The sequence below is a fragment of the Camellia sinensis genome, chromosome 10 (genome assembly GCF_055761805.1).
Source record: "Camellia sinensis isolate YWXY chromosome 10, ASM5576180v1, whole genome shotgun sequence".
In the NCBI taxonomy this organism is placed as follows: domain Eukaryota; kingdom Viridiplantae; phylum Streptophyta; class Magnoliopsida; order Ericales; family Theaceae; genus Camellia; species Camellia sinensis.
In genome coordinates this window covers 181,515,980-181,588,068 of record NC_138970.1, presented here as the reverse complement: position 1 = coordinate 181,588,068, position 72,089 = coordinate 181,515,980, and the positions used below count along the sequence as shown (strand labels likewise).

Below are 72,089 nucleotides of genomic sequence, written 5' to 3'. Positions count from 1 at the left end.
ATTAAATGATACAGCATAATTTCCATAAAACAAATAAATAAAAAGAGTTTGATCCTAGTATACTTCATCCCCAACACAGAACAATGTTCACTTATCCCCGATTACTTTTTTCTTTCCAGTTTTGCTCAATAAATTTACTAATGTCTTGGTTGATCTTACTCATTGATGCAAATTAAATTGTCAGGAATGTATCAGACAATCAATTTTTTGGGAGAGCAACTAACAAAACAGGTATTCCATGGCATGCATAAGCACTAATGAGCCAACAGATTTCATTTTTCTTACTATATATTGGTAATTAATTGACTAATCTGTTCTTAATTCTTATCTTCCTTTTCTTGTTTTTTTTTTTTTTTTTTGGGTGAAGGATTTGCAGTTACAACAATAATACAAGATGCAAAAGAATAGAAGTTGTTGAAACCTTGATTTCAAATAAAGTGTTTTTGTTATTTCCTTGTGTTTCTGATCAGATGTGAATCTGAAAGCACATTTCTTTGGGTCAAAATAAATGAAAACCCATATGGGTTAATTTACATACGATCCTTACATCTTCTCTACATTGCTGATTTATGAGTCTTCTTCGAATATATTTCTTTTCCAGGTGACATCAACATTGTATTTTTTTCTGTATTTATTATTTCTACCATTGTAGCTGATAAACAGATTAGGTAGAGCTTTTGAAATTTCTCATCTATCTCATACCTAGGGCGTTCATGGGTTGATTTGATTTGGATTGACATTAAATTTGGAACTAATCCAATCATGTTCGATTTCAAGTTTTTAAACTCAAAACCAAACCAATCATGCATTATAACCAAGCTCAAGCAAATGTAGCTTGGATTAGTTCAAGTTGGAACTATAGTTTCACTACATAAAAAAGTAAGTGAATTAATCGATAATAAATAAGTTTTTAACATTTAAATATAACAAAATATATAAATTCGGTTTAAGACATGGCAACAAGTGTGAACACTAGTATAGTAAAGTTCAATTCAAGTTAAAACACAACCAATACAAATTAAATTCAATAATATTTTTTTATATAAAAAAATATTAAATGCAATCCAATCCACTATGATAGTCTAATTAGGTGAAGAGATGTCAATTTAAATAGATTTTTACATGATATATATAAATTCGGTTATTAGACTAGTTCGGTTTAGGCAAAGCCTAAATTAAGAATTCAATCTTATTGGGTTGATGATTTGAAGATTTGAAACCAAACTAACATACTCAAAAACTAAACTAAACAAACTTAAAAGATCAAATTAGTTCGATTCTTCAATTTACTAGGTATTTTGCACACCCGACCTGGCCCATAGTGACTGCCTAAGACTAATTAACAAATTCGTTGAGCCCAGAACACATCAACAAGGCCAGACTCGTGTGGTCATGCCAACTTCTATATAGTTGGGCCTGTACTCCAATGGTTATTGATAAAGTCAATGACAACCCTAATACTGTGTTTGGTTAGGAAATTTGAGAAATAATTTAGAAAAGATATGTGAAACTAGGTGAAATGTAAGTATATTTTATTCATATTTCACCTTTCATTTCTATCTTTCTTTCCAAATCCTTTTCCAAGTCTCCCAACCAAACACAGCGTAAGTGATTTTTTTTTTTTTTAATTTATTATTATTATACATATTTTTTTTGTAGTTGCGAATATTTTGCCTTTTTGAGTTTTCATTTTATTGAAAGTCTTGCACACTAATGTGACTCGAGTTTTGTGGTTTGCTCCACAATAATTTGATATTATTTATTATCAGTAAAAATCCTAGCTTAAATACTTGGCCTATTTAATTAGTATAATTTTTTGTAAATTAAAAGTTGATAATCGAAAAATGAAAGTTAAAAGCATAATTTCTCAACTTTCAAATAATTAGTTTTTTTTATTTTTTATAGTTTATTTAATCTATTTATGTCTTATAAATGTAAGCAAAAGTTGTACCAAATGATCTGATACATATTTTTAAAATATAAAAGAAAAAATAACCCATATAAATTATACCAAACAGTCTCACTATATCCAATTTAATAAGAAATCTAGAAGATTATTATCACAAATGTTTTCTTAATTTCACCAGCTTATTCAAAAATGCATCGCTATGCACATCGATTCATCATACTGCAGAGGGGTTGGAATATTTTCATTTTATTGATATTTTATGGGCTCAAGATGCATGGAGAAGAATATCCGATGCTTCAGCCAATTGCTTCATTATTCAAGTCCATGAAGCATTTATTCTTCTTTTTTTTTTTTTTTAATTTTTTTTTCAAGCAATTTACAGTAGCTTATTGAGAGGGTAATTTTTGGGAAAAACTGGGCCGAGCTGCGAGTTGGGCTTTAAGGCCCAGAAACGCGAAGGACTACCTAAAAAGGCCGTACTGAATACTCCGGCCTAGAGGGCAAGGTTACTCCGGCCTTGGGGAGACAAAGTTACTTCGGCCCAAGGAGGTGAGTTTATTCCGGCTCAAGTAGAGATAGTTGCTTCGGCCCAAGGAAGAGTAAGGCTACTCCGGTCCAGAGACAACTCGGAGTAGGGCCGGTCTTAGAGTTAGTCCGGTCGCAGTATGTTCTGGGGAGACCGGTATCAGAGTTAGTCCGGTCGCAGTATGTTCTGGGAAGGCCGGTGTCAGAATTAGTCCGGTCGTGACTTACAATGGTTAGGTCGATCAGAACTTGTTACTTGGAAGTTTGATCTAAGCACACCAAGGTTGAACAGGGGCAGCCGAAGTAATGAGTTAAAGGAGAAGACCGAGCTAAGGATAGTCCGGCCTTCTCTATGGCTCAGCATAGCCAGTGTTATTTCGGCCGTGTGGTAGTTCGGCTATGGAGAAAACCATCCCACTTGGTTTAAGCAGTGGGGGAGGGTGTGAAAGGATAAGCATTATCCTTAAGAATATGAATCCTAGGAGGACTCTACATGGAGAAATACAAGTCCTACTGGGATTGTGCCATATGAAACTTATAAAAGCTCACAAGCATCACCTTGGAGGAGGTAATTGAACACAATCTTTCTGAGAACTTAGAGCTTTGTCTACTTGTCAAGTTTTCTGACTTAGGCATCGGAGAGGTTTCCGGCACACACCCGCCGGCCAGCTCACGTTTGTGTTTTCAGGTGACAAAGCGACGTCGTACGGAGAAGCGTGGACTTGGTCAACAGGATTATACGAGGAGAATTATTTCCTCCCCGTACAATTGGCGCCGTCCGTGGGAAGAACAAACAAGAACAGAAACCTCTTGACTAAGCTTCTCCTTTTCTCATTCAATGGCACACGTTGAAGATTTGCCGCAGTCCGCCGTCGACGGACTAACTCCAGAGGGGGGCGCAAGGCGCGAGGGATTACCTGCTGTCCCTCCCATGGCGGACTTGGAGCCCCAACAACATAATTCCAGGAGGAGCGGCAGGGGAAGGCGGAATGGCATCCCTCGTCACTCCCAAAGTCCCGACAGGCAAAGGAGGAGGATTGATCCTCAAGCCCTGGAAGATCGCGTAAAAGAACAGGATGAACTGATTCGGAGGATGGCGGCAGACATGGAGGCCTTGAAACGCCAGATGAAGACTAAAGATGTGGCGACAGGAGAGGGGCGTAAGCACAAGACGCCCCCTCGCCACTCAGAGAGTCGTAGTAGGAATACTACACCCTCCCAAGGAGAGAGCAGAAGCCTCAGGACAGGCGACACTCACTCCTTATCTTCACGGACTCGTCACTCCAGGTCTGAGAGGACGAGATCCGAAAGATCATACACTGAAGGAAGCACGTATCGGCCTTCACATTCACACCAAACCAGATCCAGACAAACCGAACTACCCAGGTCATCCGACTTACGAACCGTGCTAGAAGAAAAAGCACGATGCAAGGAAGATGCCAGGGCAAGGGATCCACACCGAGTTTCGGCCTTACACCGGTTGGCTCCTCGGACGCACGGAAGCGTCGAGGTTGGAATGCCAATACCGTGACCGGCCTACGAACCAACGGACAAGGCATTGGCAAGACTACAGACCTCGCCGTTTGTCCCAGCGATCGAAAACGCACCCCTACCATCAGGCTTCCTTCAGCCGAAGTTCAATACATATGAAGGGAAGACGGACCCGTATTCACACTTGAGCCACTTTCGCCAAGTCATGGCCGTGTACAGGCAAAACGAGGCCTTAATGTGCATACTTTTCCCATCAAGTCTGGGCGACCTGGGCTTGACTTGGTTCGAAAAACTCCCAGAGGGTAGCATAGCCTCCTGGGCCCAATTGGCAGAAGCGTTCGTAACAAGGTTTCGGACAAATACTAAGACACCGGTGGAGATAGATCAGTTACTCTCCATCGACATGGGTGAAAAAGAGACCCTCAGATCTTACAACAGTCGCTACTGGGAGACATTCAACCAGATTGGAGACTGCCCCACCAATCTAGCCATTGCACAATATAAAAGAGGCCTACCAGTAGGAAACCGATTAAGGGACTCGATCACCATGACGCCACCCCTCACCATGGAGGCCCTGATGGAAAGAGTGCATCAGCACATCAGGGTAGAAGAGGATGGCGCGCGTGCTAAAGCAAGAACAAGCACGACCGCAGCACCGGAAAAGAAAACCCCTGCCAAGGTCAACACGGTTGACCGAAGTAACAAGAACGGACGTGGCAGACGAGATAACGGAGAAGACCCAGACAAAAGATGGTTGAGAATCCGCACTGCCATAACAACGGTGTTCAAAAAACCAATATATCGGATTCTGAGTGAAATCAAAGACAAGCCTTTTGTCAAGTGGCCAGCCAAGCTTGGGGAAGCTCAGAAGAATTACGACGACAGATCACGGTGCACCTTCCATAAAGAAAAGGGGCACCGAACCGAGAATTGCACGCCACTAAGACAGCATTTAGAAGAATTGGTGGCAGCAGGCCACTTGGACGAATACATTGAAGGAGGAGCGCAACCGGCCCCCCAAGATCATAATAACCAACCCAACAGAATGCCAAACGACGCACCACCACAAGGCATTATCAATGTAATTCATGGAGTTTTTGAACCTGAGCGCGTATGCGAGCTTAGAGGTTCAATCAAGAAGGCTGAACACTTTAGGGAAGTATTAAGCGCCCAACCCGCCATCAAAAAGGGGAGGACAGAGGCAACAAACGTCATGTCCTTTTCGGATAAGGACTTGGAACGAATTTACTGCCCCCATAATGATGCCCTGGTTGTCACTCTCCGAGTCAAGGATTTTGACGTCAAGCGGATTCTGATTGACCAGGGTAGTTCTTGTGAGATCATGTATTACGACACATTCAAACAACTAAAGCTGCAAGACAAAGACTTAGCACCTGCAGTTTCTCCCCTGATTGGATTCAACTCCATGCCAGAGTGGCCTGTCGGCAAAATAATCCTTCCAGTCAGAGCAGGAAGTGTATCAAAACAGGTGGAGTTCTGGGTATTGAAGGTCCCCTCCACCTACAACATCATCCTGGGCAGAACATGGCTGCATGCCATGCGTTCGGTAGCATCATCATACCATCAGGTAATGCGGTTCCCCAATGACGCCGGTATAATTGAAGAAGTCTATGGCGATCAGATCATGTCAAAACAGTGCTTCGCCACAGCAAATGGAAGCCGAGCTGCCAAAGGATACGTTCATTCGGTGGAAGAACCAGAGAGTAATGAACTATTCGCGGACGTCGGCAAAGAGGCTGATCAGAAAGCGGTGGAAGACTTGGTGGAGGTAAAAATAGATGAGAAGAACCCGGATAAGTTCTTCTTGCTTGGCTCATCATTATCCAGCGCTGAGAGATTAGAGGTCTTGGAATTCTTGACCTCTAATATCGAAGTGTTTGCCTGGACACCCTACGACATGCCAGGCATTGATCCAAACTTCATCAGTCACCAACTCAATGTTCACCCATCCGCCAGACCAGTCATTCAACGCACACGCAGATCGGCACTCCACCACGCCGAAATAGTGGCAGAAGAGGTAGGCAACCTGCTGGAGGCAGGAGCGATAAGGGAAGTGCACTACCCAAAATGGATCTCCAACACCGTCGTAGTGCCAAAAAAGAATGGTAAATGGCGTGTCTGCGTCGACTACAAAACGGTCAACAAAGCGTGCCCAAAAGATAGCTTCCCTCTACCAAGGATAGATCAACTGGTGGACTTAACGGCAGGACATAACCGACTTAGCTTTTTGGATGCATACAGAGGCTACCACCAGATCGCCATGCATGAACCAGACCAGGAGGTCACATCCTTCACAACACCAAGGGGGTTATATTGCTACAAGGTCATGCCCTTTGGCCTAAAGAACGCAGGGGCGACATTCCAAAGGATGGTCACCAAGATGTTTGAACCATTGTTAGGCAGAACAATGGAGGCTTACATCGACGACATGGTGGTCAAAAGCAAGGATAAGAATGACCATCTGAAAGATTTGGGCGAGATGTTCCAGATCCTGAAGAAACACAAGTTGCGCCTCAACGCATCCAAATGCGCATTCGGAGTTGGATCTGGCAAATTCTTGGGCTTCCTGGTGACCAACCGAGGTATAGAAGCAGACCCCTCTCAGATCAAAGCAATCCAGGAGTTGGAGAGACCAAACTCAGTCAAAGAAGTGCAGCACCTCACTGGTATGGCGGCTGCGCTAAACCGGTTCATAAGCAGGTCGTCAGACAGACTACGACCATTCTTCCAAGCTTTAAAAGCCAAGTTTGAGTGGGATGAAGAATGCGACCGAGCTCTGGAAAGCTTGAAGGAGTACATGTCTTCCCCACCACTACTTGTAACTCCAGTTCCTGGTGAAGAACTCTTTTTATACCTGGCAGTTTCTCAGCACGCAGTTAGCGCAGTGTTGGTTCGTGCAGAAGGAATACAACACCTGCCCATCTTTTATGTAAGCAAGACATTGTTGGGAGCTGAAACAAGGTACTTGCCCTTAGAGAAGCTAGCATTAGCGTTAATGATGGCATCCAGAAAGTTGGCGCATTACTTTCACGCCCACACCATAGTCGTCCTCGCAGCCTTTCCATTAAAAGCTCTATTTGAAAGGGCGAACTTCAGTGGGCAAATTTTGAAATGGGCAGTAGAGTTGGGACAATTCGACATCAAGTTCCAACCCAAGACCGCAATAAAAGCTCAATCTTTGGCAGACTTCGTCACAGAGTTTACTCCTGGAAGTCATCATATCTGCCCAGTCGACCTGACTGACTCAACCAAACTAGGGACGGAAGTTGACGCCGGAATAGCGCAATCCCTAGTGGAAGGTAGTCCATCAACCAAACTAGGGACGGAAGTTGACACCGGAATAGCGCAACCCCTAGTGGAAGGTAGTCCATCAAGCACAAAGGCAGACCATACTAAGGACAACAAGGAGGAGCCAAACAAAGGCTCACCAGCAGTTCAAACAGAGGACGAAGGGGAGACAGCCAACCTGGACTTTGAAGAAAACACCCTTCTTGACCTCACGACATCATCTGATCCTTCCACTTGCTGGAAACTATTCGTTGGAGAGATGTGGAAGCTCTTTGTGGATGGAGCATCCAACCGACATGGTGCAGGGCTTGGCATAGTCCTCATCTCACCAGACGGCCTGGTTATAGAGCAAGCAATCAACCTTGGCTTCCCAGCATCCAACAACGAAGCAGAGTATGAGGCGCTTCTCGCAGGACTCAAGTCGGCACACTTCATGAAAGCAACCGAACTAATGGTGTACAGTGACTCACTGCTGGTGGTAAACCAAATTTCTGGCGAATACGAAGCAAAGGATGACAGAATGGCCAAGTACCAAGAACTAGTCAGAACGGAGATCAAGAAGTTTGATGTGGTAAGGATAGAACAAATTGGCAGGGAGGAAAACAGCCGAGCGGACGAGCTAGCAGGCCTTGCCTCAATGGCAGATACATCGATCCCTCATCCATTACTCGTCGACTTCTTACCAAAACCAAGCATAGAAGACCCCGAAGCAGAAGAAGTGTATTGCACAGAATTAGGGCCCTCTTGGATGGATCCCATCATCCTGTTCCTAAAAGACGGCATCCTACCAGAAAAGAAAAAAGAAGCCAACAGAATAAGGGCGAAGTCGCAGCGGTTTTGGCTATCTCCATCTTTGGCATTATATAAGAAGTCATTCTCTGGGCCTTACCTCAAGTGCGTTCATCCCAGCAAAGTAGAAGCATTCCTGTTCGAAATACATGAAGGGGTATGTGGAAGTCACCAAGGGGGAAGGTCGCTCGCTTACAGGGCTATTTCGCAAGGATATTGGTGGCCATATATGCAAGCAGACTCAGAGAAATACGTGAAGAAGTGTGAAAAATGCCAGAAATTCGCGCACCAAATACATCAACCAGCAAGAGAACTCCTACCTTTAACTAGCCCATGGCCTTTCGCAATGTGGGGCTTAGACATAGTAGGACCACTTCCAACAGCACCCGGAGGCAGAAAATTCTTTCTCGCAGCAACAGACTACTTCACAAAATGGGTGGAAGCAGAAGCATTGGCATCAATCAAAGAAAAAGATGTGAAGAAGTTCGTTTGGCAAAATATTATCACTCGGTTTGGCATACCAAAAGCACTGATCTCAGACAATGGAACTCAGTTCGACGGCAGAATCTTCAGAAGCTTTTGTGAAGAATACAAGATAGAGTTCTACAATTCCACACCGGCGTATCCTCAAGCAAATGGGCAGGCTGAAGCATCAAATAAAGTCGTCTTGGATGGACTAAAGAAAAGGCTAGAGAAAGCAAAAGGCAAGTGGGCGGATGAACTTCCTCATGTTTTATGGGCTTACCGCACCACACCTCGGCGATCAACTGGAGAAACACCATTTTCCTTAGCCTATGGCATGGAAGCAGTGATCCCACTAGAAGTTGGCCTCCCCACAATTCGAAGCGAAAATTTTGATCCAGACTTAAATGGAGAAGCCATAGCCTTAGAACTCAACCTTGCAGAAGAAAGAAGAGAAAGAGCGTTGGTCCACATCGCCTCATACCAACGAGAGTTAATCAGAAAATACAGCAAAAAGGTTCATCCAAGACAATTCAAAATTGGCGATTGGGTACTGCGCAAAGTAATGGGAAACACCTTGGTCCCAGGAGACGGCAAGTTAGGCCCAAATTGGGAAGGTCCTTATAAGGTGGTTGGGTTAGCCGGCAAAGGGGCATACCACCTAGAAGACAAGGATGGCAAGGCAATCCCTAGGCCATGGAATACGGCCAATCTCAAGATATTTTACTTTTAACTTTTATCCTTCAAACATTATGTAATTTTCTCTTCCTTCAATAAAATGAGATTCTTTTTAGCACAGATTACTCTTTGTAAAAATTAGCTAGACTTGAGTATATTGCAAGCATTCCATTCTAAGTTAGCTGGAAAAACTAACTTCAATTGTTGGCTGGAATAAACCAACTCTTGTTACTCTTCAGCCGAAGTAAGTGTGAGGCTGAAGAATGGTGGGCTGGAATAAACCTACACTTGTTACTCTTCAGCCGAAGTAAGTGTAAGGCTGAAGAGTGGTTGGCTGGAATAAACCTACACTTGTTACTCTTCAGCCGAAGTAAGTGTAAGGCTGAAGAGTGGTTGGCTGGAATAAACCAACTCTTGTTACTCTTCAGCCGAAGTAAGTGTGAGGCTGAAGAATGGTGGGCTGGAATAAATCTACACTTGTTACTCTTCAGCCGAAGTAAGTGTAAGGCTGAAGAGTGGTTGGCTGGAATAAACCAACACTTGTTACTCTTCAGCCGAAGTAAGTGTAAGACTGAAGAGTGGTTGGCTGGGTTAAACCAACACTTAATACTCCTCAGCCGAAGTAATTATGTCGGCTAAGGAGTGGTTGGCTGGTAAGTATAGTTTAACCAACCAAAAACCGAAATAACACTTGGAGTGAATAGAAGACATTACAAACGCAAGCATACACACAATAACCGGAATAAGAGAAGTAAAATTTTCATTCAAAAAGAAGTCATTACAAGGGGGCTTAGTTCGGTTACAAAGGAGAAAAAGTAAAAAATCAAGAGAAAAGTTCATCAATTTCAGCGTCGAAAACCGCATCGGCATCAACTTGAAGACCGCTCTCCGGAGGGAGCTCATTCATACTAGGATGAGCCACTTCGGCTACGGTTCCGCTGGGTGGATCAACAGTTAGGTCTTCAGCAGCGGGCACCGACCGAACTAGCTGGTCCACATTTTCGGCCGGCGTATCTTCATCAGAGGCATCATCAGAGTCAGAGTCTTCCAAAAACTGTTGTTGCAGAGCAGCCGCGTACTCCGCCAGGGACTTCGGTATAAAATAATCTGGAGGGTTGAAGACCTCGGTCTGTTGATCTTGACCGAGCTTCTCCACTGCCGCCCTCCAGCCGCATTTGAAGAACAGCTCCTTTGCAGCGTCACATTGTTTGACGTAGGCGTCTTCGGCCTTCTTGTAACCTTGTTTATAGCCCTCCTTTTCGGCTTCCACCATGTTTTTTCTTAATTCACCTATTTCGGCGTCTTTCCTCCTCTCAAGCTTCACCAGCTCCCGCAAATACTTGTCCTTCATAACGATGGCAGCCTTCTGCTTCTCCGCTTCCGCCGAATTAACTAGATCGGCAAGACGGCCGTTTTCTGCTTCTAGCTCGGCCATTTTCTTTTCGGCTTGTAGTAGTTCGGCCGACTTGGCTTCGGCTTCCGCCATTGCCTGCCTTGTGGTTTTGCGGAGCTCTTGGACTTTCCTATAAGTGACGTTGTTCTTTTGCAAGGCCTGGCAAAACAAAAATCTCATCTCAGCCGAAGTAAAAGTTGGAAAAATTTAGACAGGAAAAAGCAGACAGAGCTACTTACCAAGATCATGGACTTGGAAGCAGACCGAATTGATTTCATTTCGGTGTTCAGTTACTTCAAGTGGTGCTCCATGTCCTTGGGGAGGCACACACTTTTGGCCAGGTTAAAGGCCAGTTGGTGGTCTTTTTCAGCCACGACCGAATCAGTGGCTTTGATGTTTCGGTCATTGAAGATCAAAGGCGGAGCCCACTTCGGAGAACGGGCTCGGTCAGTTTGCTCTGGTTGGGAGGCAGGATGAGGACTCTGGGGGACGGATTCGACTTCGTCAACAAGTTGCTGTTCGGCTGACGTAGATCGGGCGCGTTTTGAAGGGCGAGATGAAGAAGGCCGTTGTGAAGGAAGGGCTACGACGGTGGGCTGAACCTCAGTAGTTGGTGTTACTTCGGCCCTGGTTGTTGCGGTCAGGAGGGCCCTAACTCTGCTTTTCTTTGCCATTTCTTCTTCAGCTGTTAGCGGGACAAGTCTTATCTCGGGCAGAGTTGGGTCCGGTTCTGGGTCTTCCTCAAGAAGAAAATCGGTTACCTTTGCTTTCCGTCGACCGCTGTAGCGGTAGGTCGGTTCGAAATTTAGAAGCTTGGCCCAATCTCTTTCTTTAACCCGAAATGCGGCTCGCAAGACTCCGAGGTTAGGATAGCTATACAAGGAATGGAGATGGGCGAAATCTGCAAAATAGAGAAGTGTTAGTTCGGCTAACAGACTAAACAACCGAGATAACTTACAAAGCAGAAGACCGAAGTAAAATTACCAGGCTCTCCCATTTTCCAATTTATAGGTCGGCCAGGAATTTGAGCCTGAAAATCCTCAAAGTTCCCAGAGACCCAAAGGAAATCATCATCATTTAGATCTTTATCCGGAGTGTGTTTAATTATCTTCTCTCGACGGCGACGAATTCTAAGGTAGTATACCCACCCAGCATTCTTTGAGCCAATAGAGTATTGATGAAAGATCTCGGCCAGACCAAGATTCAGTCCGGTTTGGTGGTTTAAAGCGGCTATCCCCATTATAATACGATATGTATTGGTGGATAGTTGGGTGGGACATAACCTAGTCTATCTGAGAAATTCGCAGATTAGCGGTTGGACAGGAAACCGTAGTCCGGTTTCTATTATGGATTGAAGGGTAAAAGGCACGAAGCCTTCATTGTTCCAGGGGGTAGCATCTTTTTCGGCCAACGCCAGATGGACATCGTCAGGAATCTGGTAATCTTGCCTAAATTCGGCCATGCCACCAGGGGTTTCGACTAAATATCTATACTTACCCATTTGTTGTATAATTTATGAATAAATTATTTCGGTACAAAGACTAGGCTCAGTAGCTCGGTTGAGCACACGCAGGAGTGCCTGGGCAACCTAAGTCTGCAAAGTAGAAAACAAAGGGGTTAAGCACAGATCGTTGGACCGCGCTACAAATTATAAGCAAGATATACAAATCCTACTTCGGTTTAGCGGGCTGGTTCTACCTCGGCTCGTCAGCAGGTTTCTTAGCTCGGTTTTGAGCAGTTTAGACCGGTTTAACGTCTGGGGGCAGCTTTCTGAGTTCGGTCTAAAAAACTAAGAAAGCTGGTTTAGTCCCAAGGCTTAAATCGGTTGCGGTGTGAGGAAAGTTGCTCCGGCTGAGCCCCTAGGGGCGGCTTTCTGAGTTCGGTTTCAGAACTAAGAAAGCCGGCTTGGCCCCCAAGGTCTTACCTCGGTTGGAGACCGAAGTACCTAGTTCGGTATGTGCAAGCTTATTCGGTAATCTTATCTTGGCTAGAGTGGTTCAGGATAAACTACTGACATTCCTACAAGTTCTAGCTCGGTTATTGACTACAGAAATCTACATATTAGGGGCAAACAGAATCCTAGTTCGGTCGCAATGTGATTTTGGATCTAAGGCTTGTTTTTCTACATAACAGTTCATACCCATACAAGTTCTACTGGTTTCTTCATAGAAAGTACTAAAGTAAATTAGAGCTAGAAGAAAAATGTTTTGCAAAAGCAAGCAGAGCATGGAAAACGGAATATGAAAGCAAAACAAAGGAAAGGAAAAAGGATTGCTTACCAGGAAAAGATGAAGCAGAGGACAGGAGCAACGGAACCAACGAAGAACACAGATTCAGGAGGCTCAGAGGCTGGAGAAGCAGAGGCACAGAGAGAGAAGAAGATGAAAACAATAGAGTAAATGATTCCAGAATCAAAAGGGCTGTTTTGTGTAAAAGGGAGAGAGAAAAAGGCGGCAAAAAGAAGCGGGAATAGTACAAAAATTCTGAAGGACGGCGTGACAGTTGGCCACAGCTTATCAGAGCTAGCCACGTGTCACTGGAATTGGAAGCGTTACAGTCGCTGTGATTGAAGAGACGTTTTGACCGGACATAGTGATACCCGAGGTAAGTTTAGCTCGGCTGGAAAGGCTAAAGGGTTTTTTAGCTCGGCTGAAAAAGCGTAACAAACTTTAGCTCGGCCAGAAGGCTGGTAATCCCAATCATGTTGCACAGATGGAATTAAGGGGCAATTGAGAGGGTAATTTTTGGGAAAAATTGGGCCGAGCTGCGAGTTGGGCTTTAAGGCCCAGAAACGCGAAGGACTACCTAAAAAGGCCGTACTGAATACTCCGGCCTAGAGGGCAAGGTTACTCCGGCCTTGGGGAGACAAAGTTACTTCGGCCCAAGGAGGTGAGTTTATTCCGGCTCAAGTAGAGATAGTTGCTTCGGCCCAAGGAAGAGTAAGGCTACTCCGGTCCAGAGACAACTCGGAGTAGGGCCGGTCTTAGAGTTAGTCCGGTCGCAGTATGTTCTGGGGAGACCGGTATCAGAGTTAGTCCGGTCGCAGTATGTTCTGGGAAGGCCGGTGTCAGAATTAGTCCGGTCGTGACTTACAATGGTTAGGTCGATCAGAACTTGTTACTTGGAAGTTTGATCTAAGCACACCAAGGTTGAACAGGGGCAGCCGAAGTAATGAGTTAAAGGAGAAGACCGAGCTAAGGATAGTCCGGCCTTCTCTATGGCTCAGCATAGCCAGTGTTATTTCGGCCGTGTGGTAGTTCGGCTATGGAGAAAACCATCCCACTTGGTTTAAGCAGTGGGGGAGGGTGTGAAAGGATAAGCATTATCCTTAAGAATATGAATCCTAGGAGGACTCTACATGGAGAAGTACAAGTCCTACTAGGATTGTGCCATATGAAACTTATAAAAGCTCACAAGCATCACCTTGGAGGAGGTAATTGAACACAATCTTTCTGAGAACTTAGAGCTTTGTCTACTTGTCAAGTTTTCTGACTTAGGCATCGGAGAGGTTTCCGGCACACACCCGCCGGCCAGCTCACGTTTGTGTTTTCAGGTGACAAAGCGACGTCGTACGGAGAAGCGTGGACTTGGTCAACAGGATTATACGAGGAGAATTATTTCCTCCCCGTACACTTATGTAAAAAATATACTATTACCTTAGCACAAAGAATCGAAACACCAAAAAATACAATTGAAAAGTAATATATGCAAAAACAAGAATATGATTATAAAGGCTAAAGAGTCGATTTAGTGAATGTGATTAAGGTCGAATTGTACATCATTGAGGTCGTAAATAAGAATCTCTTAATTTCATTTCTTGGTCAAACTGTATACTTTATGTGTATTGAATGTTAATCAGGTTGTACAGAGTCGGAGCATAAAATGGGCAAAAAGATTTGGAGAGAGTTGACTTTCTCGCACGTGCATTGACTTTTCCCGCACGTGTGTTGACTTTCCCGCACGTGCGTTGACTTTTTCTGAGAAAATGTGCCTGACGTTTTAAACCTGTTTGGAAGAGATCAGAAGCATAAAAAGGCAAAAAAAAGGCTGGAATAGGTTTCTGAACTTGTTTTGACAAAAGAGAGGCTAGGGTTTGGGAAAGGAAGAAACTTGAAGCTTCAAGCATGTCTCCCATGGTAGCTTCTTCTCCATCTACCTCTTTTCACTCCTCTATAAGTGACTAGTCTCCTTTTCTGGGGTTTTGATGAAACCCTAGCCATGTAATTAGTTTTTTCTTTTTTATTTTTAATTATGTAAAAGTTTGAACATTTGTATGGTGTTTTAGAAGTTTCTTTTATATAATTTTCATTATTTCTTCAAATATTCGGTTTTTTGTGATTGTCGAATGTCTTCCATACAAGAGTTTTCTATTTCTTTCACATTAAATGTATGAGACGAACCATACTACGAGGGACGAGTCGTGTCACTACCTTAGTTTAGAGTGAACGATTCGTTCTACTTGAGATAGTTCGTGCTCGTACATTGAATGTGATGATCTTCTTGTTAAATGCTTTGAGCTTGTAGTTGCGAAGCATTAATCCGTTCAAACCATAGCATAATTGATTTCAATTGGAAACCCTTTTTACGTGACTAGTGGTGGACTTTTTACCTTAGGTTTTTTCCCAAATCAGTAAACTCAATTTTATTTATAGTTGATAATTTAATTATTTAGTTTAATTTATTTGTTATTAGATTAGGTTATGAATAATCAATCTTTTTTTTATCAAAAATTAATTTAGGAATTTAACAATTAAATTAGTTTAATTTCACAATTGTCCCTGTGAATCGATACCTGGACTTGCCATTATTCTAAAAGAATTTGGTGTAGTTTAGTGTTTAATTTTGGTGTGTTCACTTTATATTCTAAAAGTCAACGCACGTGCGGGAAAGTCAACTCTCTCCAAATTTTGTCTTTTTGCCCATTTTATGCTCTGACTATGTACAACCTGATTAACATTCAACACACATAAAGTATACAGTTTGACCAACAAGTGAAGTTAAGAGATTCTAATTAACGGCCTCAATGATATACAATTCGGCCTTAATCAGAATGATACACTCCCTTGCGACAACTCATTTCAATGTAATTTTATGGTTGTTTTTGGATCATGAATGAATTGAAATAAGGATTTATGAAGGAAAATGAAATGTGAGAGAAAATGTAGATGGAATGTCAACTAATTTTGCTTTCCCACAGTTTGCTTCTCTTTTCTTTTCCCTCTACTAACATCTCCTTAAATTCATAAAATGCAAACACAACCTAAATGCCACTATTTGAGTCATAAAGATTGAATTGGAGATTGAGATTCTCTAAATTTTTCTTAATTTGAAATAATAATAAGTTCAAACAACTATTTTATACCAGTAGATGTTGTACTGAAGAGAATCTTAATCCGCCAAAATGCTATACTATTTTAAACAATTTTGAGTGGGAGAGCAAAATTATTATGTTAAAAACTATACAAAGTTGCCAATGTTTAAAGAGAGAGTTGACTAAAAAATAAAAAAATTGAGGTTAATAGAAATGCGATTCTCCATATGGGTTAAAGAAAGACAACACAAGAACCAAAATTGCTTTTGATGAGAGTCCAAAGACACAAAGTTGAATTTAAATTTGAAGAGAGAATAGAGAGGACTTGTTGCCTTTCTTGTAAACATGTAGGTCATTGTTAATTATTTGAACCAAAAAGATCCCTTTTTTGAACCTTTATCTTACTTTGTACTACCAGCTTATGGTGGTGATGATATTCTTGAACCCACTCAACATTAGCACTACTCAAAAGTTGAGACTTAGGAGAGCATGAGTTAATTATTAATTTAATCAATTATCAGCTAAGAATAAACTTCTCTTCATAGAAGATGTATTGGACAGTCTAGTTTGACATTTTAATGACGTTATAATGTCAATTTTGATGATTTTATTTGTTTATTTTTAGTCTCATTTGTATAAATTATTTATAAAAATAAAAAAATAATATCAATCCAATAATAATAGCCACATGACTCATTCTATATATTTTCAAAAAATAGAAACTATACTTTTAAAATCATAATTGCAATCTTTTTTTGGAGAGACAATTCTTTATAGACCATAAAAAAGACTAGTCAAGACTTTATTAGAATAGCGAAGTGGCTCAAAAACTTTAATTGACAAAAGATTAGGGTTCACTACTTGATTTAGAGGATGCATCATACTTCTCAAATAGACCAAGAAAAGCGATAAAAGCAATAACTATACACATACATAAACAATATGAAATCAAAATAAATGTGTTAGGTTTTTATTTTTGGCAATTCCGTTTGACAAAACTCCTTTTAATTGTATTTGTTTTCGCATTTTTATTTCAGTGAGGTTATGAGTGTTTAGATGCGAATCCAACTCGAATCGTGCCTTTGTCAATTTCCATGGATCAAAACCGAGGTTGTAACAGAATCTAGTTTTTCAAATTTTCCAATTTTGGTCTCCCCGCTTGAACGGGGAAAGTGATGCTCAAGCAGGGATTGCAAGCTCACAGCATCTCTGCTTCGCCTGAAAAAATACTGGATGGTGTGATTCGATGCTCGAGCGGGGAAACTTCCGCTCAAGCGTGAAGCCTATATGAATCACACAATTTTGAAGCCTCCGCTCGAGCGGGAATTCCCATGCTCGAGCGGACCGCGCGAACACAGATTCTATAAATTCGCGCGTTGGGTCAAATCTAGGATTACTTTAGATTTCTATAAGGAATTGGTTTTCTTTCAAAACTAGGATTACTTTGGATTTCTATAAGGAATTGGTTTTCTTCCAAAACTAGGATTACTTTGGATTTCTATAAGTAGTTAGTTTTCTCCCAAAACTTTATAACTCCTCCAGATCTTCTTTTTGAGTTCTAAGGTTTATATCTGGGAATTTTTTGCTAGTTTTCTTTGATGTTTTCATTGAGTATTCAACTCATGGTTTAAGAAGCATACATCAAAGGTTTGTTTGTTTATTCTACACAAAAGAGAAAGTTGTTCTTCGGTGAATTCTGAAGAATTCGAGCCTGAAACTTTGGTGGATTCCAGAGTGGCTCATTGTCAAGACAATTCCGAGGTGAAGACGGGGTTGGAAGAGGCACATAAAGATTGGTTCAATTCGGGCGTGGATTCGCTAGGTAATTAAGAGTATACCTGTGTAATTCCTTTATATCTTCTTAGTAGATTGTTTTGTGGCTATTGCCCGTGATTTTTTTATCATAATTGAAGGTGTCCAACTGTGATTTTTTCACGTAAAATCGTTGTGTCGATTTGTCTTGATTGTTTGATTGGGATTGTTATATATTGTTTAAAATTGATACATAATCACAAATCAACATTTAGAAGATTTCTAGATTTTTCAAAATGAATGGATGAGATTTTTGAGAAGTATGCTCCAACAAATCTTATCGGATCTTATTCATTCATATATTTTTAGTATTTAGTTTTTGTGTTTCTAACACTGTTGGAATATATATATATATATATATATCTTTAGAAGAAAAGATTGAAAGAAAAAGATTAATCAACATTATTGTCTATATATATGTGGTGGGTCTGAAAACAGCTTTGGCACATGAGAGGTCAATGGTCAACAATATGCAATGCCTTTTTGAAGGGAGTAAATTTGTGAAGAGATAGATGATTATACACTCAATGGTCCGTATAGAAGGCTTTTATCTTTGAAGAAGAACACTTTGGCCTATAGCTTTTTAACATTTCAACCTTTTTTTTCTAATTTCTTTCTTTAACTTTTAGTATAGCTCTTGTAGGCTAAAGAATAAGAAGGAGAAAGATAATGATCCAAGTGCTTAGTGGTAAGCTTAGTCAAAGTCACTTCTTTTAAGGAGGAGACGATGATCATGTCTTACAGATACGAAAGTGCTTAAGTGACCCACCCACACCACCATCCATAACTATTCAAGGTGATGTACACAACCACTCATGCAGATGCACATTCACAAACAAAAGAGATGTTATGAAACAATTCTGTTATGAATATAAAAATCGATAATTTAATTTTACATATAATATATATATTTTTTAGAGTCATACATATAATAAATGTAAATAGATAAAATTTTATATAAACTTTGTTAGTAAATTTTTTTTATATAAATTTAATATCTAATTCTGTGATAATTTTTATAATAATCATAAAAATGATGATGTGAAAACTTAAAATTAAAAATGGAGGTCCTTGACAATTGCATGAACATTAAAAGACGAGTCTCACATGGGAACAGAAGAGAGTGCTGTAATCAACAAGATTTCGTATTTGTGAGCGGGGGGCCTAGTATACTTTGTTGTTCATGGAATTGATGAGTTGAGATATTCATAATTCAACCCAACAAACAAAAATGGGACTAAAGAAGTATCTCTTCGAACCCAAAATCTCTGCTGCTTTACTTTCTTTGTTTTTGTCGAGTAAAAATTTAATGTAATGGTAATACTGATAATAATGTGATATTATTAATATATAATAAAGTTATATGATGTGAAGAGTTAATCTTATTTTTCAGATATAACTGTCTTGCACATATATATACATAGAGGATAAAAAGAAAGAAATGATTGGATGATGATACCATTTTTTTTTTTTTTTCAGTTGTCCCTTTGTTTTAAGTCCATTGAAATAGTTTGAAATCGATAGTTATTTTTTAGTTTTGCATTTTTTTAATAAATAAATTACACTATTACTTCTTGTAATTTAATCAAAGTCTCACTTTTTATATTTTTAATTTGAATAATTTAAATCTTATACTTTCAATTTTGTTGATGATCCGATCCCATTAACATTTTAAAAAGAAGAAAAATAAAAATAAAAAAAACCGCTCACAAAATTACAAGGACAAAAATGAAATTCAAAATAAACTATCATTGCTTGTGAAAAAACTTGTTTAGTGCCCATGTTAATGATTTTGTGTGTATATTATCTACATAAAAAAAAAATTGAATTAATCCGATAATCGTAATTATATGATTTCATCATGTATGTTTCAAAAGAAATATAGTGTATATCCAAAATTATATATCATTTGTGGGGATATATTTTCTGAGTACCGACACGTGACCAAGGTGACGCCGACGTGTCAGCCGAGGTCCCACGTGTCCTGGTTGTGATGCCGAAGTGATCTCCTCTAAGCTGAGGTTATCTCCGAAGATATCGGAATCCAGAATAAGCGGATAAGGGACAAGAGTCCTAGAATAGGAGAGGACTTCAGTTTGGGTAAGGATAAGACTCTTAGAAAGTTTATCCTAATCCTACTGGGAGTCCAAGATTGACAGTAATCCTAAGTCCATTGAAGTTAGGCTTCTAATGGGATTAGGTAAGTGTTGGCTATAAAAGAGAGGCACTCACATGGGTCTAAGGTACGCAATTCATATTATGAACTGTGAGTTAAGCATTTGATTTATCTTTGAGAGATAATTGATTTGATCGTCGGAGTGCCCCCGGGTGGACGAACCACCGCCGGAATCTCTTCTTTCTGTTGCAGGTCAGTCAGGTGTCATCTATTCTGCCAGTGTGGTCGGAAATTCACTCACACAATTTGGCACCGTCTGTGGGAAAGAAAGGAGAATAGATGGCCAGCGACGGATAGAAGGATAAGGTTGGGGATGAAACCCCTACTAGGAACGGTAAACACGTTGATCCTAATATGGAAGAAGATGGTTGTAACGAGGAGACTCAAAACTAGAATCACAGAAAGAAAGACGTCGGTCAGGATGGCGACGTACCAAAGAAACCAGATCAAAGTGGATACTACAACGAGGACGACCTCCAGGTATGGAAGGATAGATGCCTGCGGAGAGACGAATAGGTGAAAAAGATGGCAAATAAATTGGCAAACCTGCAATCAGTCGTCAATTTTATGATGCAAAACAACGTCATGCAGCCACCATTCCCGCTGCACGACATGCCGATTCCAGCAGCCAATGCCCAGAAGAGAGGGCAGAAAACACTCTCTATAGCCCCCCAGCACACCAGGAGTGAAAGACACTCTCACCGGCCTTCAAGGGAGGTCGGGCGAGGAGAGTCGAGGAGGGAAGAATCTCGAAGGACACATCGCACCAAGGAAGTAGACCCCAAAGAACATCGGCATGTTCAAAGGCAAGCACTGTGCTTCGACACAACTCATGAAGAAAGGTCGAAAAGGGCTAACAACGAAGCTGAAAGTAGTGCGCCAAAAAGATTGAAATCAGGAGATAGCCAAGCTCCTGGGCGGACAAAGGAGGACTTGAGATATTACCTCAAGAGGAAGCAACAAGATGCCAAGGTAACTTCCCCTGTTAAGCCAAGAACACCATTCACGGCAGAGTTGAACAAATTTGAGGCCCCAAAAAGATTCAGTATGCCGAGGTTCCAGATATACGACGGAAAGTCGGACCCCAACTTTTACGTCGGGTTATACCTGAACTCGATGGCACTATATACTGGGAACAAGCCATTGCTCTGCAAGGTGTTCCCTTCATCCTTCAGGGAGATTGCATCAGATTAGTTTCACAAATTGCCAAAGAGAGGTGTGAAGACCTGGGAAGGCCTGGCCGAGATGTTCGTGGCCAGGTTCGTGACAAACAAACTACAGCCATTAAGGGTAGATGCTTTGATGGGTCTGAGAATCAGCAAGGATGAAGGCCTTAGGGCCTACGCAAAAAGGTACTATGAGGTGTTCAACCGAATACCCGAGTGCAACCAAGAGGTGGTGGTCGTATCTTTCAAGAACGACCTAAAAGATGACTGTCCGTTACGAAAATCTTTGGCAAAAACATTGCCAAAAAACATGGAAGAGCTCATAGCTAGAATTGAGAAGTATGCCAGAGCCGAGGAAGACACGTCAGGAGCCAAGGAGACAAAGCAAGAGAAAGGAAACGGATCGCCGAAGCGAGGCCGAGGTAACAACGGATCCAGCAAGCAAGAGATAGGACTGAGGGCTACACAAGTAGTAACAATTGTGTTCAGAATCCCGATTCACAAAGTCCTGGATAAAATTCGAACTCAACCCTACTTCAGAGCACCAGCAAGGGTACCCGGAGAATTTTTGTGCTTACCATAACGAAGATGGGCATATAACTCAGGGTTACAGAGCCCTGAAGGCACACCTAGAAGACCTGGTAAGGTAAGGCCATTTGAGGGACCTTGTAAATGAGGCCAGGACAAGGGAAGAGCAGGCAAGACTGCCTCAGGCACCAGCAGCTCCGCCTCCCCCAGCACAGCAACCACAGGCAAGAAGACCTCGGGTAATTAATGTAATTCACTCGAAGGTCAATGAAAACGAAATAAGGGGGGAGACCCAGAAGGTAAAACACTTGCAGCACGTGTACCAGGTCGGGAAAAAATGACATCGAGCCGAGGAGCACCAAGGACCAGCAGTGTCCTTTACTGAAGCCGACCTTGAGATGGTCCAACATCCTCACAACGATGCCTTGGTAGTATCCCTCCAGGTTGGGGAGTGCCAAGTGAAGCGTATCCTAATCGACCAAGGCAGCTCTTGTAACATCATGTATGTCAGGTGTTACAAGGAGCTTGGCCTTCACCCAGACGATATGGAGCAATGCAATGGCCCAATGGTCGGGTTCAATAGAACGCCGACGTGGCCACTGGGAGCAACAAGCTTGGAGGTGCAGGCTGGCACCAGGAAGATAAAGACAGAGTTCACCATAATCAATACACCGTCCCCTTACAATGCTATCCTGAGAAGGCCGTGGTTGCATGCAATGAGGGTTGTTTCCCCAACATTGCATCAACTTTTGCGGTTCCCAACAGAGCATGGGATAGAGGAGGTCAGAGGAGATCAGCTGCAGGCAAAGAACTGGGCAGCAATGAAATCTACCTGCAGCATACGAGAACCAGAGAGGGCGGAAATTGAAGACGAGGACGTGGAGGTCCTAAAGGACGTCGACAAAAAGCCAGTCGAGAAGAGTGAAGAAGCACTGAAAAAAATCCTCGTCCAGGAGGGGGATGAAGAACGCTTCTTCCTTCTCGGCCCGAGCGTAGCCGAAGAAGAGGAAAATGAGTTTGAGGCTTTCTTGAGAGCAAACATTGAGGTATTTGCTTGGACGCTTTACGAAATGCCTGGCATTGACCCCGAGATCACTTGCCATAAATTGAACGTCGACAAGACAGCCAAACCTGTAATCCAACGAGCAAAAAGGCCGACATTGATGTGTGTCGAGGTAGTGGAAGAGGAAGTAGACAGACTTCTGGAGGCCAGGGCCATTCGAGAGGTAGATTACCCGACATGGTTATCGAACACAGTGGTGGTAAAGAAAAAGAATGGTAAATGGAGGGTCTGCGTGGACTTCACCAGCCTAAATAAGGCCTGTCCCAAAGACTGTTTTCCTTTACCCAAGATTGACCAACTAGTAGATGTCACTTCAGGGCATGGAAGAATGAGCTTCCTGGATGCCTACAGGGGGTACCATCAGATAGCCATGTACCCCCCAGATGAGGAGAAGACTACGTTTATCACCTCAAAAGGGCTATACTGCTACAGAGTGATGCCTTTTGGGTTGAAAAACGCAGGAGCGACCTACCAAAGGTTGGTAACCAAGATGTTCAGATACCTGATTGGCCGAACAGTTGAAGTTTACATCGATGATATGGTCGTGAAGACCAAGGAACCTGCAAGTCATCTGGCCAACCTAAAAGCAGTTTTTGATATCCTTAAAACATATCGGCTTTGACTCAATGCATCGAAGTGTGCATTTGGAGTTGCATCTGGTAAGTTCTTGGGGTACCTGGTGACCAAAAGGGGCATTGAGGCCAGCCCAGATCAGATCAAGGCCATCCTAGAGTTGAAGAGCCCAACGTCGGCAAAACAGGTGCAAATACTGACTGGAAAGGCTGCAGTCCTGAATAGGTTCATAAGCAGAAGCTCAGACAAGTGTAAACCTTTCTTCAACTTAGTGAAAAAAGCCACAGACTTCTTATGGACCGAGGAGTGCGAAGCCGCCTTGGCCGACTTGAAGAAGTATCTAACCACAGCTCCAGTTCTTTCAAATCTAGAACCTGAAGAGGAGCTGTTTCTGTACTTAGCCGTTTCAGAACATGCGGCAAGTGCAGTGGTAGTCTGAGAAGAAAAAGGGGAACAAATGGTTGTTTATTATGTAAGCAAAACCCTGGCTGATGCAGAAACTAGGTATTTACCCCTGGAGAAGTTGGCATTGGCTTTAGTAATGGCTTCAAAGAAGCTGAACCATTACTTTCAAGCCCATAAAATTGTGGTGCTAACTAAACACCCTTTGAGGTCCCTATTGCAACAAGGGGATCTGACAGGCAGAATAACCAAATGAGCAGTGGCCTTGGGCTAATATGACCTAGAGTTCAGACCCAAAATAGCAATCAAAGGCCAAGTTTTGGCCGACTTCGTGGCCGAGTTCACGCCAGAATCCATCGTATATTGGGCTCCATTGAGCCAAGATGAACGATGTCAAAGCAAGCAAGGAGAAGCCCAACCAAAGGCAACGGAATAAAGGAAGAAAGAAAAACTCAGACCATGCAGCATTTACGTCGGCAACTCCCTTCGACTGTTTGTCGATGGGAGTTCAAACCGACAAGGAGCGGGGGCAGGAGTAGCACTGGTATCTCCAGATGAACAGATATTGGAACAATCCATTCGTTTAGGGTTCAAAGCCTCAAACAATGAAGCAGAGTATGAAGCACTGATTGCAGGATTGAAACTGGCAACAGCAGTAGAAGCAGATGAGGTGATAGTCTTCTGCGACTCTCAGCTTATAGTCAACCAGACAGCGGGCGAGTTTATGGTCCGAAATGATAGGATGTCGGCCTACACAAAGGAGGTTAGCAGGCTAGTGGCCTTGTTTCAGAATTATCGACTGCATCAGGTTAGCCAAGATGATAACAGTCACGCGGATGCACTGGCAAACCTGGCTAGCGCAATACAACCTGGAAAAGCAAGGACGATAATGGTTAACTTCTTGTCAGGCCTGAGCATCGAACCACCGATCACAGAGCGTGAAGCAATGTGTGTAGACATGGAACCAAGCTGGATGGATGCAATAGTAGCATTCTTGAAAGAGGGAAAACTGCCAGATGATCACAAAGAGGCGCACAAGATCAGATTGAAGTTAACGAGATTCAGTCTGATAGCAGAGGGACATCTCTACAGAAGAACCTTTACTGACCCCTTTTGAGGTGTGTACATCCTTCACAAGTTGAAGAATTTTTATATAAAAAAAAAAAAAAAGTTTGTGGAAGCCACACTGGGGGCAGATCACTAGCTCATAGGGCCATTACCCAGGGGTATTGGTGGCTCTATATGTAGAAAAATGCAGAAGCCTATGTCAAGAAGTGTGAAAAGTGCCAAAGGTTTGCACCACTGATACACCAACCAATAGCAGACCTGAACCCAATCTCCAATCCTTGGTCGTTTGCCCAACGGGGCATGGATCTTGTTGGAAAACTGCCCCAAGCAACTGGGCAAAGAAAGTACCTGCTAGTAGCAACGGATTACTTCACCAAATGGATAGAAGCTGAACCCCTTGCAAAGATCCGACACGTGGACGTGAAGAATTTCATATGGAAAAACATCATCACTAGATTTGGGATTCTAAGAGCAATAGTTGCCGACAATGGAACACAATTTGACAGTAAGTTAATCAAGAGCTTCTGTGCAAAATTCAAGATCAAGAATTATTTTTCAACTCCAAGCTTTCCTCAAAGCAATGGACAAGTAAAAGCATCCAACAAAGTCATCTTGGATGGGATTAAGAAGATGCTGCAAGCAGCAAAAGGGAAGTGAGTAGATGAACTACCAAGTGTACTCTGGGCATATCGGACTACGCCGAGAAGATAACCTGGGGAATTCCCATTCGCCATAGGTTATGGCACAGAAACAGTCATTCCTCTAGAAGTCGATATCCTAGGGATCAGAACTCAGGAAGTTGAAAATGGGACTAATGATGTATTATTAGCCCGAGATCTGGATCTGCTAGAAGAAAGAATGGAGAGAGATGCAATTCAACTGGCAGCTTACCAGCAGCAGCTTGCCAGGGCCTATAATAAGAAAGTCAACCCAAGGGAATTTCAAATCAGTGACCTCGTCTTGAGAAAGGTCGTCGGCAACAAGAAGGATCCCAGAGAGGGCAAGCTTGGCCTAAATTGGGAAAGACCCTATAGAATCATCTCAGTACTGGGCAATAGGGCATATCGGCTTGAAGATAATGAAGGCAAAGAGTTACCAAGGCCATAGAATGCGTGCAATCTTAAGTTTTTTTATCATTAAATTTTCTTGTTCCTTGTTATTTGCCAAAGTAATGAATAAAGTTTTAGCTTGATTTTTTTTATACACTTGATAGTTGATGATATTTCTAGAATACATGCATAATGAGAACCCAAGTGGAACTTAAGTTCACATTAGAGGGTAGAAAGTTGGAAAATGGTTCCTGGCAAGATAATATATACAAGCTGAAATTAGTTTAACACTTGTTGAAATTTGTGAAAAATTTACAAGTTGAAGTTAAACTAAGGTTATGTCTAACACTTGTTGAAATTTGTGAAAAAATTACAAGTTGAAGTTAGGCCGAGATCATGTTTAACACTTGTTGAAATTTGTGAAAAATTTACAAGTTGAAGTTAAACTAAGGTTATGTCTAACACTTGTTGAAATTTGTGAAAAATTTACAAGTTGAAGTTAGGCCGAGATCATGTTTAACACTTGTTGAAATTTGTAAAAAATTTACAAGTTGAAGTTGAACTAAGATTATGTCTAACACTTGTTGAAATTTGTAAAAAATTTACAAGTTGAAGTTAGGCCGAGATCATGTCTAACACTTGTTGAAATTTGTGAAAAATTTACAAGTTGAAGTTAGGACGAGTTCATGTCTAACACTTGTTGAAATTTGTGAAAAATTTACAAGTTGAAGTTAGGACGAGATCATGTCTAACACTTGTTGAAATTTGTAAAAAATTTACAAGTTGAAGTTAGACCGAGATCATTTTTAACACTTGTTGAAATTTGTGAAAAATTTACAAGTTGAAATTAAACTAAGGTCATGTTTAACATATGTTGAAATTTGTGAAAAATTTACAAGTTGAAGTTAAACTAAGGTTATGTCTAACACTTGTTGAAATTTATGAAAAAATTTACAAGTTGGAGTTAAACAAGATCATGACAAACACTTGTTGAAATTTATGAAAAAATTTACAAGTAAAAACCAAGGTTATACTAAACTGAATACTGATGTACTTGTCGATGTAAACCGTTGGTGGGTATAGCCGAGGTATTTCACCCTGAGAAAATTACACAGTTGAAGTGTGCATTGAAGATATGCAAAATATTCTAAGTATGGAATCATACGAGAGCAGTAAAGGGAAGACAAATATGCAAGCAAAACAAAGAAGCTGTATTTATAAAAAAGCACATCGGCCATGTATTGTTTCAAAGGAAAACCAAATTGCAAAGTACAAAAGCAAAAGAAAAAACATCGAAACTAAGACTCTTCTGCGTCTTGAGGAGGTTGGGCCTGGAGTTCAGAAGACTGCTGAGAAGACATCTCGACCGCCTTTTCAGCTGTTAGCTCGGCGTCTATTTCTTGCAGGGTTTGATCAAGGCTCTTGTCGGCGATAGGCACGTCCAATGTCGCCTTCTCAGGAGCAGCATCTATGGGAACCTCCTTACCCTCCTCATCTTGAGTCAAGTCCAGGACTTGCTCATTTTGAGCAGGGAACTTGGCCCCAGCAACTTCTTTTGACTTCCTCACCAAAGCCTCCTCTTTAGACTCAGAATCGTCATCGGATTGGCTTAGAGTTGGGAGGAATGGCAAAGGAAGGACGTCGGTGATCCTGAGGGGGGAGCCATCGGGGATTTCAAGCTTTTTCAGCAAAATTATCCAACCAAGGGTGAACCCCTTATTGCATGCTTGCTTGACCTATTTCTCATAATCCACCGTGACATCGGCCACCCTCTCATTGTATCCCTTCTCATCGGCGGTCTTGAGCTCAGGATCTTTGGTGGCCAAGATGACTTGGAGTTCCTTTTGGGCCTCAGCCGTCTTTTCCTCGGCCTCTTTTCTCTGGGCCTCAAGAACCGTCTTTATGGCATCAGCAGCCTCTGCCTTTTCCTCGGCCACGTCTTTAGCTTTGACAGCAGCCTCGGCCTGATCTGCCAGAGTCTTCATTTTGGATTGCAAGTTTTTGTTGGTCTTCTGCAGACTAGTAGCCTCCCTAGTCTTGTCAACCAACGCCTTCATTGTCTCAAAAGATTGCATTGAGAAGGAGTGGGTGTGCTGGATTGCCTGAAGAAAATAGACAAAACAAAAGTTATTAGAAAAAATTTCTAAGTGTAAAAAAGAAAAGAAAGACACCAAGTGTGAAGACTTACTTGAATAGAGTGCTGGAGCATCAGAGCAAATTTTTCATACTCGCTCATCTCGGCGTTTCGGTAGAGATCTCCAGGGCGGTACTAAGAGCGACGCTGACATTAACGTCATCGGCACTATCGACAACTCTGATGGGCCTGTCCTCTAGTGTAATTTGGGGGGCCCAAGGGGAACCAAACTTCATGGAGCCTGAAGCTGTTGCAAATTCGGACCTCGGCCTCTTTGACCGAGTGGATTCGGACGGTTGGGCCTCGGCGGGCCTCTTCTCGGCGGCAGAATAGGACTTATCGCTCTCAGCCAATTTGGAGATTGGCAAGGTGTCCTCAGTATCAACCTGAGTCACCGTTGCCTTTGGCTGAGCCTTTTTTATCCTTTTTTGTTTTGGCTTTGGCTGGGTTGGTGCTGGTTGAGCATCAACTGAGTCAGGAATATTGGCCAGAAGATCCTTAGCAACTGCTTTCTGGTGGCCCATCTCAGTAGCAAAAGCAGTTCGGCGTCGTCGATGACGTTGAGATGGAGGGATCAAATATGGAACCGAGGTTGACGGCTGTTCTGCTGAGATGGGAATCATAAGATTACTATTATCGAAAAAATTTAATTTTTTCATAGATGATTCACATACAAAAGCTTAAAGGATGAATGAATTTGATCATTAAAACGGGTTTTGTAATAGGGCCCACAAAGCCTGAAGAGTCCAATTCCTAAGAAGTTATTTGGTGGATTTGAAACATAGTCATGTGATACCTCAAGAGTGTTGTGATTGGTGGAAGAGATGGAATTTATAATTTTGTGTTTGGTCATAGGAGAACAACAGGGGCCATGGTGTTTGGTGATTGGTGATGAGCATTATCGGTGGTATTTTTGGACTACCAAATAATTTTTTCTAGATCAAATCGTCATAATACAAATAATTTATCATTCTTTTTTCTTGTTTGAATGACATGTGTAAATGAAAATACTAACAAAAGTTGGAACTACTTATTTATTCTCTTAAATTAACAAGTATACATTTTGTTTCATCATAAAATTACTCAGAACCAATATCCATCTTGGCTACCCTACCACCGTCACGGCAACCACTATACTTATTGGCTTGTTTAGGATAGTGTTTTATTATAGGTTAATAATTAAAAAATAAAAATTACAAACATCACTTCTCTAGTTTATTAATAATTATTCTTTTCAATTTATTTAAATTATCTCTACCTCATAAATTATAAACAAAAGATGTTACCATTATCACCATCATCATTTTTGTGGTCTTAAATTTTTTTTGAATATATATACGACCAATGCAAATTTCTAGGTAATTAACATATTTCTCTATATTATATATATATATTATATATATATGATTCAATGTTTGTAAAATTTTGTATAGGGTTACTCCTTAGTCTCCAACAACAGATATAAAACACCGACACTGCAACGTAGAGAAGTGTGAAGCTATTAAAGCACACCCGAGGTGGTCTCAATTATTCTTTTGTTTTTGGCCTCCCCATGTCTTGATTTTCTCCCACATTCAATATTATTTTTTTTCACTGCAGGGTTTTGCACATAATTCATAAATCTATTGCAGTAACTATTAATTTGCGTACAATCCTAACTTATTTCAAGAGCATTAAATAATATCTCAAAGGCAAACATGTTTCTCATAGAATTATTTAATAAATCAAACATAATGTGTAGGGAGAACATGACATCCCCTTTTCTCTAAACCAAGTAACTGTGTGCCAAAAACATATAGATTGAACTTATTAGATAACTTAAAACATATAAAATAAACTTTCCCACAAAGAATAAATTGACATTTGTCTTATCATTTATCATTGGTTGCCTAGTTTAAGACCAGTATTAAGGCTAAAAGAATGCAAATTTTAAATTTTTTTGTTTTGAACTTATTTTTAAGTATTTTTTTTAAAAAAATACTCCCTAACATTTGTCGAAAACAAAATAGGCTTGATCACACCCACCCATTGTATATATTTCTTTCTGTAAACTATTTTATAATTCATTTTATGTTAATAACATTATTAAAAATAAAAAATAAAAATGGGACCAGGGAATATTTTAAAACTTGTAATAGTGGATTGCTCAGTAGTCCTTTTATGGGCTCTATAAATTCCCCAACAAAGCTTAGATTCCTTGCCCTCCTTGCCTTAAAGAAACAAAGTAGACTTCTCTCTCTCTCTGTTATAGTATCTGGACAAAGCTTAACTCCTGAGGGCTAAACTCTTTCAAGTTTTTCAACTGCAACTTTTCAAAGGTTTTTGAAATGGAGATCTGGACTTTGTTACATCTTTTTGTTCTTCTTCTACTAGTATCATCAACACCATCTACTTCAAATCAAGAAGGTAAAGCTTCTTCAAAGTAATTTCAGAGATCTGGGTATTTTGAGAATACATTTGATTATGTTTTGAATGTTTTTTATTTATATATTTTTGAAGGTGATGCTCTGTATGCATTGAGGAGAGCTGTGAATGACCCGAACAATGTCTTGCAGAGTTGGGACCCGACCCTGGTGGATCCATGTACTTGGTTTCACGTTACTTGTGACTCTGATAATCGGGTCACCCGCTTGTATGTCATCTCTCTCTCTCTCTCTCTCTCTCTCATTCTTTGTTGCTGTATTTAAGACTTGTACCACCTTTTATTAGTGGAGTTAAGTGGTATATGCTTGCTTATTAATTTGAGAAAAAGATTAATTATACATAAATAATTTACAAAATCAGACGCAATCTTCCTACATATAGTGAGTTTTATTTGTTGTGACTATATGAGATAGTTGTGTTTAATTTTGTAACTGATTTCTCAACTGTTAATTGGAAGGAAATATTTATTCACAAAATACTATGAGAGTGATGTTGCAAAATATTTTTGTAAATAAAAGTTAACTTTATAGTTATCTTGACTTAAAATGAAATGTTTATATTAAGTTAAAGAATAATGTTTGGGACCTCTTTTGGGGGTCACCCCCACACCGTCCCTTTGCCACGTGGCGGGTGGTGCGGTGATTGGAGGAACAGGAAAAAAAAGAAAAAGAAAAAGAAAATATAACCAATGAGAAAGAGAGGGGGTCAAAGGGGGTAGGAGAAAATGGAGGGATGAATCATTGTCGTAAACTAAATCATTATATATAGAAATTTTGTATGAATATTATTTTTGTATATGATTACTCTAATTTGAAATTAATTTACAAACTTTTACCTATATTTGAAATGTCTAAAATACCCTAGTTTATATTGAATTACATCATTGATTTTATATGTACTATCTTTATTATGATTTTTTATATATCAAGTTTTAAATAGCAATCAATATGTATTATATGTATCTGTCAACATGTATGTAGATTTTAAATTTTTGATAGTAATATTCATTGATATATATATATATATATATATAATTTTATCGTGACCGGTATATTATCTAAAACAATGATATATACATGGTATTATTTATAAAAATAAGAAATTTATATAATTGTAAGAATAACATTTTTTACTACTTTATCTTGATTAATATATAGATTAGACGAGAAATTATTTAATAATCTAATAATATTATTTTACACTATTTATCACTTAACACTTATCAAGTAATTTTCTAAAATTCTAATAAAAAATATTAACTCTCACAACTTTAACTACTCTAATAAACAACTTTAACTACTTTAGCTCTCACAACTTTAACTACTCTCACATCAAGTTGAGATTAAAAAAAAAAAATAGAAAAAGTTGAGATAAATTTATCCCAAAACCCCACTATAATTTTCCAACTACACAAGTGGCCATCGAAAGCTGCTACCTGCCACAATACCAACAAAAATGAAAAGTACTGTTCTCAAAAAACAAAAATAAAAAGTAATTAAAGCCACCGATATCCATATCCATACCCATATCCATGATGTGATAGTTCATTCGGTCTACTAATATACAAATAAATAAAATTAGTTTTTATAATAATACACTGTTTTGTGAATTATTATTTGAATGAGGATGTTGAATGTTCTAAGTTTGGTCCATATTTTGTTGTTTTTAGATGCACAATATTTTTTTTTATAAAAAATAAATTAATATATTTACAATTACTCTAATCATCCCATGCATGCAGGGACCTTGGAAATGCAAAGCTGTCGGGCAATCTTGTTCCCGAGTTAGGCAAGCTTGAACGTCTTCAGTATCTGTAAGTGCGTCCACTGAATTTTTTATTTTTTAATTAAGTTTAATTTTTTTTATAAAAAAGATTGTGTTATTATAAGTAATGAAATAGAGAGAGGCACGTAGGACAATAAATGAATAGAGTCGAGCAATAAGTTATTTAAAAAATTAATAAATTTTAAAATATGTTTAAGTTTGACTTACTTATGTAATAAATTCAAGTCGAACAAGTTTTTAACTGAATACAAGTTAAATTCAAGTTACTTAATTTTTTTTATAGTATATAAAAAATTTATTAGTCATAGTATATATAAAATTTATTAGTCAAGTAGTAAATTATTTAAATTTAATTTTGTAAACTTAATAAATTTAAAATATGTTTAAATCTAGTTTTTTTAACTTAACGAGTTAATATGATTTTTTAACTTGATTCATTTTACAGTATTAAAAACATATGTTTATTTTGGAAAAAAAAAATATTACACAAACTAACAAACTCTTTTATTAATGATAAAATTTTAAATAGATCATGTTTTAATAATATTAATAGCTGTCACATTAATAAGGGAATAAAATTTATTATTTTAATAATATTAATAACTGTGACATTGATAAGGAAGTAGAATTTATTACTTTTTATTTGGGAAGAGAAAATCTGAACCCAATTATGATTTATCTTTACCTACCCCATCAGGCAGTCAGATCATGGAAGCTGATTAAATGTTTGGGACTTAAATTTTATTTTTATTTTCACTTACCAGCATTAATAAAATTAAATTTGGTTGGTATGCTGTGGGTGTAATGCACAGGGAACTGTACATGAATAAGTTGGTGGGGCCAATACCAGAAGAACTAGGAGGGTTAAAGAGCCTAGTGAGCTTGGATCTTTACCACAATAACCTTACTGGACCTATTCCTCCATCACTATCCAAGCTCTCCAATCTCAGATTTCTGTAAGCACATTAACTTTTTATAGTATTGCCCTCTATGTATTTATTCTCTGCCACCTCATCACACTTGATTCCACTATGTTGTTGCATTTCTTGTACTTACACAAAAATTAATCACAAATCAATTACAATTTTCTTAGATGAAATGTTAAACTCACATCGTTTACGAGAATTATATTTAGTTTTATGATTGATTTATGTAATTCTAAATTTTTTTTTGTTATTATTGTATCATATAAGTTGTACTTTTCTAACATTGCATTCATCCCGCTAGTGTTGTATTTGGTAGAGCAGTTATTAAATAGTCCTGAAATACATGTTGTTGCATCTGTGGTCCATTTTTTTCATTCATCAAACTATTCAAAATGATTTTTTTCATTTATCAATACCCCCACTTAAATCATTAAATTATTCAATAATTTAACTAAAAAAATTACAAATAAATCGCATTCGTACCCACAACTAGGAAGGACTTTGATAATCTCCATTACATATCTAATAAGACTTTGTACCTATATATACTATTATATATGTAAGGTCTTCAGATAATATTGATACAGCGGGTCTCATATTTTAGGTCTTCTTAAAATACTTTTATAGTTGATGTTTATGTAAAAATTATATTAAGAGAAGGAAACGACTTAAAATCGATATCATGAATTTGGAAAAGAAAATCTTTATTATTTGAACAACACATACTAACATACTGTATGTACATTTTTCTTTATCATTATTCTTATATTATTATATTTTTTTTTGAGTTACACACACATAATATATATAGATAGAGATGTGAAGTTTGGGTGAAATTATAGTAATAGTGATATACGTAATGATGCATGCCTGTGTGTATGGAGTATGGGTGGTGGTGGCTCACGTCACGTAATGTAATGTAAAAATGCAGGAGATTAAACAGCAACAGGCTGACAGGAAGAATACCCAGACAACTTACCAAGCTTGGCAACCTCAAGATCTTGTAACTTCACTCTACTCTACTCTACTCTACTCTACACCCCCTCTTATATATTTATTAAAAATTATTTATTAACACGTAATTTGATTATTGAATTAGACACAGTACTATTTCACTTGAGGTGAGTTTCACCTTCTTCTTCTTTTTTCTTCTTTTTTTTATATAAATTATAATTATGTCTGATTTTGTGATTGATTTATGTGATAGTAAAATATTGTTATTCCTAAAATGATTCTTTTTTTAACTTCACCTCATATAAAATTTGCTCTTTGCAGGGATGCATCAAACAACGATTTGTGTGGTACCATTCCAACTTCGGGCTCGTTTTCTAAGTTCACAGAAGCAAGGTTGGTCACTGTCTCATTTACCATTCCATCATGATCCACTTCACATTTTTTTCTTCTTTTTTTTTTTGGAATAAATTACACCATCGGTCCTTTTAATTTGAACAAAACTTCATTTTAGTCTTTGTAATTTCTATTTCAACAATTTAAACTCTATACTTTCAATCTTATTTCAACATAATCTATCTGCAAGTTGTCATTGACATTTTGGATATGGATAAGCCATATTCAAACATAATTGAAAATGTAGAATTTAAATTAATAAAATTAAAATTACATAAATTAAAATGAAATTTTGCTCTAACTAGATGTGCTTCACCCTCTTTTTTTTGTTTTCTTAACATTCGTTTTATGTTTTATGTTTGGATGCAGTTTTATAAATAACCCGAGACTAGAAGGACCAGAGCTAATGGGATTTGTGAGATACGACGTAGGAGGCTGCAACTGAGGCTTGATGCCAGAGAAGAGGCCACCCTTTGCTTTTGCCAAAAAAGAAAAATATTTTGTTTTTCTAACTTATAATATGTAAGTGGGAAAGCTTCCTTATATATGATGAATCAAGTGGAGATTCTCAACTCCATGTCGTGTCTTAGTTGTAATATATACCATAATATAAATACATTTTATACATATGCTGCCACTAATGGATATGCTGGGCTGTTTTTAATTTAAGAATGTTATTGTACCATATAGAAATAGATAGACAAACTTTAATGCTCTCAAGAATCTTCTTGTGGTTTTTTTTTTTTTTTTTTTTTGTGCAAGCCATGAATTTTGGGTACTTGTTAAACAACCCACAATGACTTTGGTGAATGCAAGTGTTGGGAACAAACATTACAAAGCATAAGAAAGAGGGACTGTATTTCTTTACACCCATTTATTTGGATCTCACCAATAAATTTTAAATTTTGAAAAAAATTTGATATCAAAATTAACCCTTACCTTATCTAACCGCACCCACCAGGAAGTCCCGACAACTACCTCAAGCTCCAACTATCCTCCCCTGCCCTCTCAAGCTCGAACTGCCACCTCCCAGCCCTCCCTGCCCCTCTCCATGATCCCCTGGCCATCCACCCTCTCTCTCTCTCTCTCTCTCTATATATATATATGTGAGTGTGTGTGTGTGTGTGTGTGTGTGGGTTGCAGAGGTGATTGCATGGTGAGTAGGGTTGGGGTGGCACCGAAAGGTGCGGGGGCAGCATGGGCCAAGGGTTGCAACTAGAGCTGGGAAGGGGTTGGAGGGCGGAGCTGGTGAGGGGCAGGGTAGAGTGGCCAGAGTTTGTGGTTGGGTGAGGGTAGTATTAGGATTTGGAGGTTAAAGGTGGAGGCAAATCAACTTATTTCAAAAATAGAAAAAACAAGATTGTAGCTTATCTAGTGTTTATCAATCTGTTTTTAAGGGAAGATCTGAAAATGAAATGCAAGAGCATAACGTACACACGGTTTTAGCCTTGTCACTAATAAGAATAGGCCCTCTGACCAACTGCCTTGTCAACATGCCTCAAATTATCGAGTAAAATTAGTGAATTTGAAAAGAAAAAAAAAAAAATTTAATTAGAAAATTGGGACAAAATTCCTCCTCTGAGGGAAGAGACTTTAGTAATATAATGCTTTCTATGACGTTGCTCGTCATGATTAATACCTAAATGGACAAAGATTACAATACAAAAATGGAAGAAAAACATATTTACAGGTCTGCACAATGTACCTAATAATGAGAGCCACATCTTTGCTTAAACAAAAACATTTCCGGACGAGCATTGACTTAGATCAACCTGTATACCTGTGTTCATTTGAAAATAAATAATAAATCACTCAGAACTAGAAATTACATGTCTAAGAAATAAACACAAATACGAATAAATCTGCTGAATAAACATATAAGCATTTGAGGAGTGGTTACAGCATAATCAACAGAAATTTTGGTTACAACAAAGTACTAATCTTGTCTATTACAGGATAAGGACACAATACTTCAGTATCGATGTTCTGACAAAAAAAGAATAAAACTTGATGCAAATGATGGATATTTGTGAAGTAACTCCCCATCTCAAATAATTAGTCACAAGTATTTGATCATTTGAGACAGCAATTGAGCCATTGCAAATACCTTCTTTTTTTTTTGTGTGTGTGTAGGCATGGCCTCAACCCAAAGGTAATTTTTATTGTAGTGTTGTTCCATAAGAGTACAAAATAGTACATTTTAATTGGATTTTTCATACTAACTCTGTTTTGTAGACATCAGAGCACAAAATCTGATATTCCAAAACATACACGTGTCAAACAAGGCAAATCCAAGAAACATTTCAATTTTTTACGCCTATAAATCTTCTATATTGAGTGTACAAGATAGCCTTTGTTCACAAATTGTGTATCGAAAGAAAATGACAATAGATAGCTTGTGAAGTAATAGCTGTGCCATAGGTTCAAGGTATAATTCCTGCATTCATCAAACTATTTTGCCAGTAAATAGGTGTCAAATGAAAAAGAACACAAACTTCACGTAGTTATACCTATTCACGCAATACCGGAATGGTGAGTTTCCTATAGCATTAAAGCATTTCCAACCTGGAACAACCCAGACTGACAATTTTCAATCTTCAATGTAAAGAGCTCAACTTCCTAGGCCAGAAAAAAAAAAAAAAAAAAATCCTACATTTTAGCCACCCCCCACCCCCAAACAAAAATTGGTTGATCTGTCATATTAAAAACATCAGCATTGTGGACGTAGCCCTAGTTTGGGGTGAACATGTAAAACTTGTGTTCTTTGTGTGCGTGTTAGATTTATCTTTCTTGTGCATTTGTTCGCTTTTGTGTTTTGTGTTTCACAAATCTTAGTTAGGTGTTACAGATTCCAAACACTACCATTGTGATCTTTAAGAATGGTAACTAAAATTTCAGCCTTAGGATGTTCAATATATTGTGTAATCCATATTAAACAATAAAACAGAATCTAACATACAGGATTCAGTACAAATTGTTCTAATTTGAAAAATAAATAATATAAATAGACATCGGGTTTCTTAATTACCTCTAATTTTTAAGAAGTTGATGCAGGCTGGATGTTCAATAAGGAAATTGGTTTCAGAGGAGGGGAAGCAATGTCTTCAGCTTTCTTCAAAGTTTGTGGTACTCCCAATGGCATGGACATACTCACTCGTTGACTACTGGACGGTATAGAGAAACTACGAGGGACCATCAAAGGGGGTATTGGCAGCGGAGATGCCACACTTGATACCAATTTATTTGCAGACGGTATCTCCTGACGTTTGGATACCAGTGGGCCTGAATAACCAATTTGATTCGAAGGTCTTCCAGAAGATTTGGAGGCTAAATTGGTTGGGGGTCTTGGAAGCTCATGAAGCTCACTTATTTTAGGTGATGACAAAAGAGTCGGGGAAGCACCAGAAGATAATTTTGGATCTGACGTTGGCCGAGTCACTGGAGTACGCAAAAGAGGTCCAGAAAACAGCTTAGGCGGTCCTGTTCCGCCAATAGGATTGCTGGCAGATAACCCTGGCTTGTTCGACCACGACTTACCTGTCAGCGGACCAGAGAAAGCTTGTCTTCTGATTTTTTTAGTATCAGAAGTAGTATATTGATCGTGCTGCTGTGATGAGAGCTCCTCAGTCAAAGGAGGGGGTATGCTGGTCGATGTAGTATTATTATTATTGCTCTCTCCGAGTACTGATGGTTGACTTTGAACGATAGGTCCTGACAATTTCTCATTTCTAAAAATATTTTCGTACTTGCTCTGTTCTAAAGGAGATGAATGCCTGTAATTAAGTGAAGCACCACTCAAACTTGTCCGTTTTGCTCTTGAAGCTTGAGTATCTGGTCCTGTGGAAACTGGGCTCTGGTGTTCAACTGGTGTTGGAAGTACATAAGAGTGAATCTTCCGTGTGATTGGCCGCATTTGTCTAATCTGTTCAGCAGGATCAAATTTCTTCTCAGCAGTAAGTGGTGCCGATTGGCTGCTTGTCTTCACGTCTCTACCGAAGGGGAAAACATCCCCACCAGGGTTTCTATCTAAATTTTCCTGCAAATAGAAAACAAAACAAACGGCTAAAATTATTGTTTTAGAACTAATCCAGCTTCAAACTAGAACAAGGTAGATAGAATATGTATGGAGATACACTTTAAAACAATTCCATCCATAACTGGACAAAGACTCAAAATTTGAAAATTAAAGGAGAAAAGGGCTTAAATTAAATAGGACCACATATTGGATATATGATTCAATAAACATAAAGCATCAATATCTGAATGTAATTCGTATTAACTATTGAACAGACACATACTGATCTTTAACAGAACAAGGTAGGATACACATACTGATCTTTAACAGAACGAGGTATATCACAGATCCTAATATGAATTGCATTCAGGTATTGGTGCTTTGTGTTTATTGAATCATATATCCAAGTCACCAACATGCATCAGAAGACACCTGGATATCTTCAGGTAGGTGCTGGCCCCAAAGACCGAAATTTCAAACTCATGACCACCACTTTGGAAGCCTAGCTTCCCAGACAATTATATAGCCCTTGAGGTTGATCCTATGTTACCAGATCGCAGATAGTTCCGATATGTGGAACAGAAATGTCGTGTACAATAGAGGCAGACTTGTATAAATTACACTATCATAATTTAAGGTACTTCTAGAATAATTTCTATTTAACAATTAGGCATCCAATTAAAGGGTGGTTTGGGATGTTCTAAATAAGTGTACTTTTTGACTTTTTATGAAATATGGGTTGTGTTTGAAGTGATGTGGTAGAGAAGTGATGTGACTTAAATAAGGTGATATGACTTAAATAGGATAGTGACTTTTTGACTTTTTTAGTACATGACAAACAAGGCCTAAGTGTAGTTTTTTTGTCTTTCTTTCTTTCTTTCTTTCCAAATGAATCATGTAGGAACACATTTCTATATGAGCATTATAACCTATTTTTGACATTTTGTCATGTCAAAACTCTACTCACCTTAGATTTTAGTTCATTATATTTGAATTTTTTTTTTTTCCCTCTCAAGGAAACCTTCAAAGAAATATATATTGAAATAAAAAAAAAAAAAACTTTTGGGATCATTTCGTATTACTAAATTTATCGTTTTGAAACAAAAGTGTACCAGATCTTGCGTTCCAAAATGTAATTCACTAAGGTAATAGCATTATCTGGTAATCAGGTTAATCACCACTGACAACTAAATCCAACAAAACCGTTTATCTGCATGGGTATTACATATAAAAGCTAAAAAGGACACCTTGCACATTTTCAATGTGTGAATAAGATATCAGGTTTTTTACCTTTGCTGCATTCACTGTAGCAACTTGTGGAAATGTGATGTCCACTTGATCCAACTGCAGAAAAGTTATACCTATTAAAGTAATAAGACATAATAATGCACAGATTACACTAGAACGAAACACTTTCAGTAGTTAAAGCTAAATGAAATAGATTAATTTACATATCTGCCACCATGGCTGTTAAAATTGTACGATTCACGATTCGATACGAGTTTCAATAAAAACAATTTGAATCGTGCTGTTGAATCGGAAATTGAGTGAATCGTACGATTCAATTTACAATTCGCTATAATTCATTGCGATCACTGCAATTCAGTTCTATTTTTATTTTTGTTTGCATAATGCATGAAACAAGGTCGTTTTTGCCAAACTATGAATATATATAGAAGAGATTAATTAGTTATATTGATATACGTGTTTATAGAAGAGATTAATTTAGTCATATTGATAATTCACTTTATTTTAAACATTGTATATGTTTTTATATATATGTAAATATATAGTAATATATATCATATTAAATAAAATGAATCTTACGATTCACAATTCACTATTTTAGCAAAACGATTCACGATTCGATTTGTGGTTTGACAACAAATCTGCCACATTAATGCATGAAATGATCCAAGAATAAAAAGTTTGCAAACATAAGTGCTATATTTGTGCATTGGCAATTAACAATGTTCTATTACTTATGGCTCAATCTTCATGTGATTATCAAGGTCATCCTCCATGGCCTGAGCTTTACGCATATCCTCCAGTTGTCATACAAAAAATTTAACAGCATAAGAATATCGGCACTACCGTGTCACCAAGATTGCTACATGTCAGTTCATTATTGGGCCAATCGAATTCAGCTCAGTTAACCGAGTCCATTTCTTTTTATTTGGTTGCCCTAACTTAAGTTAGCCAGGTAATTGACAATTGTCACATTTCAATTTTCTATTAAAAAAGAAAAAGGATTTGATCTTTCTCAGTTTTAAGAACATATTAAATTCTCACCTCCATTGAGTCTCTCGGTGTAGAAACAAGATTTTTCCCCTGGTCAATTTCTCCATAGTCAAAACTTAATTCACCATCACCATGCCCACTATGGTTTCCGTCTTCAGTGTCATCATCATCATCATCATCATCATAATCACTATCATCACTGTCAGCATCATCCCCATCATCATCTTCAAGTCCACTGAACTGGTAATCAATATGTTGTTCTTCAGTGACCGACTTGACATGTGGTTCAATTGTTTCAAGAGATTTGAGGGCCTTCCTGAAGAAGCACAACTGTTTTCAAGCACGAAAACAAGCATATCATTGGTCACCCAGCAAGAATGTCTGGCGCTAAATTATAAAGAATTAAGCAAAGAAAACCTGAGCAGCATGGTGCCGAGCTGCCTGGGTAAGAAGACTTCGGGACTGTCCTTGCTTCAGAGATTTCATACGGAATACAAATAAAGTTGCCTCCTCATCAAAGTCATCATGAGCAGCTTGCAACTCCCGAGGAGAAAAAGTTTCACCTTTACTGCTTCTCGCCCTCCCCTTTTCTCTTTGTTTTGTTATCATATATTCATATACACTTCTGGCAGCATGTATCCAATGTTAGAATACATTCATTTCAAGAAGTAAAATAAATAAATATAATAATTACACAAATAAAGTCGGACCTTCTCTCATCACACTGACACTTCATCTCCTGCACCAACAGAAAAGGAAGAACCACTTCGACTATTACTATTATAAAATGCTTAGTTTACCATATAGATGTGACATATACATAGAAGCAGTAAATCCAATATGAAAATCTCCAATGGATGTTTTAAAGTCATAAAACCAAAATAAAAACCAACTATTGTTTAAATATAGTAAGGGGGAAAAAAAACACTTCTCAAGGCTTTTGTCCTCAACTAGTAATAAGGTAAGCTCACTTGTCCTGGGAGAGGAGCATAAATGACCCCATGGTTCCTTGCAATTTTTCATTTCACAGAGTTGGTCAATCTAGTATAAAGTTCAAACACCAGGTCATGCTGCTTTTTGATGTCCCATCTAGTTATTTTCCATTGCCCTGCTACTTAAATATTAAAAATCAACAAAATTTATTATCCAGTCATCACCTACAAAAAGATTATGCTGAAATTTCTTTCTTTGCTCAATGGTTATCCTCTAAGCAACTCAACAAAGCTCACATCATTTCACAAAGTCAATCAGGAAATAGCTCTCTGTGTCAGTTTCTTATTTTCAATTGAAAAAAATTGAAAAACAAATATGGCAGCTGGTAACATGCCACATGTTCGGAGAACTCAGTCAGAAAAATTTCTATACAAAAAATCAGGATTGGATAATTGGGATTCATAATGTAACAAAATGAAAATCAGCAATACACACACATATATATATAATGAAGTTACTACCTCTGTCCCAGACTCCCAGTTTGCCCATCTTAGAAAGTCCAACTTTAAAGGAACAAAGCATTTAACGTTTTTAAAGTCAAATGAAAAGGTATTGGTTTTCAAGACTACCCTTTCCCCGCTTTTAAATGCATGGCAAAGTTAGAATTTTATACTTTGACTAATATTTAGGGACATGCAAAATTGGAAAGAACTAACAATTATGGGTAGAGGGAGCATAAAACATCTAAAACTGAATAACTAACAATGAGATGAAAATTTATGCACAGTGCAATAACATTATTACATCAATAACACTTGGCAAATGCTGATTACATGAAATAGTAAATAAGAACAAACCTCAACTATTCGAAGTTCATTAAGAAGAGACTCTGATGGGCTCGTGATTGTCTTGACAATATGAGAACGCTGTAATAGAAATTCAACAAAATTTTATCATTACCAAGGCATAACAAGGAAAGGATTCAGAAATGGTTTACAATATAATGATTAATGACCTACATAATTGTCAACAAGCCTCTGAAGTTCAAACTGCACTTTTCCCAGCATTATCAAAACTTTACCTGCATAAGAACAAAAACAGCACAAATCAAAATAAATTAATAACTAAATATGAAACAATTATATGAGACACCAAAACCAATTGTCCATTGTTGGACCAGTATGTAAGTGCAACTAAGTCTCTTCCAGGGAAAAAATAAGTACCAAATTTCCAGCATTTCAATTTTGCATTCTTTATACATTTTACAAAATGATAAATTAACATAAATATTCACCTACATCTGCTTCCATCGCCCAGAAAATAAAAATTTTAAAAACAAATTAGGTAAGTTCACATATGGATGCCCATAGCTTTAAAAGAAATGGTCATGCAAATCATAGTAACTTAAATCAGTCATCACTCTTATCACATGAAACCAAAAACATAAAGTATATGTAAAATATAGGTTTTCCAAATATATTTTCTCAATTATCTCAAAAAAGAAAAGGAAAATTGTGTGTCCCTCATGACAAATAGTCAAAGTAGAACAAAAGCCAGAGACATGGTTTAAATTCTACATATAGTGTCTAACTCATTTCAACAAGGGTGCATAATAAACCGTGCATTTTTGTAAGCCCAAATCTATAGACTTGCATGCAACTATAAACTTGCACACTTTATTTTTGTGCTTCCCCCAAAAATATATAGATGCATTAAAAAAATTCTTTAAAAAAAACTATTAAACACTGATAACTTCTACAAATAATCCCAGTGAAAGTAAACACACCAAATAACTTTCATTCACTTACCACTTTCTTCATCATCATTCAATGCAGTCTTCTCAAGAAGACAAGCACCCATTTCCCTTAATGACTCGGAGAATTCTGAAATAAGTGGAGATGATTCATCAGATCTTATACCCAAAAAGCAACCAATAAGAAAACATTTGATAAAGGTAAGTTTCAGTTAAATTATCACACTAAAGCAATATTCAACCATCAAAAAGACTGCAAAGTTAAAGGGTCAAACAGGTAGAGTCATCAGGTTAAGTTACTGCTTTCATAAGTTCAGTACTCCAAGCAATCCCAACAAACTACTTGCAAAACATGTTACTTCCATCAAGAAGAATAGCAAAATTATGTTTCAACTTCACTCATCAGAAATGCATGGTTTTGGACAATTATAATATCTGTCACAACTCATCAAGAATCTGCCCCAATTGTCAACTCAAGGCAATTACTTTTGGTTTTGATTTGGTCTCACTTGACACAACTCATCAAGATTCTGCCCAATTGCTTCTAGTAATGACTTGGTCTTGATCTTGATCATCTGACCTAGTTAACTGCTAAATTTAAATACTGAGAAAACCACCATAAAATGGACTGAATTAAGCAGCACATTTCCTTCACATGATGATAGATGAAAAGCTTCAACAAATTTAAAGGTATCTTCTCCTGAATTTTAATTATTGGTAACATACACTTGATGTTGAAATATGTAGGCAGTGGTTCTTTTTCAAGTAACTAGGATTACGGTATGGCATACACACTTGTGTTTTTATTTATTTACTCCATGTTATGTGGATCTTGCAGTAGGAGAAACACTAGCAGAGGAATCATAAAGCGCTATTCCAGGCCCTATTACACGGAGCCAAGGGCTTAAAAATTTGGAAAGGCATAGTTAGTGAATAGCAAGCAATATTAGTGAAACATAGTAAGCAAACAGTAAACCCAGTACTTAAACCACTGGAGCCATAACCTTAGACTAACCTAGAATGTTTTTTTGATAAATAAGAATAGACTAACCTAGAAATTTTTCTAACTACATAGGAACCAAAACCCATACTCCATGGAGTGGACTCAATCTACAAAGTTATGAAGGTTGACAGCATCAAAATATCCAATCGACAAAACATTCGATTCAGAAAAGATAAGAAATTGAAATAAAAATTCAAACAAGTAAATACCATATGCACTGTTTGCTGTCGCTGCTGCAGCAGAAAGCAAGCTATCATAGCAGTCTCTCATGTCTAGCATGTCCTGCAAAAAATAAAGCCAAATTAAGTATAGAATTTGATTGACAAACCCTCAGAGAAACCTAGATAATAAAAACATATAGGCCAGATAGTGCAGATAAACACATTTACGAACTTCTCAAGACATGAAGATGTCAGGAAAGGGAATTGAATGTACTTTTCAAACCATATTGGCATGACATTAAAACAAGAGCAATACTAAGACAACTCTTTTGGACCACCATCACGTTGCTATTATCGATGCCCCCCTTCATTACAAGCATCCCACAAAACTGAATCACTTGAATCGCAGTGAATTTTAATGAATCGCAGTGAATTGCAACTAAATCGTAAGATTCACTCAATTTCAAATTCATCTGCACAAATCGAATCGTTTTTCTTGAAACTCATATCAAATTGTATGAATCGAATCGTGATTCATAAAATTCTAACAACCATGATTGCCACCTTTTAGCAACTTTGCATTAATGCAACTACCACAATAGCCACCTACCTACCATTTTAATAACGCACATCTTTTTCACATTCACCTAGTTGAAGGCATGCATCCCTTCATACATTATTTAATCTAAAATCTAACTACACATACATGTGTTAATTGAAGAAAAAGCTCCACTTGGAAGATGGTTAAATCTTAAGCCAAATGGATTTCTATGTGTTCTTCCCTTTCAAGTGCCAATTTGAGAAAGATGGGATGCATTAATGATGTAGGATGTCATCACAAAATCAGTCAATTAATTCTTGCACCTGTCATGTTCCTTCATGTGTGTGTTTGGTTGTCACACAAAAGTGTGGCTCTTACCAAAACCATTTTCTTGAGGGAAATACTTTCCCTCAAATCTTGTCTTGCATTTTATATAAAACTTGCAGCATGGGAAAAGTTTTATTCTTTTATGAACCTCACCGTTTACCAAACGCATGTCGAAAAACTAATTATTATTATTATTATTATTATTATTATTATTATTATTTTCCTTTTCTTTTATTGTACTTCAACATCATTTTCCTATATCCTCACGAAACCTAAGGGAAAGGTGCCAGCTCATGTTTGTAAGAGGATGGTATGGCTATTAAACAGCGAATTATTGTCAGTTTTAACAATTCTCTTGTTTTCTTCTTTCTTTTATTCTTTGCAAAACATAAGATGCCACATACAGTTTTCATAAAGCATGCCAAAAGAACACCAGTAGTTTGTTCCTTTGAAACCACAATTCCACGGTTTTCACCACTCGAAGGTTTGCGGTATAGGCACGAAGACTAAGGAGTATTCATGATTATCCTTGTAAATGTCATATGTAATGTCGCAATTTTTCACTTGAAGCCTCTCTTTTTTTCTGCAGTAGACAACGAGGTCTGAGCCGTGGTAGCTACTCCATAGTAATACCCAAGCTTCCACTAGGCCACAACATTTTGGAACCTAGATTTACACTGTACGGTAACTGTAACCATGTTTAGTATTTAACAGAAATACAATCCTGTCATTAAATCCTCAATGAAGCTCAATTAAATACCAACAAAATCGAAGAATTCTCTTGGATAACTAACATCAAGCACAAAGTTTAACTATATTTCCAGGATAAAGACCAAGAGAGAGAAAAATAAAAAATAAAAAACCATTCTGAAGTACACATGACATGACATAATGAATCCCACCAGAGTGCAGTAAAAATGAAAAGATGATCATCCAGCATAAAGTCAAGTTCAAAATCAGACCGGTATTTCACATCTTCATGAAGAATCACAGATTTCAGTCAAAACCCAAAAATTCAGAATCCTTTTCCTTCGCTTTTCAGAGTCAAATTCAAACTCATTCAAGTTTCCGGCCACAATAAACAAATAGATTGATCAGCGCAGAAACAAAAATTCAAGAACGAAAAAAATAAAATAAAATAAGTAGTTACAGAAGATTGAAATTTTAAATTTTCTCAATTTTCATTTCCGCTTGCATTTTCTTGGCAAACAAACAGAGGGGGTGAAAGAATTGAATTATACCTGGGAAGCACGGGAAAGCTCGTCCAACTGGGCCATAGATTGTTGAAGACGACGGTCTCTTCTGTCCCCCCTGCCATCGCCATGCCTGTGAAGCGCGAATCCTCGTAGCTTCTTCAATGAAGTTCTCATCTTCTTCTTCTTCTTCTTCTTCTTCTTCTTCTCAAAGATGAATGAATACAGAGAAATCGAACGCGTTGTATGATCTTTATCAACACCAAAAAAAAATGAAAACCCTAGAGCGAGAGTGGTGTACGCTTTCAACCAAAAACGAAAACCTAGAGAGAGAAACAGGAAGACGACAGAGAGAGATAGAGAAATCTGAGTTGATTTGGACCGATTTGCTGTTGTTCAAACAATTACTAATCTCTGTTTAACGCTTTTTCGTTGGACAAAAATTAAATAAAATAATTATAAAAAACAATGAAAATGAGAGAGATTATAAAATTAATTAATCCAACGTTCTATGATGCGGAAGCGGAAAGTGGGTATGACTTTGATTTTTTTGGGGTTGACTTTATATTAGAGGAAGAAAGACAAATTTAATTATGCTATAAGGAAACGATTTTCAAAAAAAAATTCGATTTCAATAGATAATCCATAATCATTAATTTAATTTATTTTTAAAAATTGCATATTGATATTCCTATCTTTTTAAGATTTTTGTCACTAGCTTAGTTTTCACCTTTACATTTTTATAAAGGTATTTTTGTTGTATTGAGTGGTTTTTTCCTTTTCATTTATAAACTATTTTTGTAGTGAATATGTATGGTCACCGGATGATTAATTTAAGGGGAAATTATCAGAAAGTCCTATTTATCAATCTATTACTCCATTTGATCCCACATTCATTCTTTTGGATTGACAAGTCCTGTTTGACATATTTTGTGGACAGTTAAGTCCCATTTTGTATTTATGTGATATGGGTGTGGACATATTTGCCCTTTTTTGTTTTTTTTCTATATAGGTTTATTTTGGGATTGAATGCAGATTTTGTGGGATACCTGATCCACGTTTGGTAATTTCGGTCTCATGTTTTGAACATGGATGAACACTGCAGTGCTGGTTGGCTAATCCACGTTTGCTGACCCACGTTTGCTGATCCACGTTTGCTGACCCAAGTTCTCTAATTTCAATCCCACTGTACATCGCAACCCAGAAATGGATTCGATCTAATTCCGAATAAAGTTCGGACCACGAGGGGGTTGTGACTGAACCGTTGCTGGGTATGCTGGAGAAAGAGAAGACGGCGACGGAGGCTGCGGTGGCGGTGGAGAATTGGAGAACGTGGGAATCGGGTCTTCCTCATGGTTGTGACTGAACCTTCACTTTGAGGTCATCGAGCAAGAGAGCAAACCTCCAGCATCGAATGCCTAACCCTCCCTGCGAAACATCGAGCCCAAGGCCAAGAGTTTGGGTGTACTTTGCTGAGCCATCGCCTAGGAACTTGACGTGCTTATTTTCTGGGTAAGTTTTTTCCCATGCCTTCATAACGTAGGGATCATTAACTGCAAATAAGAATAGAAAGGAAAAAGACAGTAAAAATTGCAAAAAATAAAGAATGTCTTACAATAAAGTAGTTCACGTCAAATTACTTAATGTCAAAAAAATAAAGAACGTGACACAATTACTAGTGTCAAATTGCTCATGTCAAACTATGTCAAATTACTTAGTTCACGTCACAAGAAAAAAAAAATTTTATGTCAAATTAATTGTGTTCACGTCACAACCCACGTCACAAAAAAAAAAAAAACAAAAAAAATATTTCAAATTACTTGTGTTCACGTCACACCCACGTCTCATGTGTTTGAGTGTTACACACTTACTAAATTATAAAAAGCATTAGTGTACTTTTTCGATCAGCGTGACATACAAACACCCATTCACCTTGTCACATACAAACCCACACCAAATGTCAATCAATAATACTAGTAATGGCAAAACTGTCAACAAACAAATTAAGGGACCACCCAGTCACTAAGAAAACATTCAGGACCTTATGGATTACAAGTCCACAATATGGGATTTACTGGTCAATTTCCCTTAATTTAAATTCTTGCTTGAAGCAAATTAATAGTTATCTTTTTATGATTAATTTATATTGGAAAGTAGTTTTTTTGTTTTGTTGTCATTGGAAAAATTAAATATTTAGAATAATAATTTTTAAAGGAATTTAAAATTTAACTCGTGTATTTATTAGGAACCTTTTAAGCATTTGTTGGGTTTATGTCAGGTTTGTAAGATTGTAAACGAATTGAGTCAAATCGAGTTTTATTGAACGTGAGCTCGACTTATTTATTTATTGAGTTTGTTTATTGAGTTTCAGCTCAGCGTGTATTTGGGAATGGCTCATCAGGCTATATGAGCCACATGCGACAAAACAGCCTCATTTAGCCACATGAGGCCAAAAACGCTTGCTAGGGTTGGAGAAGAACCCTTCTATGGGTAAATTGACCAAATTACCCTCACATCTCCTTTCCTTTGTTCATTTCGTCCAACGCCTCACCATACACACACAACACAACCCAACGGTCCTAGGGCACGGAAGAAGCGAACGAGGCGATCTCTCCCAACCAGCGGCGACGACATCAAAATACGGCTTCGCAGAGGCGATCGGCACCGGAGTAGGCTTCTGGCGGAGGAGAACAAGACCGAACCCTGTCCGATACACCACCGATTAAGTGGTAACTCTTCCAAACCCATTCTGATTTCGTAGATCTTAATGCCCAATACTTTATGAATGGAATGATTTTATTTTTTTCTACTTTTTTCCTTCTGCCACTTCAGATCGCACTGTATTTTGGGCTGTATTGATGGTATTTCGTTGTAGAAAGTCCGATCTGGCTATATTCACATTTTTTTCTTGTTAATTTTTAAGCCAGTTCGAAATTTGTTATTTCAGTTGTTATGATACTCCAAATTTGGGCAAAACAAACCCATATATAGAATAACCCTCAAACATGGTTGATTCTTCCAATTTTTTTCCTCCCCCAAAATCTGTTCTTCATTTATAAATATTATAAAATTATGTTTACATTTTCACCAAGTAAATAAATACTTACAATTTAATACTTTTCTGATAAGTACAAAAATTAATTAACGAACAAAAAAAAATGAAAATTAATATACATTTTTTTGTAAATTAACAAAAAAATTTAATGAATAAATATTAACAAAAAAATTTACATTTTTTTGTTGCATATTATCTTCGTATAAATAAATATTTGTTCTTTATTAATTAACATTTTTCTGTAAGTAAATTTTTTTTTTTCAGATTCTGTTCTTAATGAATAAATATTCACATTGTAATTTACATTTTTTTAATTATATTCAGATACAGTAATAAATTTGTTAATATTTTTAAAAAGTATTAAATATACTCATTCATAAATTTTTATACGAAGGTAATGTTTACCAACAATGTTCAGACAAAATTACACAATAAAATTTGTACTTCAGTTATTCAAGTTTACTCCCCAAGTGAATATGTTTCTCATTTTATTATTAATTCTGAATGAGCACTGTGAATGCACTTACGGTATTGTCAATGCATTTCTAATTATGGTAAAACACTCTGATGAAACACTCTGATTCTTGTCAATGCATTTCTGATTATGGTAAAACACTGTGATGAAACACTCTGATTCTTGTCAATGCATTTCGAATGTTACGAATTCAGTACCTGAATGAATTCTGAGTTATCAAATTAATGTATACATAAATTCAGCAGCTAATCTCTACCCAGTTGCTATTGGTATTGTGAATGACCACTGCGAATGCATGTCTGATTCTGTGAAATACCTATTGACTTGTAATGAAATCACGAGTTCAGGTTACGAAATATTTTTACCAAATAAGTATGTCCATTTTTCATGTGCATGTCAATTGTGTTATACTTTCATCTCCAATGTTAAAAATAAATACAATCTTGCATGTTATATATATTTTTTTAGTATTGTCAAACACTTGAGTCAAACAAGTGACAATAATTTTACATATTTTACTAGTCTAGTAATAATAATGTGCATAATTACAATAAAATATGTATGTGGTTACAACATAACTCTGTGCAAGTACACATAGGTCGGTAACTACTCCTACCAATGTACTACCGATTGAAGATGCACAATACCCTTATCATACTTAAGTGTCCATGATCGGAATCAAAAACTTTTATTTTGTTTCTCTGTGTATGTTTTGTTGTTCATTCATGTACATTAAAAAAAAATGCCTATTGTTTGTAAAGCGTAGCATGGCTTTGTTTACCTCTACTGCAACTTCCAGTACATGGCCACGAATGTGTGCCTGTGGACATGGCCCCTGTGTTGTTAAGATTTTCAGGTCCACCAAAAATCCAGGGCGTCCCTACTTTGCATGTCCCCGCCTTTTGGTGAGTGACCCATTCTTTTAGGTCATAACTGTCCTTCTTTAACAACCCATGAAACTAATAGTTCCATAATTTGCACTCATCAGCCCTGTGTCAGTTGGATTGGTGATGCGATAAACCCAGGTGAGATAACCAAGACTATGCGTCACCCAAGGATGAATTTGTCATGCAATTGCGGGCTGATGTCATAGACATTCAACAATCCCTGCGTGTTCTTAAGACCATCATGTATGTGCTATGCATTGTCGTTGTCATTTTGTTGTTCCGTATGTAAGCAACGTTACGATGTTTCAGCATGTACAAACACGTTACTATGTTGGTAGTTTATTGGTAGTATATACAATAGTATGTACAAACACGTTACTATGTTGGTAGTTTCGAAACGGTAGACGTATTAATGACTATCATAACTATGTGCAATACTAACTTCTATGGAACCTGTGGTAGTATAAAATTAATGTGCAATGGTTATATACTGGGTAATTTAGCATCCTATCTCTTTGTTTCTTTGTTATTAATGTGTAATGGCTTATGAGTTTGTATATAACAGCTGTTTGTGTGATGGTAATCTTTTGTAACCGAACATTAGTAATGGCTTCCATACGTACTTCTCCGCGTACCCAATCCAAAAGCAAAGGCGTTGTCACTGACAAGTCAAGCAGTCTTGAAGATACACACAATCATTTAAGCCACAAGGCCACATGGGACAGTGCCTCAATCCGAGTTTTCCTGCAGTTGATTGCAAATGAGATAACTAAAGGCAATCGCCCATTCCTAGTCTTCAGCCAAGTAAGGTACAAGTCATTGGCAAGAAAATTTGAGAGAAAAACAGGAAGAAAACATGGACTCAAACAGTTGAAGAATAAGAACATGGGTCTGAAAAAAAAGTGGCAAGCGTGGACAAAGTTGATGGATTCAAGCAAAGAAGTGTCAGGGATAGGGTTTGACTGTGACACCGGTATATTTCAGGCACCTGAGGAGTGGTGGGACAAAATGGAATCGGTAAGTACGTGTACTCTTATATTTCATATGTGTCATTTACCAGTATATTTTTAACTTTTGTAGTTAAATTTTAATTAGTTATATGGAATATAACATGATTCTCTTTCATATATCTCTATTTGAACAGATAAACAAGGTGTGTGCCAAGTTTAGAAAAAAAACCTTGGAACATCGTGAGTTGATGGAGACCGTCTTCATGGGGGCATCAGCTACTGGGAAGCACCATTGGACCCCGGGCGAGGAACTTCCTGAAGCTGCTGATGACCCATCTGATTCAGTGCACAGTTTGAGGGCCCAACCATTTGCTGATTCGATACCCGCAAGAGTACAGGACGTGGATTCAGATTCTTTACTGGAGCATGTTCCGATTGAAAATGGGAAAAAGAGAAAGACACCATCAAGCAGTGTTTCAAAGTCCAAGAAGGCAACAAGTGGAGCGTTAGTTATTACGGAAAGCATGAACACTCTGACAGATGTGGTGCGTACGAAGAATCAGCAGGTTACGGTGAGTCACCTCACAGGCAACGAATCGCTGTTTACTATTTCGGAGTGCATGCATCGCCTTACAGGTATTACATCGCTGGTTGGTACGCCATTATTCCACTTCGCCACATCACTTATGGATAACGCCGATTTGCGAGAGGTAATGATGTGCCAGCCTGATGACGACTCGATCATAGGGTGGCTTACCCAGAAGCAGCTCCAGTGTACTGCGTCGGCGCCTTTTGCAAATCTGTTCGGGGCTCGCCGGATGTGATGTAGCGGTGTTACGAGTGTTGAATATGTCTTTCCTTCTCTTGCATTCTAAAAACTTTTACTTATGTTTTTTGTTGGCACTGTATTAAAACAGGATGGTTGTCTGTGCATGTTTTTTTTTTTCCTTCATTTTTGTGTTTTCTTGCTATCTATGGTTTCCAAAACTTTTAGTTCAGTGCATGGGTTGACACAATGGAAGCATTGTTGTGCACACTTTCTGAGACATGAATGAGATGCTTCTGTTCAAATTAAATGTATGCATATTTTGTAGAATTGGGTACAACGGATTTGCTTGCTAGCTTTGTGTATGTTTATATTTTCCAAAGTGCGATGTTAGTTTCATATTAGACGTCAACTTTTGTAGTTGTCACCACAATGGTCCCCCTGTATGACAAAAGTTTAGCAGGTTCAAGTTTTTCCCATTTTGCATATCATTATGCGTTAAAAAATACATTGGTGACGGCAGTCCTTAAATTGGGTTGTCAACATTTCGAATTTTGTAATTGCAAATTTTGAAATTAATTAACTCGATGAAAGGGAAGTAAACTGATTCAAACAGTGCCACTCTTGTAGGTTTCGCATCAACAAAGACGTAATGAATCCCTGGGATGGAAGCTACAACGACGGAATAACGGAAATGCTTAATCAAATGGCAGTCCATGTGCAACAAGAACACAACTGTACATTTCTATAAGCATGCCAGTATGCGACAGAGTGGTACCAAAAACACATGGCTAAAACGCCATATCCCACTTCTATATTGACCGGGAATGCATGGATATCCGAACTATATGCTGGCCATATGGGCCGATTTGAGGAAAACGTGTCTATGCCGAAGGAAGTTTTTCTCGCCCTGTGTGAAACATTAGTAAATGATTTTGGGTTACAAGTCCCGCAACGTCCACATGGTTTAGCTGTTGAAGAAAGCGTTGCAATGTTTATCCATGTGTTGAAAGGGAAGCAAAATCAGGAAATCCAAGAACGGTTCCAACATTCGAGGGAGACTGTGTCTCAGCACGTGCATAACATATTAACTTCCATGAAGCAGTTCACTATTGTTCATTGCCGGCCCACATACAATCAGCATCGTATACATCCATACGTGCGGTCTAGACAGAAATACCTACCATTCAAGGTACTACCGAAATACATTTTTCACATATACATAAAGAGTGTCTGTTATTTTGTTTTTATTACTAACTGGACGTGACGTATGGAAAAAACAAAACATCGTATATTTTTTTAAGCAACAAAAGAATTGGGTTGTTTGCAGGACTGCATTGGCGCAATAGACGGAACACATGTAAGTGCATGGGTTACGAGGCCAGATGCAGCAACATATTTCAGTAGGGAATACTGTCACACGCAAAATATCATGGCCACAGTCGATTTTGACATGTGTTTCATATTCATTTCTTGCGGATGGGAAGGAAGTATGCATGATAGTCGCATATTCAACGAGATACTAACTAATGACAATGTCCCATTCCCACATCCTGACGAAGGTAACACATGCCAATGTTTGTGGATTTAGGGGGTTCTCTGTACAAATTTTAGGTATCATACATTGTTGTCATGTCTGCAGGCAAATATTATCTTGTCGATTCTGGTTATCCAAACCGGACAGGGTACTTAGCACCATTCAAAGGCCACCATCACCACCAACAAGAATTTCGACGTATTGCACGGAACAGGACGGCAAACACGCCAAGGGAATAATTTAACAAAGTGCACTCGTCCTTACGCAGTGTGGTGGAATGCACCTTCGGTGCCTGGAAAAATCGATGGGGGTTTATTCGAGACATGCCTCGGTATGACTTTGCAAATGTGCAAGTTCAGTTAATAGGTGCGTCAATGGCATTACATAATTATATACGGCGCAACACAGGTAACCCAACAACTGTTCACCCAATTTGTGACGAGGAAGAGGCTATGACAATAGTAAATGCCATACCAGAAGTTGAACATGACGAGGATGGTTTAATGGTTGGGGATGAGGACCCACATATGGCATTGGTGCGCCTTCACATACGCGACAAATTATGTTACATGCGTAATAACGGAATGTTAGGAAATATATAATAGTCGACCTAATTTCCGTAGGGTTGTAACATTACTAATGACACACGTGGAACAGACTGTATTGAAATATATTATCATATACAATATGTATGTGTTTACACGGGGATATACCCCCTTCCAGTTGGTGACGTGCCGCACTCTGAAAAATCAAAATTCACAAAATCGGAAATGCTTAATCCATTTTTTTAAAATGTAAAATAAAAAGTTAATGTGAGTGAATAAGAAAATGACAAAATCGTAAATTTAAAAAAAAAATGAAAAAAATACGCCTCATTCAAAAACATTTAAAAAAAAACATGAAAACATAAATCATCATTCGCCACGTAATTTACAAATAAATGAAACACATAAATAACAAAAACAAGTGCTTCTATACCAATAAAAATAAAGAAAAAGAACTAATTCATGTAAAAAGAAAAAAACAAAGACAAAAACATAAATTTAAAAAAATATAAAAAATTTAGCAAAATACGCCATATCCAAACCCAAAATAAAAAAATTAAAACAAAAAAAAAACAATGAAAGCAAAAAACGCCAAATCCACTTCCAAAATAAATAAAAAAAAAATGTTCAAAAATACACCAAATCCAAACCCAAAAAAAAAAAAGAAAAAAAAAAGCAAAATACGGCAAATCGAAACCCAAAATAAAAAAAATTAAAAAAAACAATTAAGCAAAAAATGCCACATCCAAACCCAAAATTTAAATAAATAAATAAATTAAGCAAAATATGGGAAATCCAAACCCAAAATAAAAAATTAAAAAAAAAAAGCCAAAAAGGGGAGTTTGGTAATTTAATTGGATGACACCTCACTAAAAAGTCAAAAAGTCAAAAAAATCAAAAAATCCTTCCCAAACCAAGCTTTTGAGCCCCAGGCTCATATAGCTTTTTTTTTTGGGTGAATAGGCTCATATAGCTAAAAAAGTCAAAAAGTCAAAAAGTCAACCCACTTCCCAAACGGAGGCTCAGTTTGATAAGGAATTGAGTTTGAACTCGGCTCAATAATTTTTTTTAATATTATTTATATATTATTTAATATATAAATAATATATTTATTAGTATATAATTTAAATAAAGATAAATAAGCCGAGCTTATACGAGTTCAAGCTCGGCTCGTTTACTAAACGAGCCTAATATTCGAGTTCGAACTCAATTTATTTACTAAAATAATCGAGTCAAGCCGAACCCTTAATGAGCCAAGTCAAACTTGTTCACGAACAATTCAATTCATTTGCTGCCATACATGCTTGTAATTGTGTGTTAAATATTTAGTTTAGACCAATCAAGCCAAAAAAAAAATTAAAAAAGATTCGAATCCCCTTTGGGGGCCACTCCCATGATCCCTTTTGCTTTTGATTGGTCAATTTTTTTTTTTTTTCTCCTCTTCCTCTCTCAATCCCCAAACCCCATGTGTGTGTGGGGGTGGTGGGGGTGAAAGTTTTGAGGATGGTCTTAATCAGTTCTCAAAAAAAATCCACCAGTGATTAGATTGGATTGGATTGAATAGTAGATAGAGAGCATCAATGCACCCTGATGTGGTCGATGTGTTGATATATCGTTTTTACATTGGCCCAGCCCATTTTCCAAGAACCCATTTAATAGCCGACTTTTTTGAAAGTGGTCAGCCCATATTGAAGTTCAAGAGCCAAGGTTCTCTCCTTGCAGCTTGGTACTTGCGTCCGTCCTTGCAGGCCTTTGGGTTTATTTTTAGGCCTAATTTTAATAATTCGAACCGTTCATATTTTATGATTTATTCAGTATATCATACCTGTAAAAAATCAAGTTAATCGGATATCAGAAAGTATGTGTTCGAAAAATTGAACTAAAAACTATTTTTTAAATAATTTAATAAACAGTTTTCCAAACACATACTTTCTGATATCCGATCAACTTGATTTTTTACAGGTATGATATACTGAATAAATCATAAAATATGAACGGTTCGGATTATCAAAATTGGGTCTAAAAGTAGACCCGAAGGCCTGCAAGGACGGGCGCAAGGATGGAGGCTGCAAGGAGAGGATCCTGATTCGAAGTTCAAGACTATGACCTGTTTGTTTGGCGGATTAGGTTATAAATAATTGTTAATATAAGATTTATTAATAAAGAGATTAAATAAAAATATATTTATTTAAATAATATTATGAGAGATGGTTAATGATGGAATTGTTAAATTATTTTTAAATAAAATAAATTTAAAAATTATTTCTTTATTAAAAAAAATTAAAATAAATATTAAAACAAAGGTGCACTTGGGATTGTTAAAAAAATAAAAATAAAAAAAGTTGGTCGGTCAGCTATTTTTTTGTCAGACCGAATGTTTTTTTGGCCGACTGACTATCTTTGTAAGAAAAAAAAAAATTGCACTGTACACGTCTGGGAAAACGTCTAGGCAGATGACCAGATATGCTGAAGCCGCTCACTATTTTCTTAATCTCACTCGTTGTCCAACCAAGCTAATTTTCCTACTGAGAGAGATTACTAAGCCGCCTAGACGGTGAGATCAACCTTCCCAAATAACACCAAATATGCTGCGAGTGAAACTTATAACAATTCTACTCCAATCCGGGCATAGTCCAAAAAGGCCAAAATAGGAATTTAAAGTTTCACTTTTAAATAGTTTGATTAGATAATTTATGAATAATGTTCTAAGGATATTTAGCATTGACAAGAAATAGTTGGATTGACAGGAAATCACATGTAAATTCAGTCCAATTTTGAATGATTTCATCTGCGCTTGGGCTTTTTCTTTTCTCCTTTTTTTTTCATTTTTTTTAATTAATTACTTAAAAGTCTTACTTACAAATATTATGATAGCTCAAGTCCCATCTAATATTTTTTGAATCAATAAATCCCATTTAATAAAACTGATAATAGTATTAGTTTTTTTCAATTTTTAATACTAAGAATATTATTAATTTTACATAGTAATATTTCAGATAATTATTTCACTAACTGATAAAAAAAACAGATCATGATAAACGTTTTTGCCCTTTTATTATGGTAGCTCAGTTTTTAATTTTGCACAAAAAAAAATCACATTTTTTTCTATTTTTTTTAAAAAAACATTAGTTTCTTTTTTTTGCACATAATTTTTTTTTTCAACTTGAAAGTTGATGCTTTAAAATTTTAAAAATCAAAATAAATGTCAAATCAATATGCTCCTTTATAGATAATCGTAAATGATGAACAATCATTATTTGACGAACAATTTCGACTATTAAAAATTTAATAGAACATGAAAGTTCAAGAAATCTGTAGGGGGTTCAAGGTTAGGAAAGTGATTAGAGAAACAAAACTATGCTAATGGTCCAACAATGGTGGAAGTGGCTGGAGAATGAGTAACAATAACTATCTGGAAGTTGGAGAGTGTAGCTGGGTGAGGGTGAAACAAGTGGCTCAAGAAAAAATGTATGGCAGTACCAAAATTGGTAGCATCTTCCCCAAATCCCTAAAATTTCTCTTGTTGTACCTTGGGAAATGGGTCTTATTTATAAGATTTTCCTTGATACTAAGAGGACACCAAGTGGCCAAATAGAGAGAGGACATGTGTCCTAGAGGATCACTTGGAATATTCTGCCTTGAGCCACCAGATTGAAGGTGCCACGTGTCCCTCTGCATGTACTGTGTACTATCTGTTTGCCTCCTCAACTACCCTTTTTGAGCCTCAGCAAGTGTAGTTGCGACGAAAGTATTTGGTGCTGCAACTTCCTTTTGAGCCTCAGCAAGTGCAATTGCGACGGGAGTGTTTGTCTCTACATTTGCCTTCTCAGCCTAAACCTCAGCAAATGCACTTGCAGCGATAAACCTTGCCGCTGCACTTGCCTTTTCAGTTCTATTTGGCCAATACATGCATTCTCAGGATTCCATTAGCTTGCTATTAGCTATGTTTGTGCTCACCTCAGCGAAGCCTTCACCTTTAGCCACCTAACCACAAACTCCTTAACTTTCCAGGGCAAATGCCACAACCAAGCTAGCTATCAGCCATGTTGTGCCTTAGTACCAAGCCCAAGAGCGTTTCCTTAGTCCTACCTGTGCGACTAAGGCAGGTCCATGACCTGGGTAATAGAAAGGGAGTCCCTTAAGTTCGGGCTACCCTGCTCCCATCTTCGTGGGATCGCTGCGGTAAACTGGTATCTCTAAACCTGTTATCAGCTCCAACCAGTAAGTCTTGAGGCTTGCTATTAGCGCCAAGTTAAATGAACTTTGGGGGCCTGCTATCAGCGCCAAGCATTAACCTTTACTTGCAGAGGGAGGCCTCTCTCAAAGGCTGCTATCACCTTGGCAGGATATTCCCTCTGCAACTTAGTTACTGCAGTAATCATTTTCTGCGGCAAGTTCAAATGGCAGAATTGACAATATTGGAGATGGCGGCGCCGACAATATACCTCTGCAACTTGGTCGCTACAAGTGTTGTCTCTGCAGCTTAGTTGCTTCGGCTTTCTCCTTTCCTCAGCAACTCCAAGTGGCTGTGGTACCAACATTACTTGGAATGGCGGTGGCACCGACATTACTTGATATGGCGGCGCTGGAACAAAGTGTCTCTACAACTTAGTCGTCACAAGTGTTGCCTCGGCAACTTAGTTGCTTTGGTTTTCTCTTTCCCTCAACAACTTCAGATGGTGGTAGAACCGAAGATATTAGGAATGGCGGCGCTGAGGCAAAGTGCCTCAGCAACTTTCCCACTATACATGTTCCCTCCACAACTTTACCACTGCAGATGTTGCCTCCGCAACTTGACTTAAGCATTTCCTTCGTGGAGTTTGCTTAGATCCTTGGCGGTTTGGACCTACTTCGATCTACTGTTAGCCCACTTCCCTTGGGGTTTAGGGGCGACATCAGCACTTAAGTCCATACTTAATTTTTGGGCTTAATTTCTGACCCTCTACAAAATCTTAGTTATAACTTAATGGATTATAAATTTATTAATTAAGACTTGTGTATAAATGCCTTTTTTTTATTAAAACAAATTATTTTCATGAACAAGAAAACTTTTTTTACATAGCTACCACAAAACACAACAATTGTTCATCAATTTTCATCGCAATCAAGTCAACTATCACGAAACCAAACAATGGTGGTTCTATAAATTTTTGAGTGGCAATTTCGTATGAATCGTTAGGGGAAATGATTTAAATGGATCAATGGTCAATCTATAATTTTAAAATTATTAACAATATAAATTTGGATTTATATTTAATTTTAGGATACAAGATTATTTATCCTCAGATCTCGTTGATTCTCTTCTTCAAAACATCCCTATTCATTAGACTATGTTTTAAGATTATTATAATTTTAAATTTTAAATTATAAACTATTATAAGTGCTTTGGAAGAAAGGAACGAAGAAATTTGAGGATAAAGAATACTATTATAAGTGCTTTGGAAGAAAGGAACGAAGAAATTTGAGGATAAAGAATTACTAATCGAATTGTAATTGCCTTTCTTAATCAACTGTGTAGGTTTAGGTGGTGGTGAGGTAATAATTTCAACCTTTTGAAAGTCTTAATTAGGCGTACAAGCATTAGATTTTGAAGCATTGGATGCTGATACAAATTTGACAATGACCAGGGTAAAAAATGAGATGGTTATTCAGTAATTTTTATTATATTATTTATATACTGTTTTAAATTAGTTAAATAGTAAAAGATTTTGCAAATGAAACATACAGGCTTATATTTATTAAGTGATTGAGAGAAAAAATATAATCAGCTTGTTTGGTTTTGAATTTCAGAAAACACTTTTTAGAAAATTCTATTTTTATTTTTTCGTATTTTTTTGTTTTCAAAGATTTTTTAAAAATATTTTCAGAATTTTTTTTAATTTTTAGACATACATAACATAAATACACTTAAAAAGTATAATATTTGTGAAAAATCTTTAAAAAATTCACTAAATACAAAAAATTTTTAAAATACAAAAAAATTAGTACTTTTTTTCGTATTTTTATGTATTTATTAATTTTTTAAAATATTTTTTCACAAATATTTTACTATTTAGGTGCATCTAAAAAAGTGAAAAAAAAATTTCTTAAAATTAAAAAAAAAATCACTAAAAACAAAAAAATATGAAAAGCAAAAAACTCAATTTTCAAAAAACTGAATTCAGAAAATTGAAACTCAAAACACTAAATAATTTTCAAAATATATAATCTGTTTGATTTTGAATTTTCAAAATAGATTTTTATTTTTATTTTTTGTTTTTTGTATTTTGTTACTTTTAGTGAAATTTTTTTCATGGTTTAGTCAATAATTTTTTATTTTTTTGATGCACTTAAAAAAAAATTAAAAATTAATAAATACAAAAAAAAAAACAAAATTTACTAATTTTTTGTATTTATTAGAATTTTTAACAGATTTGTTGACAACTTTTTAACTTTTTGAATATATTTAGATTAAGTAGATCTAAAATCTAAAATACAATTATTAAAATATTAAAAAAATTACTAAAAGTAAAAATATATAAATTAAAAACTATTTTTGAAAATTGTTAAATCAGGAAGTGGAATTGATGATGGAGAGATTTTCCAAGTCAAGTAAACGCATCTCCTTAGAAGGCTTGGTGCCGAAGAAAGAAGAGTTAGGGCAGGAGACCACGCAAAGCCCACAATCCGTGTTGAAGCATCTGGTCAAATTTAAATTTCAAAAAACATATATATATGTTTTTAAATATTCAAAATTTAAAATTTATGAATTAGATTCACCAACATTTAAATTTATACCATATATTTAAATTTTAAATATTTATCTAAGTATTTTATATGAGTATATAACATTTTATATTGAACCTTATATTTCTTGTATTTTAGAGCCAGCACAACTCTGAATGAGTCTTAAAGAAACTTTTTAAGTATGATATATTCTTTATTCTCAATGTTTTTATTCGAATATACGTGATGCACACTCATTTATTATATCGTGGTGTTTTGAAAAATTGGTAAAAGTTTATTTTTTTGCTTTTTTGACTTTTTCATGGCTTTTTTAACCTAAAAAGTTGGCCTTTTTGCAATTTTTTTTTGTGTAAAAGTGAAAAGTCGAAAAGTTGACTTTTTAAAAAATTCCCAAATTGCCTCTCAAGACTTATGTATCTCAAAATTAAATACTTAAGAAATGTATTAAGACATGAAAATAAAGGGAGAAGGGTAGAGAAGATAATGTGTTCTCAAAAGATTCAATAATTTTTACATGACTAGGGTCTCTCTCATGGCAGCTCATTTTTTTTAATGAAGAACTTAAACATGTTAAAAAAAGATTGAGTTTCTCTCATGTTGAGATCTCAATATGAGAGAACTTAAGCGGCCTATAAGGTCTACCACAAATCCATTCGAATCGTTCATTTTGTAGGATTTTCAATATACATTATCCATGAAAAAATTTAATTTGATTCAATAATTATAACTTTTTCATTTTATTATATTTATCTCCAAAAAAATGGACGATATATATATATTTTTGAAATAGACTATCCATTTTTTTAGAGACAAATTTGACAAATTGAAAATGTTACAATTATTGGATTGACTTAAATTTTTCATGGATGATACACATTAAGGGGTTATACAAAATGAATTGTTCAAATCATCAAAATGAGATCCGTAGAAGGCTTTACGGGCTCCTCAAATTCTCTCATGTTGAGATTTCAATATGAAATAAGTTCAACCCTAAAAAAAATCGAAAAAGCTACTATGTAAATAAAACTGTTAGACTCAAAAGGTACTCATACCTTAAACCTAATAAATACCAGATGAAAATGGAGAAGAGAAAATACAAGCTCGAAACACTTTTTCCCCCATCTTAGCTAGAGTAACTATTACGATCATGAATGAGATCATCACTTGATGTAGAACATGCATTTAAGTTTTATTTAGAATTTTGATAACGGTAAGAGTTGAACGAAAACATTGTAATTTGTGTATTCATAATGAAACTCTTTCATTGTTCTTTGCCCATGAACATTGTTATGAGAGTAATTCTGATATTTTGAATTCAATGAATAATACAATAGGAGAAGCCCGTATATATAGGCTGAAAAGAAACCTAGCTAGGTACAGAAGAAGATAGAGATACAATGAGATAGAGATAAGTATAGAAGAAGATAGAGATAGAGATATATCTACAATACAAATAGATAAGTATAATAATATATAATATACAGCTAACACCCCCCTAAAGCTCAAGGTGGTAAGGCAGATAGCAGCTTGAGCTTGGAAAAGAGATCAGAGAAGTGGCTTGGAAAATGAGCTTTGGTGAAAAGGTTGGCCGTCTGATTAACAGAAGTAACAAAGAGAAGACGAACAAGGCCACTAGTAATATGCTGCCGTACAAAATGGCAATCAATCTCAATATGCTTAGTGCGATCATGGAAGACCGTTATGTGCAATCTAAATAGCACTCTGATTGTCACAATAAAGATTGGTGACAGCAGAGTGAGAAACTCCCATATCAGAAAGAAGCCAACGAAGCCACACAAGCTCCTGATTAGTGTCAGCAAGAGTACGATACTCAGCCTCAGTATTAGAATGGGTAACTAGAGTTTGCTTTTTGCTATGCCAGGAAATAAGAGAGTTGCCCAAGAAAAAGCAAAACCCAGTAGTGGAATGACGGTCAATAGGATCTCCGGTCCAATCGGCATCAGAAAATGCATGCAGCTATAGAGAAGAGTAACGGGAGTAGTGAAGACCCTGAAACAGAATTCCGTTGAGATAGCGCAAAATGCGAACCAGAGCATCATAGTGTGGAGAAAGAGGAGCAGCCATGAACGGACTGACAATGTGAACATCATAAACAATATCTGGACGAGTAACTGTGAGATAGACAAGATTGCCAATTAGTTGACAATATAAAGTGGCATCAATCAATAGGAAACCGTCAAGGGGTGTAAGACGAGTCTGGGGATCAACTGGAGTAGTGGCAGTCTTGCAATCGGTAAGGCCATCACGAGCCCAGAGATCAGAAGTATACTTGGCCTAGGTAAGAAAATAACTAAAGGAATCTTGGGAAATTTCCAAGCCAAGGAAGTAGCTAAGCAAACCCAAATTTTTCATCTCAAACTGGCGATTGAGAAACTGTTTGAGACTAGAAAGGCCCACTGTGTCATCTCTAGTGATAATCATATCATCCACATAGAGGACAAGGAAAATAGTACCACGCTCCAACTTACGTATAAACAAGGTAGAATCATGGGCACTGGAGGAAAAATCGAAGTCACGAATGATGGAGCTGAACTTGGCAAACCAGGCACACGGAGCTTGTTTCAAATCATACAAAGCACGACGAAGTTTGTAAACTGTTTTTGATGAAACAGAAGAACCAGGAGGAGGTTGCATATAAACTTCCTTAGTGAGGTCACCATTGAGAAATGCATTATTGACATCTATCTGAAAAAGACTCCAGTGGCGAGCAGCAGCAACTGCAAGTAAGCTGTGAACTGAAGTAAGACAAGCAACATGAGCAAATGTTTCCTCATAGTCAATCCCATATTCTTAAGTAAATCCCCGGGCTACAAGGCTAGCTTTGTAACGCTCAATGGAACCATCAAAATGAGTTTTGAGCTTGTAAACCCATTTGCAACTAACAATACTCTTTCTAGGAGGAAGATCAACCACATCCCAGGTATAAGTTTTATTGACTGTAGTTCATCAGTCATAGCTTGTTGCCAAAGAGGGTTAGAGCAAGCTTCTCGATAGAAAATAGGTTTATGTGAAGAAAAGACAGTGAAACCAACAATATAATCACAGAGAAGAACAGAAGGTTGCCTTACTCGTGTAGAGTGACGGTCTAGTAGAGGAGGAATCTCAATGGGAGGTGGAGATAGAGAAACCTCCAAAGGAGCTGGAGAAGGCGTAAGACCGTCAGTAGACATAGGATCCTCAGGATGGACAATAGGTGTAGGCGACTGTGAAAGCATGGAGCCCAAAATCTGCATCAAATTCATTAGAAAACAAGTCTATAGAAATATTGGTAAAGGCTGGTGAGTGGGTAGACTGTGGTAGTTGAAACTTGGAAAGAGTGGAGAACATTTTGTGTTTCTAGAAGACCACATGACGGAAATACAAAGGCGCTTGGAGATAGGATCCTAACAATAATCGTAACAACCCCGACCTATGATTAACTGCTAAACCATGATTAGCCATAAGTAACTATGCCTAATGAGTAATTAAGACGAAATTTTGAATTAATTGCTTGTGTGTTACATTATTTGAGTTTCTATCTGTCCCTCGTAGGAATATATGTTTGCATTTCTGTTTTGTTTTGTGAATTGAAGGCCTTATCGGCATCTGATTGCAAAATTGACTTGATATATGTGTTATTCGGAATTTTTAAGAAATTATGGTAGGCTTAATTGAAATTTGATTGGGAATGAATTAATTAGAATTCAATCATGTGGATTAGTGAACTTAAGCTTAGCTTAATTAGATGCCACTAACCAAGCCTATATAAGGCTTATTGGGCTCAACACACACAAGTTACACACTCTCATCCCTTCATATTTGAGCTCATAAACGTGAGAAAGAGAGAGAGTGAGTGAGTGAGTGACTTAGAAAATTAAGTTCAAACACTTGGATGTTATAGAGACTTGGAAGAGCTGGCTTAGACTCAACAATTAGCTAAATGGATCTCAAATAGACATCTAAGGTATGAAATCAAGCTTCTAACTTTCAAATTTAGTTGGTTAATGCATTGAATCAAGTGAGATAGGTGAATTAACTTGAGAATTTAGCTAGAATTGGAGCAATGAACTCAAACCATGCATGCATGCATGCGTATTTCATATCATTTTGAAGTTGTTTTTCCGAGAATTTCCTCATGCATGTTACTAATTCACCTTAGTTTTGGGAATTCATCAAGTTTCATGTCATTTTGTGTCATTAGATTATGTTTTGGAAGTTTTGAAGTCAAGGCAATACATGCATGTTATGTTTTCTAAGAATTGGGTTTTGTTTTGCACAATTGGCAAGGTTTTGGGCTTTGATTTTGCGAAATGATTTAGAATTCCCAATGTTTTCTAAGTTCACATATGATTCCTCAAGTGTTTGGCCCAAAAGGATGAGTTTTTGATTATTTGATTTGAGTTTGGAAGCTTGGAAGTGAATATGGAAATCTTAGAATTCGACCTCTTCGCTCGAGCGACAGATCCTGCGCTCGAGCGGCCACCTTTGTTTTTGCATCTCCACTCGAGCGACCAAAAGTCTGCTTGAGCGTGAAATGCAAGCTCCTAGAAGATCACATGTTTTGCAGGCTGCACGAGCGACAAGAGTTGACCTTGAGCGAGGACCTGAGTCTCACGCTCGAGCGACCGTCAAGCGTCCGTCGAGCGTGAAAATCACACAACCAGTACTTTTGCAGACCTTTCGAGCAAAAGAATATGTGCTCGAGCGACCACTAACATTTTACATGTTCGCTCGAGCGAAGAAAGTTACACTCGAGCAAGACCCTTTTTTTAAGCAAGTTTTGAAAAATATTTTCAAGTACATTTTAGCATCCTCATTGTATCTTAGGCATTTCTAGGCTAAGATTAAGACATAATAATGAGGATAAAGGCAAGAAACACACTAAGAACGAAATGAGATAAGTCATGTGCGATCCAAACGTGTGTTTCAATATATGTATCTGTTATGTTTATGTAGGTCACGCGGCATAAGTTGTTGATCCATTGGTTGACTAGCGAGCTGTACAACAATCTGTGAGTAATAACTTAGTAAAGCTATGTTTGATATGAAAATACTTTCTGAATATTATGGTATGATGTGAAATGCTTCTGAAAAGGCTATTTTGCGAATCCATGAATAATGATCCATGTTTTTTAATAGTATTTGTGGCATCCTTAGCAAAGGCCCTCGCCCAGGGGAAACAGTACTGTGACATATGATCATGAGGTCCTTGCCCGGGAGATAATATCGTGGCCCATGTACGAGATATGTTACCCGGTACCGGAAGTTCCATTATGAAACTTGAAATTCTTGACCAAAGAGATATGTTAATGCTAATGGATGTACCACACATGAATTGATTACGAACATGAATATGACTCTGTTTCTGATACAAACATGACTATGTTCCGATGTGATTAGAGATTTGAAATCTGTTCTAGACATTGTTCACTAAAACCTTTACTTTGTTATTATTCACTAGGCTTTCACTCACTATTTAAATTATGTATGTAGGTGAGCAGACGTATAACTAGGCCTAAACTGCTACTTGGAGTTTTGGGTCAGCCAGTCAGTGTGCCTTCCGAGGAGGTTCTCTTTTGCGATGTCAAGTTTTGTAATTTTGCTACAGACGTTTTTGTTTTGTTTTGCTAATCTGTACATTAGGCTAAGTCCCATTTTCGCTTTATCTGTGTAAATGGGTGACGTAAGACTAATGTATTTATGACGTCACATGTATATATATAAGTTTGTTTTGAAGATTTCTGTCACATATACGTCAACACAGCTCTATAGACAATGTATATTTCTATATTTGCTTCCATAGCCCCTTATTATATGCTATTATGGTTAGAGGCTTTTGGTAATCCCTGGATTACTGGTCGGTTATGACGCTAAACCTACAAGGCTGAATTTGGATCATGACAAAGTGGTATCAGAACACGAATTATACCGTATGCACGAGTCCATATGAGCTATAGGATGCCCTAGAAAGAATTAGGGACATTTATCTGCATGTGTAAGTGGGTGATAATCCTCGAAAATGTGAAAATTAAACCTGGACATGAACACATGAAATCAGAAAAATCGAACAAGATTATACCTATGTTTATTATTGTTTTGTTTACCTATAGCACATGGAAAATATAAGAAGTAATGATGCCACTGAATCCTCTGAGGCCCGAATGATCCGCATGGAACAAATGCTTGCAGCTCTGACTAAAGCACTGACACAACAACAGAGGCAACAATCTTTGTCGCCTCCGCCTCCGTCTCCGCCAATACAAGATGAGCTAGATAACAATGATATAATCAACTTAACCCAAAAGTTTATGAAGATGAAATCACCAACTTTTTTGGGTGGTATTGAACCCTTAAAGGCAGAAACATGGTTGCTTGAAATGGAAAAGTTATTTGAAGTGTTCCCTTGCTCTGTGACTCAGAAAGTACTCTTGGCCACCTACACCTTAAAGGATAAGGCTCGAAAATGGTGGTTGTTAATCCAAACTAGTAATGGGAACATGACATGGGACACAATTCAACGAGATTTTCGATAATAAATACTTTCCTCAGTGCTTTCGGGACCGAAAAGTTTCTAAATTCCAAGAACTTAAGCAAATAAAGATGTCCGTAGCCGAGTATGAGTCTAAGTTCAGCGAGTTGGCCAGATTTGCTCCTCATATGGTTGACATTGATTACAAAAAGGGCCAAAAATTTGAAGGGGGATTAGACTTAGAAGTGTTTGACCGAGTAGGTGTACTAAAATTACCTATATATATGGAAGTACTTGATAGAGCGTTGATGGCAGAGGCCATTCTAGTGGCAAAGAAACAAGCTACAACTCCAACAACTGAATAGAGAGGTAAGAGGGTCAGATTCAATTTCAAGAATGGCTGATCATTTTCGAAGAAGCAAAACACAGGGTCCTCTAGTAGCTTTAGTCAAAGTAGTAGATCTATTCCAAACTGTCTAGATTGTGGAAGGAAACATAGAGGAGTGTGCTACCGAGTATCTGATGCCTGTTATCGGTGTGGCAAACTTGGTCATATAATGAAGGATTGTTCATTTAAGTCTAAGAATGCCAATCGCCCCGCAACAAGTTCAGCCGGATCGACTTCTGCAACATGACCATATGCAAGAACTAATGTCAGGGGTAACACTGGAAATGAAACGTTGAGGCAAGGTAGAGTGTTCGCACTAGTGCCCGAAGATGTACAGAACACTGAGTCTATGGTGTCAGGTATAATTTCCATTTGTGCCCAAAATGCATATGTCTTGATAGATTCTGGTTTTACACACTTATTTGTGTCGCATGTATTTTCTCGAAAATTAACTAGATCTTTAGAATCCATGAATTATTTATTGTCCGTATCTACGCTGTCTGGGGTTTCCATGGCATGTGCATAAGTGTATCCAGTATGTGATAGTGTGATTGGTAATGCGGCGTTGTATGTTGACTTGTTGCTGTTGGGAATTGATCATTTTGATTGCATTTTGGGTATGGACTGGTTAACGAAGTATTGTGCAACTATTGACTGTGTGAATAAATCTGTTGTATTTCGTCCACCTAGTTTACCTAAGTTTGTGTTTACTGGGAATGGGGTAGTTCCTCCCCCATACTTGATTTCTGCCATGAAAGCTGTTAAACTACTTAGGAAGGGATGTAGGGGTTACATGTGCTGTGTTTTGACTGAGAGTTCTGATAATTTTGATGTGGAAACTATTCCTATTATTTGTGAATTTCCCGATGTGTTTCCAAATAACTTGCCTGGAGACTTAATTGATAGAGAAATTGAATTTACTATTGAAGTAGCACCTGGAATACAACCTATTTCTAAGACCCCTTACAGAATATCAACCTCAGAACAGAAAGAATTGAAAACCCAATTTCAAAAACTGTTAGACAAGAAATTCATCCGTCCGAGCACTTCACCTTAGGGTGCTCTAGTTTTGTTTGTTAAGAAGAAAGATGGGCCCTTGAGATTATGTATAGATTACTGGGAACTAAATAGAGTAACTATCAAGAATAAATATCCATTGCCCCAAATAAATGATCTATTTAACCAACTCCAAGAAGCACAAGTGTTCTCCAAGATAGACCTTATGTCACGACCCAAACCCGCCCCTATAGGTTTAGCGTCATAACCGGCCAGTAATCCGAAGATTACCTACAACCTCAAAGACAAGATTCAAAATATTTAAAGAATATCGGGGCCTAAAGCGGAAGCAAAACAAAAATGATGATGTCCATTGAGCTGTGCGTACATAATCAACTGTAGTAATTAAAACATTGTAACACACTTTTATATATACATGTACAAAGGCATATTTTATAACATATCTCACACACTACATGAAGGACTTCTAACTAAGTACAAAGATTGTTCTAAGCTTAACAAAACAAAACAAAACAAAACCTCTACATAAAGGCACTCTCGGGTGGCTTGACAAAGAGGCGGACTCCTGGGCAAACTCTAATGTTGATCCTCCAATTGCTCACCTACACCTACATAAATATAAATAAAGAGTGAGCTAACACCCAGTGAATAATACCAAAATAAAGAGGTTATATGAATGAGATTCTTAATTAAGTAATTCATATTTATGCATAATACATGTGAATCCAAGTCGAAACGACTTCAAGTTCAATCCATCATGTTCAAGGTCTATCAGAGGGGCAAAACGATCTCGGGTCCAAGTTCTCATTCATACAGAACAACCTTGGGTCCAAAATACTCATTCATACAAAACGACCTCGGGTCCAAAATACTTGTCTAATGATATTACAAAACGGCCCCAGGCCCAATCATAACGCAGAACGACCTTAGGTCCATCATTTTCATATTCATATCTATGTGCATACTTATACTGAACGACCTCAGGTCCATCATTTCCATATTCATATCTATGTGCATATTTATACTTGTGATCATGATTTCACTTGTTTAATTCTCTTAGGCTTCTTTTCTACTCTTTTAATTTATTTGTAATGTTCAATGTATGTCTATGAGTGCTTAGAAATAAAAGAGAACGAAAATCAGGACATGAAACAGCTTTTCAAACTTTTCTGAAACAGTGTTCCTCGCTTGAGCGCAATATTGGTCGCTTGAGCGGACCTCTTGGTCTGCAAAAATACTAGTTGCTTGCATTTTACGCTCGAGTGGCAACTTCTCCGCTCGATTGATGGAGTTGATTTATGGGTTTTCTAAATGTTGTTTGTGTTTCAAAATATAACTTTAAAAGATACAACTTACATGTTTTGTCCTATATATATCAACCATACAACTTCTAACATGATATAATGCCAATTCTACAAGATTTGAAGCTCAAATCTCCAAGGATTCATCATACAAGCCCAAATTATTTCAAATTCATTTCCTTAAACTTCATAACTCATGCACATAAATGCTACATTTTCATGGATTGTGCATGCATGTGAAATTTAGACTCTAATTTCAACTCAAATGGTAGAAATGACACTCAAATTCATGAGATTCAACAAAATTATGTATGCATGTGTGATTTGGTGCCAAATTCTCCATGTTTCAAAAATCGTCTTTCTTTATTTTATGAAACATAAATTGAAGCTATAAAGCCCTTTCAAAAATATTTGCATGTATGAAATTTAATTCAAAATCAAACTAATTTTTGATTCTCAAATGTAAATTATAATTTATTTCCATATTTGTCCAAATTTAAATTTAATTCATGTTCTTCATATCAAGCTCAATTCCAAACCCACAAATTCTAAAACATGAATTGAATTTTCAAAATAATTTCAAGACTTAGGTTCATACATGGCTTGTTTAAAAACACACAACTCTTAAATAATTAAGAAAATATGATCAATTTTAAATCATTTACATCAAAACTCCTTTAATTTTCAAATTAAGCTCATTGTTCATAAACCCATAAATTTCCAAAGCTTAATTCTTATTTCATCAAAACATGAAATCAATTATTAGAAATCCATGATGCATGTACAATTAGAGTATTAAAACTTGTAGAATTTGTCCATGCATGTAGAAATTAGACTCAAACTCATGCAAGATATTCCCAAATTAAACCCAAAATAATTAATTTCTCAATTTATTCCATAACCATAAAGCTAGATCAATTTCTTCATCAATTTGTTAATTTCTTCCAATTACAGGATGTTGATTCCAAACTCATCTTTAATTTCAAGGATAATATAAATATTACAAGAAATCAAGCATGATTTCATACCTTAAACTTTATTTCCAGCATGTTTGGTTAATTTTTCTTTCTTTTCCCTTGTTCTTCCTTCAAAATTTGGACGACTCGTTGAATTTCCAGCACCTCTCTCTCTCTCTCTCTCTCTCTCTCACTCTCTCTCTCTTAGGAATGGCAACGGGGCGGGGCGGGGCCGGGGATCACCCTCCCCGTCCCCGATCCCCGATGGCAGAACTTCCCCCCGTCCCCGTCCCCATCCTCGACGGGGAACCCACTACCGCCCCCACCCCCGCCCCCTAACGGGGATCGGGTTTCCCCGACCCCGAAAACTCCCCGAGCTTCAACACCAGAACAACAAATCAGATCTAAATTTAAATTTACAGATTTAAATTTAAAAAAAAAAATTACAGATCTAAATTTACAGAGAGAACAACGAGAGAGAGATCTAAATTTACAGATCTAAATTTACAAAAAAAATTACAAATCTAAAT

At 37.4% G+C, this 72,089-nt stretch overlaps 3 protein-coding genes across 5 annotated transcripts; 2 read left to right on the top strand and 1 right to left on the bottom strand.

Annotated features, from left to right (window-relative positions):
• The first annotated feature begins 30,029 nt into the window (after nucleotides 1-30,029).
• On the top strand, nucleotides 30,030-34,947 carry LOC114278794 (leucine-rich repeat protein 1). Its single transcript, XM_028220928.2, has 7 exons — nucleotides 30,030-30,244; nucleotides 30,338-30,470; nucleotides 32,004-32,075; nucleotides 32,860-33,003; nucleotides 33,905-33,976; nucleotides 34,249-34,320; nucleotides 34,690-34,947. The coding sequence occupies exons 1-7, from the start codon at nucleotides 30,166-30,168 to the stop codon at nucleotides 34,763-34,765; spliced, it is 648 nt and encodes a 215-aa protein (XP_028076729.2). The 5' UTR covers nucleotides 30,030-30,165; the 3' UTR covers nucleotides 34,766-34,947.
• An 897-nt stretch (nucleotides 34,948-35,844) lies between these two features.
• Nucleotides 35,845-47,246, bottom strand: LOC114278793 (uncharacterized protein At2g33490). Of its 3 annotated transcripts, XR_003635075.2 has the most exons (12): nucleotides 46,536-47,056; nucleotides 44,475-44,547; nucleotides 43,318-43,392; nucleotides 42,529-42,590; nucleotides 42,367-42,435; nucleotides 41,287-41,315; nucleotides 40,994-41,201; nucleotides 40,628-40,906; nucleotides 39,626-39,679; nucleotides 37,349-38,356; nucleotides 36,831-36,885; nucleotides 35,845-36,100 (listed from the first exon to the last, which is right to left on the bottom strand). XR_003635075.2 is itself a non-coding variant. In XM_028220925.2 (11 exons), the coding sequence occupies exons 1-10, from the start codon at nucleotides 46,662-46,664 to the stop codon at nucleotides 37,358-37,360; spliced, it is 1,977 nt and encodes a 658-aa protein (XP_028076726.1). In that variant the 5' UTR covers nucleotides 46,665-47,246; the 3' UTR covers nucleotides 35,845-36,100; nucleotides 37,349-37,357. The 3 variants fall into 3 exon arrangements, 2 of the variants coding, with proteins under 2 accessions (XP_028076726.1, XP_028076728.1); XM_028220925.2 differs by lacking the exon at nucleotides 36,831-36,885 and having other exon boundaries at nucleotides 46,536-47,246; XM_028220927.2 differs by lacking the exon at nucleotides 36,831-36,885 and having other exon boundaries at nucleotides 46,257-46,873.
• A 4,264-nt stretch (nucleotides 47,247-51,510) lies between these two features.
• LOC114298797 (L10-interacting MYB domain-containing protein-like) lies at nucleotides 51,511-52,678 on the top strand. Its single transcript, XM_082890679.1, has 2 exons — nucleotides 51,511-51,921; nucleotides 52,049-52,678. The coding sequence occupies exons 1-2, from the start codon at nucleotides 51,511-51,513 to the stop codon at nucleotides 52,676-52,678; spliced, it is 1,041 nt and encodes a 346-aa protein (XP_082746805.1).
• The last annotated feature ends 19,411 nt before the right edge of the window (nucleotides 52,679-72,089 follow it).

Bases quoted from the DNA above. Each gene is read 5' to 3' on its own strand.
- LOC114278794 (XM_028220928.2), top strand. From the start codon at position 30,166: ATGGAGATCTGGACTTTGTTACATCTTTTTGTTCTTCTTCTACTAGTA. The intron at 32,076-32,859 runs GTAAGTGCGTCC...TGTAATGCACAG, and splicing joins CTTGAACGTCTTCAGTATCT to GGAACTGTACATGAATAAGT. The intron at 33,004-33,904 runs GTAAGCACATTA...GTAAAAATGCAG, and splicing joins CTCTCCAATCTCAGATTTCT to GAGATTAAACAGCAACAGGC.
- LOC114278793 (XM_028220925.2), bottom strand. From the start codon at position 46,664: ATGAGAACTTCATTGAAGAAGCTACGAGGATTCGCGCTTCACAGGCAT. The intron at 41,316-42,366 runs GTTTGTTCTTAT...CTGTTGGTGCAG, and splicing joins ATGAACTTCGAATAGTTGAG to GAGATGAAGTGTCAGTGTGA. The intron at 40,907-40,993 runs GTTTTCTTTGCT...GCTTGAAAACAG, and splicing joins CTCGGCACCATGCTGCTCAG to TTGTGCTTCTTCAGGAAGGC.
- LOC114298797 (XM_082890679.1), top strand. From the start codon at position 51,511: ATGGCTTCCATACGTACTTCTCCGCGTACCCAATCCAAAAGCAAAGGC. The intron at 51,922-52,048 runs GTAAGTACGTGT...CTATTTGAACAG, and splicing joins GGTGGGACAAAATGGAATCG to ATAAACAAGGTGTGTGCCAA.